Source organism: Saccostrea cucullata, unplaced genomic scaffold, assembly GCF_032062105.1.
Source record: "Saccostrea cucullata isolate Sc308-1 unplaced genomic scaffold, CSIRO_AGI_Scuc_v1 ctg1346, whole genome shotgun sequence".
Taxonomy (NCBI): Eukaryota; Metazoa; Mollusca; class Bivalvia; order Ostreida; family Ostreidae; genus Saccostrea; species Saccostrea cuccullata.
In genome coordinates, this window is record NW_026940202.1 from 23,652 (window position 1) to 95,740 (window position 72,089).

The 72,089-nt window shown below is 32.9% G+C and overlaps 1 protein-coding gene across 2 annotated transcripts; it reads right to left on the reverse strand.

Moving 5' to 3' along the window:
- Positions 1-14,236: 14,236 nt before the first annotated feature.
- On the reverse strand, positions 14,237-41,749 carry LOC134254960 (uncharacterized). 2 transcript variants are annotated; one of them, XM_062737493.1, is made up of 7 exons: positions 19,003-19,120; positions 16,888-16,989; positions 16,699-16,751; positions 16,456-16,593; positions 15,930-16,101; positions 15,374-15,417; positions 14,237-15,244 (listed from the first exon to the last, which is right to left on the reverse strand). In XM_062737493.1, the coding sequence occupies exons 2-7, from the start codon at positions 16,977-16,979 to the stop codon at positions 14,487-14,489; spliced, it is 1,257 nt and encodes a 418-aa protein (XP_062593477.1). In that variant the 5' UTR covers positions 16,980-16,989; positions 19,003-19,120; the 3' UTR covers positions 14,237-14,486. The 2 variants fall into 2 exon arrangements, with proteins under 2 accessions (XP_062593477.1, XP_062593478.1); XM_062737494.1 differs by lacking the exons at positions 16,699-16,751; positions 16,888-16,989; positions 19,003-19,120 and adding exons at positions 41,465-41,517; positions 41,621-41,749.
- Positions 41,750-72,089: the final 30,340 nt, after the last annotated feature.

Consider the following 72,089-nt stretch of genomic DNA (forward strand, 5'->3'; position numbering starts at 1 on the left):
ATTTGGTCTGATGTTAGATGAAGTTTTGGTTGGATTTGGCCAGCAGTGGATGAGTGGATGATTTTTGTGACAGTAAATGCACAAGTGCATATTTGAGCAGGGATTTTTTCCACACGAGCCTTTATAATTATAATCACAGCATTTGAGTGTTGACAGAGTTGGTTGTGGGAGTGTCTGATTTAACATGTAAAGTAACCACAATTCTGCATCAACTAACCCCCAAGATATACCAGTGTGTTTTGACATTTTAAGCCTTAACTGTTTGTCATGTTCCAGCCACGAAGCAGATGAGTTACGACTAGCTCCTAGACGAATAGTTTGTACATACTTTAATAAGCCATGTATGTCTACTGGGTGTCTAGACAAATAAATGCTAGCAAACACTAAAATGCATCAGTCCATGACTCAACAGATGTAATTGTTTTAGTACTGGACTTAGGTTGCATGACCAATTGCCCCAGCTATTGAAAACTTTTGGCTCTTTTCCAAGTCTGACTCGGACTCTAAAATTTTAGCTAGCTCTATGTATTCTTTCCCCCAAATTTTTTCCTTCGTTAATTGGGAGATATGTAGTCCGAACTCGTCTGAGACACTAATCAGGGGTGTTGGGCTGTTGTATAAAGGAACTGGTATGCATGTAGCAACATTGAAAACAGTATCTGATGTACTGGATGTTGATGCCACTGTAGGAGCAGCTGAGCTGCCTGCCGTAGCTGTTGACGGTGGAGCAATGGATCATAGACCAGCGGTTGCAGTGGGGCTGGATTCTGTAGTGGAGGCATGACCAGTTAATGAGGTCGTAGGTGGAGGGTCCTGTGATTGGTACGTCCTGGCAGACCTGGTTTCCGGTCATGCGTAAGGTGAGGCAGATTTCCTCTTCGATTTTGCGCGCAGCATGTCCTTGGGGTAAGAAAATCAAGTTTAAAAATAATCTATACTGTCTGACATATGATATATCAATATATATATTTATAAATAGATAGGTATACGATTTAAATAAAGTCAATTTAAATAAAAGTAAACGGTATTTATATTTAAACGCAAAGATTATATACACAAAGTTAACATGCCCACAATGGCACAAGGCGAGCTAAGTGGACTAGCTGTTTGTAGGCATTTTAATAAATTACAGATAATTTGTATGCATACGAAAAAAAAATGTTTGATTATTTTCAAAATTAGATAGGGGCCGTTATTTGTACCCGTAAAAGTAAGAGAAATCGATTGAATGATTTGCATAAAAACACATGTATACGAACTTTAAACCAATGTATGGCACTAATGTGCAGAACATATTGCAAATAAATGGACGTAAATACTCACCGCAATTGAAAGCAAAAATACTTTATCAAATCAAAGTACTGAAAGTACTGAATCGAGGTGACGTCTTCCAGAAAAATTGAAATTCACCCCCAAGTAACTGGCATATACAAAAATTTTGATATAGGAGAAACCCAAATGAAAATCACTGGAAAGAAAAAAGTGACCAACACGACAATGCATTTTGTAACTTATTTGATGTATAAAAAGTGAACTATAGTTATCCTTCAGTACCCGTCACCATAAGAGGAAAATAACTCGCATTTCTCTTCAAATTATATTTTGATTTGTTTCTTGTTATATAGTAGCTGCAGATCTTTAGCTCTCCGAAAAAAAATTCACAGACCGGAGAGCTACAGTGCCACCCACTAAAAAACTGTTTATTTATTGCGCAAATAGAAGTGCGCAGTTTCTCGTACTCCTACGTGTTTTTAAACTGTCATCTCAAAATATTACTGACCGTATGTTCCTAACATATTCTTTCACTGTTTCCACAACAAAACGTTCCTTATAATTGTTTTTAATAGCCCTTCTGGTCCTGAAATTGAGATCATCAAACATATCGTCTATTTATAATGCAATTTTGGTTTGCAAGATAATTCAATCCAACGCACTTTGTGCAGATGTCAACTACGAGAGTACTTCATAGAGGAGTAAGGAATTTTTTAAGATGTATCTTTTTTGCGATTGAGGTAAGAATTTGGAAGAACTAATCCAGAACTAAGCACAACTTTTAGTGCGCAATAAATATACAGTTTTTTTCCCAATTGATAGCACTGCAGCTTTCCGGTCTGTCAAACTATTTTTTAAAGAGATACAGACTTGCAGCAAGTTACACAGTTATAAGGATGAACATTATATTTAATGATATTAACAAAAAAGTGCAGACACTGGGCTTACATAAAACACTACATAGAATAAGTATCCTGCCAGTATCGTTTTGTCCAATGTATCCTAACTCTGTCACCAGGGTTCTCTACAATATGCCAACGTATTAAAGAATACCCCTTAGTTGAACTTTTCATGAACTTTGTATGAAAAAGAAAATAATGTACGTGTCATATATTTTTGAAATTGCAGCATGAAGGCTCTGGAGCCGTAAAACTTAGATGAGCTCACTCTTGATCTCAATCTCACTTTTCTACAAATACATGTACTAGTAATTCTTTATAAGTTAAAGTGAAATTAGATCAAAAGTGCCCCGGAGCAAGGAAACAACATTTATCATTGATGCATCTAGCATTTAATACAATCAATTAAAAACCCTCTCTTTAGTATTTTTTTTTTGCCAAGAGCAGGCCCAATTTGACATTTTAAAGAAAGGTATAAATTCTGCAAATTAAAATTTGACTTCCCAAATAGTAGATTAGGGGATTAGTGATTTTACTTTAGTGATTGAATATTAATGCACCCATCAAATCAAAATCTATATTATCAAGATTTAAAATATAGCTATCAAATTAAAATACTTAGCATAAAGTATAGTTAAAAAAATATATTATTTCAAATTTTCCAGTTACAAGGCATACATGTATAAATGTCTACAGCTTGAAAACAAATTGTTCGCTATTATCAATCTAAAGTTTTTACATCCTCTTCAAAGTTCATTTTCAAATTCCTTACAATAACTTTCTTTTTTGTGAATTCTTAAAATTATGAATAATAGAAATAACATAATAATAACTTTATTACAAGTATAAATTATTATATAAACTAGATTAATAGCTCCAAAATTTACAGGCATGTCTCTATTTACAGCATGATTCAATCATTTTAACAATAGAAATGATCTACCTTCGGTGTGACATCGATAGATGTTTAGCTGTGTTAACGTTGCGTCTTGTTGTGTATAACTTGTAACAATGTAATTTTTCATATGCGGAATCCTAAATTCTAGAGGAGTTCAGACCGGGTATTTGATGAAGTGGTCATTACTCATTAGCATGCAGCGAGATAGGTACAGGTGCCCCGCTGTTATTCACCCTTTTCAACAGTGATAGCACCAAACAGATTTATAAGATCGGGCCGATATTTTTACGTTCTAAACAGATTTCTTTAATGAAATACAAAAACAGAAGGGTAAAAATAACTTCGCGTTTGTGATAATTTACGGTGAAGTGCGAAAACAACTTCGCTTTTGTAATAATTCAAGGTGAATTTTGGAGCTCAATAGGGATCATTGCGCCTCAGACGCCTCTATGTTAACCCCAAATTTATTTAATTGCATGTTTCAATTCAAATAGAACGCTCCTTCTGTTTTGTTTTAGTGTATACTGTTCTGTTCTCTCCCTTGCCTGCGGTCGACGTTCGATACACATACATGTAGGTCACGATCCCTGCTGCAGCCAGTTGTTTACATTTTACCCTCGCTAAAATAGTTCAGAGCGTAGGGATACTTCATATTTTATTCCCACTCAGGAACTTGTATTTAGTATTTGTAAATCCATAAAAACACTACTTACTGCTTGGAAATTAAATTGAATACATTTTAGATCTTGTTTTGTAAGTGAAATTCTTATTTTAATACATGTGTAATCAGGGGACTATATTTCTTAGAGAACTGATAAAAATTAACGTTTTAATATTTCCAATCAATCTTGCAAGTGCTATTGTTTACATATTAGCAACCTATCTCTGATTTGATCCTTGCCTTCTAAGGTATCATATTTTAACAACAAAATTACTGATCTGTCCCAAAGAGCGAAGATCAATAAGAAAATGCAAATGGTAGTGATCACAGGGGTCCGCCATTGAGCTATAGAGCAGCTATCGAGGCTGACTTACATCACCTCGAAAAATCACACTGAAGTTTAGGAAAAAAGGATATAGACGATAGATTGTGTAAGCAAGGGGTTGAATGCTTGCTTTTTCTGTTACCGGAATTTTGGAAAAAGGTAGAAGGCTTGCGAATGCTTTGTGATGACCTGTGTTACGGAAACTAGCGACATTTACCGAAACCGAGACTAAGGTGATAGGAGTTATCTTTCTTGGACTAGCTTTATCCATCTCAATGACATGACTTAACTCATATTGAGTTAAGTCGGATTATCTAACCTGTATTTTTATTTTAAACTTCAAAATTTATACTTTGTAAAATATAAGATGTAAAGCAAGACTTTGCCGTGGGATGGCTGTGGGTCCAAGTGTCACACTTTACATCCTGAGAATTGATGGGAAAAGGAATTAATCATTTTGTTCATGTATTTCATGTTTTTCTTAGAAGGAGGGCTTTTGTAAGAAAAAAGACCCACACATACACATCCTCACACCGGAAACAAACCATAGAATAATGGAACTCTTGATTTAACTATCAACCTTCTTCTCAAACTACACCAAAGTGTAATTGAAATTGATAATCTTAGATTTTTCAGAGGAAAGTCTGTAATATATACTTTGAAAGTGCAGTATCTGTCATAGAACTTGAATACTAAAATAGCATTTTCAAGATGCATTTGATCTTTAAGCCACAAGATTCCTTGGGCCAATATTGAAGTGTCTGAAATTTTACGTATAGAATAACAAATAAAGTATCCGATCTGACCAAAAAGCCCTGCGATGTTCAATTTTATCGTCTGCTTCTTGTCATAAAGACAATTATGGAGGACCCAATTTCTTTTGCGTCACCTTAACCATAATGTGTTTTATAAATTGTCATTTGATAGTTCGCATTTTTAAATCAATACTATTTGTCCGTTGTTCAAACAAAACTCTGCCAGTAGGCTATCTAGATCACCAGTTTTAAAAATAGATTCTTCAAAGCAATATCTGTTTTAGAATAGAGGAAGGTAAATTTCGAGTAAATTGAATAATTAAATGAAATATACGTGTTATGCAATGAAACATATAAATGAGCCTGTAGCATGTTTTTTTTATTAAAAGAAAATCCAGATGACAGTTTTCTTCTCTTTTTCTTTGCAGATTTGTTTAAAATGCTGGACTAAATTAGTTAAGGATAATATTTTTGAACAACAAAATATTTCCGGACCTGTGAATTTATGTGATAACAAGGCCTAATTAGTATAAAAAAACGTTTCATTAACACGAGCTAATACTTGAGTAACGCCTGTTTGATGAGTTTTGCGGCACATTGTTCAAGAGAGAACGCGGCGCTGAAAAAAGTGGAACAAAGGGAGAATAGGAATATAAAAGAGTGATTTCTTCAGTGAACACTGTCTAGAAAGTTTCAGAATTTCTTGCCAGAATTGACAAAAAGGCGCTAAGAGGAGGCATATGGATAATGACGAATGCAGGAAGAGGCTTGGTTAAACACAACGTTGCAGAAAGGCTTCATGTGTCCAAAAACATAATAAGCAGGGTATGGAGCCGATATTTAATACGGAAGCGTATTAGTGCCACTCGGACACTTCACTTTTTGAAATTTCTACACTTTAAAGTGTAAATTTTACACTTTAATGTGTAAATTTTACACTTTAATCTGTAAATTTTACACTTTACTCTGTAAAATTTACACTTTAATGTGTAAATTTTACACTTTAATGTGTAAATTTTACACTTTAATGTGTAAATTTTACACTTTAATGTGTAAATTTTACAATTTAATGTGTAAATTTTACACTTTAATCTGTAAATTTTACACTTTAATCTGTAAAATTTACACTTTAATCTGTAAATTTTACAATGTAATGTGTAAAATTTACACTTTAATCTGTAAATTTTATACTTTAAAGTGTAAATTTGACACTTTAAAGTGTAAATTTACACTATAATCTGTAAAATTTACACTTTAATCTGTAAATTTTACATTTTATTTGTTAATTCACATAGTCAATTTAGCTACTTCACACATCCTCAGTAACGCATTTTAAAGCTATAGACCGTTAATCATGCAAGATAGTATTTATTTCTGATTTTTTATTTTACAATTAATGCAAATGATAAGCAAATTAGTATTACTGATACAAGTAAAACTTTTCTTAGAATATAAAAGAAGAGCATGTCAAACATACATGTACATATTCTCGATAAATGTGATATTGATATCATAGGCAAATTCGTTTAGTGAGCGCAGTAGTTCAATTATTGAATCTGTAATTTTACGGCAACAGTTAAATTAATTGAATTTTTTGAAAAGTATATACATGTACGTATATAAATAACTAAAGTATGTTTATATTAATTTTGGAACGGCAATTATCTTTTGATTCAATGACGTTTCTTTAATGCTACGTTAAAAAAGAACCGTAGTTTTAATATATCATTTCATCATGACCATAGAACCATGAACTTGTACAGACCCTGAGACGTGCTACTACCCCACACGCTCGCTGCACGAACGGTACACGAACGCTACACGGTTTGCACGAAACGCTGCACGGTTTACACGAAACGCTACACGGTTTGCACGAAACGCTACACGGTTTACACGAAACGCTTTGCACGAAAGGCTGCACGGTTTACACGAAAGGCTGCACGAAACGCTTTGTACACGTTTCTCACACGCTTTGTGCACGATTCTCGCACGTTTTGGCCTCGGTTTGGATTTTTCTACTCGGAATATCTCGGGCATTATTACCGTTTTATCATTAATTCAATGGAAATCTTTCACAAAGCCACTTTAAGCAGCTGTTTAAATTAAATTTCAGTACACTTGTATCATATAAACTGATAAAAATATTTAATACTCTGACAGTTGTAATTAATTGATAAATAATTGTCAGTTCGAATTTATTCATTTATTTATTTAACTGTTTAAAAACGAAATGCCGATATCATGAATGACTGTTTAATAAAATACAATTTTTATATACAGGTATTAGTCATTCATTTCTTTATTTAATATTTTTACGAGTATTATTTAATAAACACAAATTCGATTTCTTACCGCAGGAATATAAACTCATTGATTTTTTAATAATATTGAATATATTGTGTTTGATTTCCGTAGGCGGATTATTTTACGTGATTTTGATTTTAAATTAGTAATAATATTTGCCTATATACTCTACTAACGATTATTGATAAATTGTTAAAGATTTTTTTTTTTATTTTACGCAAGCATTATCAATAGGAGGTAAAGGGGGGGGGGGTTAATGTGATCTATTAAACTATTCTTTTCTCTTTCTTTTTTTACATGAAGCTTATCAAATAACATCAGTATACCCATCATACTGTAAAATCCTTCATTTCAAAACAGGACTAAACGTATGTATATATGTGTACATCTATTAATAGTCGCGGCATTTGACTATACATTGTACATACAATATAGATCGATCTTTACACCGGCATTCAGGGATATTACAAGAAAACTGAAAAATCTTAGATGAAATAAAAAGTACGTGATTTATCAAACAAATAATATACAATTATTCATGATTTACTCCTAAGCTTTTCTTACATGATATTTATGAAAAGACTACCAAATCAGTTTTGTTTATTTGACTGTTTACGGCAAGAAATTCGGATTTACAAATAAAAGATGAAATCGGCTGATTTATAAGTTGTACCTATTAATTATTTATAGAACCATTTCATTTAAAAAAAATAATAAAATCCAGTCGTAATTTTCAGGTGTCATTAAGCCGTGAACTCAACATGTACATATCGCAAAACAGGTTTTCAGTTGCCATGCACTCGGAGCCCGTGATCGCTATTGTAAATGACCTTGATCACATGCAGTTGAAAGGCGGAAAGAAGATTCCAATACATTTTTAAGGGGTGTATCTGCGCACACATTTAACAAAGGATTAAAAAAAGAATAGAAAATTAAGCATTTGCTTAAACTAACATTAGATTGAAAGTTACAACAAAAAAATGAAAGACTGTACTAGTAATTTAATTTACCCCCCCCCCCTTTCGTTTGTAAAGATGTGGTGGTCAGTGCATGTGAATTAAATTATAAAATTCATTTATTTGACAATAATTAGCAACAAGTTTCATGTTTTAAAAAGTATTAAATGACACATCGTTTCAAATGTAAAGACAAGAGCGGAGTCCTGATATATTTTTGCTTTAGATAAATAAAAAAAAAAATACCGGTATTTGTTTCTTTCTTTGAGAGAAAACATTTAAGAAGCCATGATCGCTTGATATTGTTGTACATAGTTGATTAATTTCAACACATTTTCTATAGAAGGAAAGGAAATCAAACAAATATAAATTATACATTACCGTGTGATTGCATTTTGTTGTTCCTTTTTTTTTTTTACTCCTATGATATCACAAGCATAACTAATTCAATAATAAAATACTAATAGAATTTTACATCCTGACCCATCGATAGCCATATTTAAAATGAAATGACTTCCGAATGAATCTTACACGATTCCTGCACGAAAGTCGCACGTTTCTCACACGGTTCTTACACGAAAGTCGCACGTTTCCCACACGCTTTTCGCACGCTCGCTACACGGTTTGCACGAAACGCTTTGGAGCTTACACGAAACGCTGCACGGTTTACACGAAACGCTACACGGTTTGCACGAAACGCTGCACGATTTACACGAAACGCTACACGGTTTGCACGAAATGGAAAGCGCACGAAAGTCACACGCTTTTTTGGGGTAGTAGCACGTCTCAGGGTCTGTAATATCAATCTGAATTGCAAATAAAAAATCTTTGAGATATATATATATTTTTACTGTTCTTTACACTATAGTAAAACTAAAGAAACACATGTATATATACTGAAACAAAAGCAGATCCCTGATTTCTTATGCTTGGGGAAAATTACGAGACTCACGAGGAAATTGTCCATCCTTGTACAGTGTATATCATATACTAATAAACATGTACATGTAAAACAAAATATGCAAGCAATTGTGAAAATCTCAGTTTAATACTTTTTTTTTCAAGTGTCATAGGTAAAACATCACGATTCGACCGTTTGATTATAACCGATAACAGTTCAGGATGTTCAAAATAAAGTGTAAAATTTACAGATTAATGTGTAAAATTTACACTTTAAAGTGTAAATTTTACAGATTAAAGTGTAAATCTTACAGATTAAAGTGTAAATTTTACACTTTAAAGTGTAAAATTTACAAATTAAATTGTAAATTTTACAAATTTAAGTGTAAATTTACAGATTAAAGTGTAAATTTTACAGATTAAAGTGTAAATTTTACAGTTTTAAGTGTAAAATGTAAACATTAAAGTGTAAAATTTACACATTAAAGTGTAAAATTTACACTTTTATACACAACATGACAAAAGGTAAAGGTTTAGATTTATTAAAATGAACACATCACATAATAAATCAAATAACACTATGTACAACACAAGGTTGAGTACAAATAAATTAAAAACAAATACTGTTATAAAAATACATTACAAAAAACTTTGGCATCTTGGGGGCTGCTCTCTGATTTAAATACATAGATTAAAATATAACCTGGGGGGAGCCCAGCAGGTTATTAGTTGTTATCCCAGAACCTGGGGAGAGCCCAGCAGGTTCCTAATTAAAATTACCTGGGGGGAGCCCAGCAGGCAATCATCGATACCGAACAAAGCAATATTTTTTGGTTGTAGTCAATCAACCTGAGGGGAGCCCAGCAGGTTGATAATAATATAAGTACCTGGGGGGAGCCCGGCAGGTTACTAAATGTGAACTAAAAGCATGGTACTAATACAGTAGGTATTTCAATCAACCTAGGGGGAGCCCAGCAGGTTGATAATAATTTAAGTAGTTAAAGTACCTGGGGGGAGCCCGGCAGTTTACTTAAATGTGAACTTAAAGCATGGTAAAAATATATTAGGTATTTTGTGTGTTGAGTACACAATTTGTAAACTTTAATAATAAAGCTTCAATGAGCATTTCGCTTATTTGAATTTGGGGGTAGAAAAATTCCAAATACATGGGAATTTTAATGTCCAAAATGAACGAGTTTTAAAATTGTTAAAAAGAGTGAGAGCCAACAAAGAAATAGATGCCAAAACCAATACACTGTACAATATTTTAGAAAAAACAATACTGATCTAACAAATGGAAAAAATTGTACAAACTAAGTTCTGTTTCCACAGCACATTTTCTTTTGTGCTTCTCTAAGTACTTTTTCATCAGTTCTTATGTACCTAACATAACAATTTGATGACCAGCGTCCTAGAGTTTGTATAAGATGGTCTTCTATACCGGCTTCTGCCGCAGAAGTAGCAGCACCTATTCTAAATGAATGCCCACAATATTTAGTGTCATCATAACCTAACACAGCTATTACATGTCTTAAATATGATACAAATTGATTTCTCGACAAAGGTGAACCATCAGCATCAACAAACAGAGGTGAGTTTGGTTGAGCGCCTTGTGAAATACGTAGCTGGCAGTATTCAAGCATAATATCTACAGGTTTGGTGTGATCATTGTTAAAAACATGAATAAAGACACCTTGACGAAAAGGGTCAGTTTTTGAACATTTCAAATACAATGTATAAGACATTTTATCTCCTTTCTCTATAACATCTTTCTTACAAAGAAAATCATTGTCTACATTACTACTCTTTACAGTAATTTCTCCACAACGGAGAAATCCAAAAAATGCCATGAGAGAACAGCATGATAGCATAAGATCTACGAATGGTGAAAAAATTGAGCCATTCAACTGATTAAGCATTTGACATAATATTTGATACGTAACAGGAAATCTTTTAGGTTTTGAGACACTAGATTGAAGTCTTTTAATGCCACGTAAAATGCAGTCAAGTCTTTCATGTTGCTTTAAAGGATTACAGAGTCCAGCTTTAAGATAATGAAATCTTATGCCAGCCAAACACAGCTTAATGGAAGAAAAAGATAAGCTTAAAGAGTAATGACAATAAGATACAAATTTGATAAGAACATCTTCATTTACATCAGGTAAAGTACCCAATGGTACTGCTATACCACACAAAGTCACAAATGATAAAAAGTGTTGAATGCCCGTGGAATATGCTCTTGTTGTCTGTTGGCTAATTGCTGCATTCCATAAAGTCTTTATTTCTTCTACATTGTAATCTTGTGGTATGGAAGACAGGCTGTGGCTCGGATGTCAGCCTCCGGAGCTAGTTTGCGAAATTTGTCCATCTTCTATAATCTGCTTCCGAAGGTTCGGTGCAATTGTCTCCACGTAAGGCAGTGATTCCGCCGCATATTCATATGTGGTTCTTACTCCAATGGTCCTTGGTGATGCTTGATCAGTCCATGCCGTTGTGAGAGTGTAGTCTGATTCGCTCGTCTCTCGAGGAGTTCCGCATGATACAGGTGTATTGGCATTTCGTGGATTGGTAGTTTGAGCCCCCGACTGGCGTAATTGATCCGCGCTTCCTGCAGCCGCTGTTATTGAAGTTTGCGATCGGGCCATGGTGTTGACTCTTTCGGTTAACGAATTCATACTGCTTTGCAGGTTTTGTACAGTAGAAGTAAGGTTTCTTACCACGCCTAATAACTCTGTTCTAACGTCTTGTCCTTGGGTGGTAGAAACCGTTTCTTGCCGCGATTCCTGGGTTCCCGATGCCTGAGAAGTTCTCGATTCGTCATTTGTTACAGTTTGTTTATATAAATTCACTAATATACTTCGTCTTGTATTCTGTGGTTGTGTGATTCCTTTTAGTCTCAATTCATCTCTCAATTTTGAAACGGACCAATTTTCTGGAAGTGAATTGTCATATGTCCTAGGTTGTAGATTAACACGAGTGCGATTCCTGATAGGCGGCATTTTTTTTTCACAAGTTTACAGTCAAGGAAAAATCACAATAGATTCCGAATATCACAAAATATGTCCATAAAACTGTTGGTATCACATGACAAAATATTGGGAAAACGAAAGTAGGAAGAATCATTGGATTAAAGGCAAAATAATGACCAATTTAAAGGTACAATACTTAACACTTCGATTACAAAAGACAGACTGAGATAGCGTCCCTTTCCGCACTTCTGATTGGTTCCATCGATCACGTGGTTTTTGTTTATAAACATCCCAGGCACATGTCTACAGTTAAGTCAACGTCAAAAGTTAAGTAACATAGTTGTGTATAAACAAAAATTACATAGATTTACATTTAAAGTGTAGAAATTAAAAAAAAGTGAAGTGTCCAAGTGGCACTAATACGCTTCCGTAATTTACAGACAGAGAGCAACACAAAGACGTATTTCTACCCAAACAATGAAAATGTCATGAAGCTAATATCAAAGCTTGCCGACCAGCTGTACGTTCTGGTTTAAAGAATCGCAGACATCGACTAAAATGGGCTTGTTCGTCATAGTTATCCACTGGTTAAGAGACCCCCCTCTGTCGAATGGCTAACTTAAGCCAATATTTAACCACTGGATAGCAAAGTTAACCATTGGATAAATTTTGAGGAACAGAATTTAACCAATGGTTAAAATTTAACCACTGGATAAGAGATTTAACCAACGATTAACGCTTACCAAAGTTTGAGCAACCCAGTCCTGTTCTCTTTCAAGACGAGTCGCGATTTTGTTTTGACTTCCATGATGTATGTGATGGTGGAGGACATGTTTAAGAGCAAAGAGGGAAAACTCTGCAGGTTGTTTCATATCTAAGTATGACAAATGAAAATGAAAGTTCGGTGATGATATGGGCAGGCACAAGTAGTGACTGCAAAACTGATCTGGACATTTTTGAAGGCTACCTGATAGCTTTGAAAAACCGGAATGTTATTCCTAATACAATTGTGACGCCTATTGTAGGTAACATGGGGAATTGTTTCATCTAAATTGACGAAAATGCTCGACATCATAGAGCCTGAATCGTAATCGAGTAATTGTACAGCAAAACAATTCCGCGTAGGGACTCGCTGATTTCTTTTTCAGACCTGAACCCTAATTAACATGCATTGGACAAGTTTTACCATCGCATTTCGGCTCGTCTAACACTTTCCCAAAATTGACGAAAGCTCCAGACAGTGTTGTAGGAGGAATGACGACAGATCCCCCGGGCTAGCCTTGCGCGTCTGTGGGGCAGCCTGGATAGGCGATGTAGGGGCGTTATTGCCTTGCGGGGAGGTCATACAAAAGATCATTTTACAACCATTTTACTGGAACGTTTTGACTATTCAGCCAAAAAATATCTTATTTTCAGGTCAACATTCAACTTGACGATTTTTAGAATGACCGTAAGAGCAATTCGTAGCGTGTGTTCGAACAAACTTATCTCATTTAATGATAAATTTTCAAACTTTGAATACAAAATATGTAATGAATCTGTATTCTGTTTTCAATGTTTAAATACGCGTAAAACATATTTAATTTGATGACCCCAAACCAGAATACTTTACATCATAAATATCGTCTCGAAATTAAAGAAAATTGCATACTCACGTTTTGTTTTAAATTTGTGGTGCTTTATATGCAATTTAAACTTCTGAAATGAGGAAGAGGTTCTTTCACGTTTCCTTCTTACCAAATAATTATATCTAACGCCATTAAAATACATGCATAAGCATTTAATACTTCAAATGTGTCGTTATGATTACTCCATTGTGATATATACTTGACCATAATTGTGATGAAATAATTCTAATTTTTTGAAGATATCATCATACATTTTTACTTAGTATGCATGTTTATCTATATATAGATGTTCTCTTCTGTACATACATTTAATGACAAAACGATTTATTCTAACACAAGGAAAATATTTTTTCTGTAATATTATCTTATACATGTATTCATTTTAAAATAATGCCTCAGCATGATCTGATAATTTTCGATAGAACATTATATTTAAAAAAAAAACCACATGGTTTCTTTGCAACTCATCCGGCATTAGAAATAAATCTCACAAGACCTAAAAAAAACTGAGGCCTCTCGTCACGGTAGCCCCTCACTGCTCAATGGCCCCGAGGATCGACAAGTTAATATCTAAATTTGAAGCCCTTTACTAGTATATGGTGATTCTTTATATGGAATTTCCAGAATGGGAAATAAAAGAACATGCAATCAATCTCTCTGTACATCCAATACTTTTCTCTTTTATTCATAAAAGATAATAACTGTAGCAAAGTTATAAATATCCTTTATAAAAGGAGCTGCTCTTTAGTTTCTTCATGCCTCTGCACTACGGCGGAAAACAGAAATTTAGCTTACATCTTCCGTGCTTGAAAGGACAATTACATGTATATGAAGGAAAAGAGAAATGTCAATAATAAGTATTTTTCTTGTAGCTGTTACAATTATATATTTTTTGTTTACAACAGCCTTCTTTCTTTTTTCAGTTTTTTAATGAAATTTCTGTAGAAGGAGCAAAACTATATCTCAGTAGTTTATTTTGTGTCTTTTTTGAAGGTCTTTTTGGGTGAATTATGCTTGCCTTTGAGTAATTGTTTTCCTGTTCCTCGGTCTTTGGCTTAAAGTTTTCCAACATTTTGGACATTTCATTCATATGCTTTTTCTGTTCGAGTTTTCGTTTTGATGACATTTGACCTTTTCCAGTCATAGAGGCTTTTGGTTTTTGCATGTTTGATTTAGCAGTATGAGAATTGTTCTCTAAGCTTAAAACATCCATCTGTATTTTTGCATCCTTCTCATTAGGCGCTGAATATTCATGTACTTCTGATGAAATATCTTCGGGAAAACTACTTTGGGTTGAACATTTAGTCGCTAATTCATTGTGAGTATTGTTATCTGTGGATGTCACTTTCTGGTAAGATGTAGAATACATTCCAATATTGGACTCTTTTTCTGAAGCTACTTTAAGATTTAATGTATTGTATGGCAAAGCATCCATGTTAAGATGGCTATATATGTTTTCAGAGGTAGGCCTGCTATATGTATCAGCGTTCTTTGATATTTTACTGGCTTTTAAGGCTCCCTCGTCTGGAAAATTTTTGTTAGACTTAAGTGTTTCAGTCCGATTATTGTATTTGGAGGGAAAATGAGGTTCTTCAGATATTATGTTTTCGATATATTCTCCAAATGTTGTGTTATTCGCACTTGGATTTAATTGTGGTCTCGTGAAATTTTGATCATCTAAAATAATTAAGAAAAAGAATAATGTAAAGATATACATGTGAGCAACTATTTGAAGAGTGCATTGTCTAAGATATATGTACAGATCAAATTTGAGAATTTGAGGAAGGAAGTAGCTGTTGTTTTTACCATCACTCTGGTGTGATTTCGACCGCCTTTCGTTTCTGCGTTTCCTTTTCGAGATAACGGCTCTCAATATTATAAATAGAATAAGTAAAAATCAAAAAAATCAACAAGTAGGGAATAGAGAAACAAGTGACTTTAATTGGTCGCTTTTAATATACGAAGTGGATATATGACTTTAAACGCCTGATATCAATTGCGAGCAGATAGAAATTAATTGTAATAAAAAATAAAATAATAAAATAATTTTGCCGATAATCTTTCAAGATTATATTAATTCATAATTATAAGAAAACTACAAGTGTAGCTGATATAAGAGAAAGCCCTGTGTTATATCACTAATATACAAAAACTATTCTACATGTTTTCAATCTCTATAAATTTCCATTTGTCAATTGTTTTTGTCAATAGAAGAAAAAAATGAATGTTTAGAGTATAAACTTTTAAGTGAAAATATGGGCTGTGATAAGTAATTTAATGTTTTTAAGGTCCTTGTACTATTTAGATGTTGTCTTTAGCTGGTGTAATATGAAGAAAAGTAAGTGTAATCACTTTACTGTACCTCAGTTTACGGTGGGCTGCAAAGCCAATTACAAAACAAAGACCAGCACTTCCGGAAACAAACATGGCAACACTTAGCCAGTCAGCGTCCTCGGTAACGGTAAGTTCTATTTGGGATGATTCTGGCATAGTGGTTTCAGTAACTGTCCAAGTTACGTTATCTGAGTTCTCATCTGATATTGTACAATGTATATATAACCAAAATACAACATTTAGTAACCTAGATTTAAGCATCTCAAATGATTCCTCAGTAAATAGCTATGTTTAGACGTATAATATGTATAGCGTATATAATTTTGAATAACTTGAATCGTTATAATAATCATGTAATCAAAGATTTAACTCTTTGGAAAAAGTTTTAGATACTTGAGTTTTAGCAAGATCAAGAGCTTTTCAACTATTTCAATCATCTTCCGTAATATTTTTCCATGCAAACAGAGGCAGTTGTAATATGTTTATATCAAGAGAGAAAAAAATTTATCCAAAGAATAGAAATATATGTATATTTGTGAGGCACAAATATTTACCCTGTAAGCTTGAATTTTGTGTACATCCCGATATCTTGTCACATGGCGAGCAGTTACATTTCTCAAGACAAAATTTCCCATAACGCCCATAAGGACAAGAACTGTTACAATTGTAACTAAAGGATCCAGGCCAGCATTCTTAGTTAAAAATATAAAATATAAATTATCAGAATTTATGCTATTTATATTTAAACGTAACTTCAACATCCATGTAAAATGTGATATAATTTAGAGACTATTTACCTTCGCATTTCCTGCCAACTCTTCTGTAATTTGGGCAGCACATCAATGGATCTCTATAATAATGAAATACATTGTTTTGCGGATAAATTTCATGAAAAGTTATAATTACTGAGGAACCAATTGAAACCATTGCTTTTTTTTTTAAATAAAAACAATGAAAAGTAAAGCAATTTCACATTGACTACTCACTTCTTACAAACGCCAGTCTGTGCTTCTATTTGTGTGCAAAAATATAAGATGAGGAAACACCACAGGAATACAAAATGTAATCTCTTGTCCATTTTGCATCACCTTCATGTATGTAAATTGAGCCGACTGATCTTACACATCATATAAATTATTGTCTACAATTGAAAAAGAAGTCAATGGCTAATAAATTACAACTTATGTTTTGTTCTTTTTTTATTCAAAAGAACAACAAAATCAAATGTACTCATTGCTATTTTTGAAAAAAAAACAACACAAAAATTAATGTTCTATTTCATAAATTTTACTTAGATATTATGAAAATATAGCATTGTTAAATTATAAAAACAGAAAGAGAATAAAAGGATCCAATTATGACAAGTTCTGAATGATAAAAATGTCGCTTTTAATGACAAAGTATCTTTGAACGAGTTGAAAAACTGAAACAGTTGGTACTATGAATTGTATTGTTACAGTATTTAAAATTGAAAGTGCAATATGTGGTTTTGTTTTATCTGTTCCACAGCTTTTAACATTGCTTTTAACAAAAATCATATATAACTTAATGCTATCCAAACAATAAATTAAAATGATACGTATTATTTTTTTTTTCAAAATAAGATTTATTCAAAACTTTATTTTTGCAAAAATTATCTATACATCGTGTTCAATTTGGAACAACCTAAAAATTCAAATGAATTTTTTTACCAAATTATGGTTTTATATTTTGCGTGAGAATCATATATATGTATAACTATATATTATTTGGCTACAGAAGTTTACTGATGCGCAATGCATTTCGCTAGATGTTATTCATACCTCTATAATTACCACAATTTATTCTTTTTCAATCTTGAGATCAGTTCACCACGGGTCATTTGATTTTTAAAAAAAAAATATTTCAGCAAGAGCAGTGCCGATTTTCCTCAAAAGTCAAATACAATCTCATACAAGTACAATGAACTTGAATAACAGAAAAGTATTCTTTTAAGGAAGTTAAAAAATTGTTGAGTTCATCACACTATGATAAATAAATAACCGGTAAACTTTTTTCGGTTGTCAAACACTTGAATGTCATAAATTGTGCTTAGTGTAGTATTAAGGGGAGACGGGGCACATTTCACCTGACTCAAAAGACAGATTACGTTATAGTCGCTGCTGATTTACATATTAAAGGTTCTAAAAATCAACAGTTTTTGTGTAATTTTATTCTTAATTTGTTTTGTTTAAATATTTATTAAAAAAAAATATTTAAGAGTTTTTAAAGATCTTGCCAACATTTAGATATTGTGAAATTGGTAAATCCACACATCCCTTTTTCTTTTCCCTGCAGTCTAACGTCAGTGACGCAGTGTTTGAATTCTCAGTGCAGCGAAATCAAGCACGCAATCAGTTATATTTCATAATAAACAGGCCACAATCAATGCATCATAATAATTTTTTAAAGCATCGGAGATTCATTTTGCGTGTTTATGTTTTCGTGTGACGTCACAATTGACTTCCCGCACTCAAAAAATGTATGCGAGAAGCGTTTTTATCATGCTTACTTCTTATTCAACAATGTCCTGTGCGATACTGAGGTAAACTTCACCCTGCACTATTTATACAGTTAATCATTTCGATGAAGGATTGTCATTCAATCGTAAATTTAGCAATAGTAAATACTGACAGAATTTTTTCCAAAAATGAAATGTTTGTCGTTCAAGCTGCCTTGAAAAGTGCAGAAATTATCCCACCCAAATACATTGTGAAATTAAAAATGCTTTTAGATAATCGTAATACTATGAATATTCTGAAATATTTGAGTATATAGAACTATCTAATATATTTATTATTTGTACTTGAAAATTTTAGACTCCGTAATAAACACGAGGTATCAAAACTTCATACAGACACTATACAGGGCGATATTTGTGAGGCAATATCTATTTAAATATGTCAAGAAATCTCATGATAGGACCGTTTTAAAATGTTAAGTACATAATTAATTAGTGATATAAAAAATACAAATAAAAATTACTGACTGAAATTTTTTCAGCTCAAGGCCTCCTTAAATTACCTTTCTTATTCAGATTACATCTTATTATAAAGCCACTTGAAATTTGATCAGTACAATACCTTTAGTAAAATAATATGAAGATCTCAACCATGTTTCATCAGCTGCGTTATGCGAGGTTTTACAAACAAACTGTATAACGCAGACATGTACTTCATTTTCACATTGATTTGTTTATCTTCCTTATAAGTATGTCAAACCGGAAGGATGCGACATTGACTAAATATTATATGATTTTTTTTTATCTGAATTCTATAATTGTAGCCTTTTCTACGAAATAATTAATAATAATTATAAAGTTTTTTTTTAGCAAAAAATCGTACAATATCGTGCTCTTTACTATTATTACTGGATTTAAATAAGAGTTGTTTCTCTTTATTCTTTAGATGTTTATGTGTAATGCAGCTCATGAATATTCGCTTTCGCTCTTTCGCAGCTCATGAACTTACTCTTTGGCATGGAGTGGGAATTCAGTGTAAAATGGACCTAAGGCATGGTGTTCATGTTTGAAAGCAGTGTTAACATCTTCCCTGTCGCATCTAAAATTCTTTTCCTTGAAGAGAGAGAGAGAGAGAGAGAGAGAGAGAGAGAGAGAGCACTTGCCAGGACCTTCAGTTCGATATTCGGATATATTGAAGGCGTTATATCAATTAATAACAGATACATGTACTTTAATGCATTTATCGACTTTATGTATCCAAGTGAGTTTGAAATATAATATACCACAAGTTTACAACTTAACACTTGTTTCTTCGTTTCATTTTCTTGGTATTTATGTCCTTTATCACTTTCAAAAGGGTTTATGCCTCACTACTGCTTGATTCGATACGTAAGAGCATGCTCTTTCGCAGCACTGTTAAGGCTTACTATGAGAAATCAACGGAAAATAGAAGTGCAAAAACGGGATATTAATTGTTTTTAATACTGAATTTATTTTTATTCAGCTGTTTTATTATCATAGAACTTAAATACTTATGGAAATAGCATAGTATAACCTACTCTGTACTGTATGAAGTTTGGTCCCATCGATGGACAGTCACGAGATAAATCAATAGTACGTGTACTGAATTAACAAATTTCAATATCGCAAGGATATACCCTATTTGAAATTAAAAATTCAAGCTATTAATTGTTTCTGTATACTTTGCACTTTCGGGAAAGTGCTGCTGATTTGAATATAATTCCAGTTTTAATCGTTAAAATTTCGGTTTGTTCCCGTTTTGCACACATTTAAATTACAGTTAATTAAAAAATGTGTGAAAAACGGGAATTTTGACCAGGTGAAATAATTGCTTAATTGCTTTAGTCTATACCATACTTTGTAAGTATGACATAGTATGTATGTGAAATGTGAACTTATAGTGAAAAAATAAGTGAATAAATACAAAGTTAATGTATTTGATATTTATATATTGAGTATAATTAATTTTTATTCTATATTTTCTTTATTATTTGTTATATCTTTAATTCATTTAGAATTGTATTGAAAAGTATTCTTTTAAAAAAAAAAAAAAAATTGGACTTAATAAATAAATAATATTAAATAAATATCAATAATTTATTCGATAAAATATTTTCGCATAAATATGTATAGAATTTTTGATTAATAAAATGCTTATAAAATTGTATTAAACTTCTTAAGAATACATTAAGCTAAATCAGGTATTCACAGGTAAATCCAGGTAAATCAAAACCAGAAATCAGACTATAATTGCTATCAAAACACACCTCACAACTATTGTTCTATACCTAATTATCAAATGTGTGCAAAACGGGAACACACCAAAATTTCAAGTAAATTGGCCCATGTCGAAATATGTTTGACTTTTACCAAATATTTTGTTTACTTATAAAGTCACGCTCTCGATTTAAAGAAAGCAGCAGCACTTTTCAAGTTAAGGAACATATCCTTTATATATATTCCAAAAATGGTTAAGATTTATTAAGTGTATGCCCTTGCGAAAGAAGGATTTAATGAGGCACCTCGATGTAAAATATTCCTAACCTGAACATAAAAACACGACAAAATTATTTAAATACATTCTCTCGATAGTTAATGAATAATCGCACTAAACAAAGGATATACACTGGTATTAATAACCTATTTAAAACCTGTAAATAATATTCTGTTTTATACTAAAACGCATTTTTCTTTGTTAAAAAATTCCTAAATCTGCCTCTCACAGCACATGAAATACGTCATTTTTACCAAAATTACGTCAGATCTGTGATTTGTTTATAACCAGCTGTATGGGATTTAATTAGCAACTTTTTAAATGCATTGAAAAGTTTTATTGTTTATTATGCTAATACAGTACAGCAATTTGCAAATAATTTCATTTTTTGGCATTATGAGGAATACATATAAGTCATATTTTTGTGTGACGTCACAGTAACTTTTGCCCGTATAAATTAGGCCCGCCTCCTTTTTTCAGCCTTAACAATGCTGCGTTGCACGAACAATGATAATTGATAGGAAAATAATCAACAGTCTATGTCTAAGCTCTTCATTTTGTAAATGTATATGTATATCTTTATTTAGATGTTTTCTTCTGTACATATGTAAGTTTAATGACAAAAATATTTGCTTTGAAACCAGGAAAATATTGTTTTCTGTAAAAAAAAAAACATACATGAAACACAAGTATTTCATTTTAAAAAATACATCAGCATGATCTGATCATTTTTCGATGGAGCATTATTTAAACTGAGGCCCCTGGTCACTGTAGTCCCTCACTGATCAATGGCGCTTATGGACAAATATACACTTAACAATACTTCCAAGTGTTCACTCTAATAAATCTATCTGTTTAAAAACAACTTTATAGAATGGTATGATATTTTCAAATCAATACAACAAATGAGTCTTATAATCAATTGTTGAAAAAAAAATTAAATATTACCGATGAAAACCAATGTTCCATGACGAAGCTTAAAAACAATAAATCTCTATTTTGACGTACATATTGTCTGTAACTAGCATATTTTTGTGATCATTATCAAATTTAAAAACTGTTTTCACTAATAAACACAGAACGTTTGCAAAATGACCATTGAAAAAGAAGGGATAGCTGTCGGAATATTGATACCTGGATCATCCTCGCACCAAGATTTACTCACTTTTATTTTAGTTATTATTACTGTCCTTGATATTACTTTTAAAAATTAACAGCCAGTATCAAAAGCCGTTTAAACATATTTTTCTAAAGGATGTGCGTCATTTTCATTGCCAATTTATCACAATTTGAAAACAAAATTTAACCTAACCGGAAGTGATCTGAATCTTTGTCTGAGGCCAATGTTTTGCGTCACACCAGGTTAAAAGAGTGTTAAGTGTCCTGAAACAATTTTAGAAACATGAAAACAAACAATTTCAATCGTATGAAAATGATAAGAAAACGGTGCTCGTGGCAGTCTAATATTATCTCAAACAGTTTGAATCATCCTTAAAGTGGTGCACGTACGTGCTAAACGCCAAAGGATATTGACCTAAAGGCATCTGTGTGACGATGCACTGCTAAATCTCCGGATCAGAATCCCATTGAACACATTTGGAATTTTGATAAGGAATGTCAGAGAACCCCCCGTCCACACAATTTCAACGGTTTGGAAAGATCTAGGCAGTAGGTGTGGCATCAGATAGGTCATTATCATATTCAGAGGTACATGGTATCCAACAGTAAAGGATGTCCTGTAGTAATTAGAGCAAGTGGTCGTCTTACTCCATGGAGATTATTTTATGTGAATTTTCATTCAAAGGGTACATCATTTTTTTAATACTGTATTTGTATTACATTTGGCGTTTACGATATTTGGCGGAAATTAAATTTTCAACAAGTTAGCTTATTCCTTTAATTATTTAACACAAAAACATAGTCATCTTTTTGATATACATATCATCAAAACAATTTTTAAAGACCGTAGATTTGACTTTCTTTAGGTAGCTGGTAGTAAAAATAATCATTTAGCGCTCTCTGAATTTGCTACTTATTAAACTTAATATACAAGACATTTAGCGATGCACTTGAATTAGCGGACTCTGCTTTCCGTCAAAATCGCTAAATAGAATACACAGCTAAATGTAATACGTTTACAGTACTTTGCTCAAAATTATGACGAGATACTGATCAAGAAGATGCTTGAGTTTCTGATTGACAATTTCTATGTGGTTTTTGGAGACCAGGTTTTCCGACAATGGAATTCCAATGGGAACCAATTGCGCTCCGTAATTAACAGACATATTTTTGCATTCATATGAAGCAGAATTTATGCAAAATCTTATGCGTGAAAAGAAGAAAACGCTTGATGTGGCCTTCAACTCGACCTTAAGATATATCGACGACGTATTGTCAATTAACAATAGTAATTACCATTACTACGTCGATACGATATATCCAGGAGAGCTTGAGATAAAAGATACCACAGAGTCCGATACATCTATTTCATACTTGGCTATTTTACTTGAAAAAGACGTTAATGGTAATCTAACAAAGAAGTTATATGATAAACTTTTCTATCGTCAACTTCCCTTACTTATGCAGCAATATACCTTCATCACCTACGGAGTGTATTATATCTCAGTTTATTCGATACGCAAGAGCATGCTCTACGTATGAACAATTTCTAAAACGAAGTAAATTATTGACAAGCAAAGTAATGAGGCTAGAATATCAGCAGTCATCATTTCGTAAGTTCTATGGTCGATACAATGGCCATGTCATCAGCAAATACAATTTATCATTGAGTCAAATGCTGACTGACGTTTTTCATACCAATTGTTAGTCCATTATTTATTCACTGAATTGACGACAGATTTTCCGTTATTTCACGATCATGACAATGAACACACGAGGGTGTGTCTGGTCAGCAGGGGATGCTCACTCCTCCATGGCACCTGATCCCACCTCTGATGTTCCGGAGGTCCTTGTTTGCTCTGCTCCTATTTTGTATTGTTTTATGGACTTTGAGATTGAGTACTGTTCGGTATCTCCATATACTTCTACTTACAAATTGTACATGAAATTTACGCAACATCGAACTGAAATGTGCATTATAAACCATGGATTTATGAAGTTATTTATTGTATGCATTTATTTGTTCTTTAAATATTAAAAAGAATATTAGGTGAACACTTAGAAGTTTGGTTCAGTGTACATGTTTGAAGCCCTTTACTGGTATATGGTGACTTCTCTATATGAGTGAAAATTTCCAAAATGGGAAATAATAGAACATGCAACCAATCTCTTTGTACATCTTATACCTTTATTTCTGTTATTCATGTAAGATAAAAATGTAGTGAATTGAAGTTATAAATATCCTTTACAAAAGGAGTTTCTCTTCGGTTTCCTCATGAATCTGCACTACGGCGGAAAAAACAGAAACGTAGCTTAAATTTTCCGTGATTGAAAGGACAAATACATGTGTATGAAATGTCGATTAAGTAATTTTCTTGTAGTTGTTACAATTATATAATTTTTTATTTACAGACTTCTTTCTTTTTTCAGTTTCCCTATGAAATTTCTGTAGAAGGAGCGAAACTATATCTCACGAGTTTATTTTTTTTGTCTTTTTTGAAGATCTTTGACAATGAATTACGCTTGTCTTTGAGTAATTGTTTGTCAGTTCCCCAGTCTTTGTTTGAAAGTTTTCCTGCAGTTTGGACATTTCATTCATATGGTTTTTTTGTACGTGTCGTTTTCGATTTGATGCCTTCTGACCTTTTCTAGTCACAGAGGCTTCTGGGTTTTGCATTTTGATTTTGCATGAAAAACGTTCTCTAAACTTAACACATCCTTCTGTATTTTTGCATCCATCTCATTAGTCGCTAAATATTCATCTTCCTCTGGCAAAACATCTTCAGAAAAACTACTTTGGGTGGTACATTTAGTCGCTATTTCATTGTGTTTCTTTATCTGTATATATCATTTTGATAAGAGGTAGAATGCATTTCAATATTTGACTATTTCTTCTGAATCTGTTTTAAGATTTAAAGTATTGTATGGCAAATCATCCGTGTCAAGATAGCTATATATTTTCAAAGGTATTATCAGCGTTCTTTGGTATATTACAGGCTTAAGCTTTTAAAGCTCTCTTGTCCGGAAAATATTTGTTAGATTTAAGTGTTTCAGTCCGATTATTGCATTTGAAGGGAAGATGAGGTTCCTCAGATATTGTTATGTTTTCGATATATTCTCCAAATGGCGTGTTACTTGTACTTTGATTTTTAATTGTGGTCCCATGGAATTCGGGTCGTCTACCATAAATAATAAAGAAAATGAATAATGTAAAGATATACATGTGAGCAGCTATATGAAGAGTGCATTGTCTAAGTTATGTGCACATATCAATTTTGGCAATTTGAAGAAGGAAGTAGTTGTTGCTTTTACCATCACTCTGGTGTTAATTTAATTGCTTTTCGTTTCTGCGTTTCCTGTTCAAGATAAAAGATCTCAGCATCAAAATAAGAATTTGCAAAAATAATTTTAAAAATCCACAAATCGAGAATAGAGAAACAAGTGACTACAATTTGGCACTATCAAATATAAAGCGGATATACACTGTATACCTAACTTTATGCACAATTTACAGCGCAAATTCATTTTGATATACATGTAATAACTAATCTTTGGAACTTCTCGTTCATTAACATGTCCATGTACTATCGTGAACCCAAGTCACAGTTATTGTACTATTGTGGCAGAATTTCAAGAAACCGCCTTCACCCTCCATTCTCATTAACAACAAAACATTTAGGTACAAGGGATTATCAAAAAGTTCGTTGACTGAGTCTATAAAATTAGTACTAAGTAGTCTGTACTTTCAAAATTTATAAGGGACATTAAACAACCAAAAGTAAAGAAATGTTGAAAATTTTAGCTTGATTTAGCTTGTTTATTATTTGCTAAATTATGATAAAATAAAAATATATGATCAACCGGCGCCGTCGCTGTTTAGTTTCATGACGTCCGACAACGTCATTGTTTTTCAATGTACCTTCTTCTACAAAGTACTCTTAATTTGATGAGATTCCCTGTAGTTGAGTAGGAACTTAAACCCTTCTTGTTTATGTGACTTTACAATGTCATGAACAGCGGCTTACAATGTATATAATATCAATTGCAAATGGATTTATACATTGGGAGAGATCCTCGCTCGATTGTGGCAGCATATTTTGCTTTTGGGACTTTAATATCTACAACATATGATCAACGTCAATTTTTTGAAGTGATGGATTTTTCAAACCTTGACTACAAATCGACATTAACTGTGCATCTCTTTTCTCTCTGAATCTCTTTTGGCATTAAAAAACAAGTAATCTGGATGCATTTAATTTTTCTATAGACAGTTTAAACATTTCCTAGGTCTATACCAGGTTTTTCAGGGCCAAAGCTTTATAGAATGTTGGAAAATGAAACCCCTCCCCCTTTTGAAGTCATTTTCAAGGACTTGTTTGTTTGGACACCCCATGTTAAATTTACGATAAATTTTCATAGAACTTTCCGAATGAGGTGAAAATTTCATATTTTATGAAGCAATAGCGTGCCAACATACCGCATATACTCGCCTATAAGTCAGTTGTATTTGATTTAAGCTTATTTATCAGAGGGACTGACCTCAATGAATACCATTCATTTTATAGCTCGTCTATAAGTCGTACATAGAGTTTTTGAATAGAGAGTTACTCCCAAAAATCCTACTTATTGGCGAGTATATACGGTATACTGAATTAAGGGGATTTTTGGATGTCAAATGTTCATATCAAAAGAGTTTTTCTCAGTTACACTTCGGTCGAAAAACCGTCGTATTCGAAGTTGCGCCGCCTGGACATACCATAGCTTACAAAAACATTACTAATTTATTAAGAAATAAATTTTATGATTTGCGGATCATTCTATAGATAGGAAAGATAATGCTAACCAGATATTTTAAAATTCATCGACGTACCTTAATCGGTTTTAATTTTATAGGCCAGTCGACGAACTTTTTGATACCCCTTCGTATGTTGCACTTTGCCACTAATGTGACTTTAATTATAGAAAATACGATGTAATTATAAAATTAACTAGTATATAACTATTGCACTATCTATCTATGTCGAACACTGAATAGTAAAAAAGGCTTCCTAGTCAGTAAGTGTTGTTAACAAATTGAATTATTGAAATGATATCCATTAAGGAATATAGATACATGTATAAGTAATAAATGCAAACCTTGCTATCTCAGATAATGTTCGCTCTCGTAATTATCAGTATTTCATCTGTATTTCATGCACCATGAAGACACACTAATTTTCTTTTTAATCACATTAAAATTAAACGTAATTGTAGACAGAGGAACCATTATATATAACCCTTGATTTGTTCTCATACGGAAGAAATATTTTTTTGAAAATGATGTATGCTATGAAAAGAATCAATTCCCGAGGGGGAGTCTCGAGTTGGGAAATGTAGAAAATCCTTGTAAGAGGAATCGATTTTGTTTAAAAATGATATTTTTTTTAATTCCAACACTATAAAATAAACTATGAAATAAACAATATATTTAATTTCAAGCTAGGATCTTGTATAAAGTGCTTATCATTGATATCAATATCGGTATGTGTAAGTTTACACAGACCAGGCAAATCTCAAAATCTGAATATGAACTATTAGATATTTAAAAATAAAACCATTTTTTTAAAATGTATAAGTAAATAAAAAGATGATTTGAGTTGATTTTTTCTACCCTTAACTTTTGAAAAAAAAAAAAATAATAGAAAAAGTTTCAGTTCGGTTTCAGCATTCGGAAACCATATGGAATCGAAATCAATAGTTTTCGGAAACTGAAACCTACTGAAACTAAAAAGTTTCGTTAAATTGACATTTCATTAAATTTTACATTAGTTTCCGTTTTGCGGAAACTATTTGGAAACAAACCTAATAGTTTCAGTATACGGAAACCCTACAGAAACTTGCTGAAACTATTATATGGTTTCCGCAATTAGTTTCCGCATTGCGGAAACCATACGGGAAACTTCAACGCCAAGTTTCAGCAAAGTTTCCATATAGTTTCAGTTTTGCGGAAACTAGACTTTTCACCCAGTGTTCTAATTAATTGCGTAATAATTTGTCATGAACTCCATAATTTTTTTTTTTAATTTATTGCATTTTGAAAAACTTTTTTACAAAAGGACAAACATTGAGAGAGAGAGAGAGAGAGAGAGAATGAGAGAAAGACAGAGACAGAGAGAGAAGGTCAGAGAAAGAGAGAGAGAGATGGTTAAGAAAATAAATCAATTAATGGCCTCCAGCTTTCATCAAAAGATTCTTTTTCATTATTTTTATAAGATATATATTTTTGCAATTCATACATTGTCTTAATAGGGGATATCAACCCATCTAAGGAGATGTTTCTGTTTGTACATTTGTACAGATAGATATAATATTTTATTTGTAAGGCAATAATATTTTTAAGTTTATCAGTTTTCTTCACAGAGCCCAATAAAAATTCTTTTTTTAAAAAAGTTATAGTAGTATGGATTTTATTGAAACAGTAGTTTGCAAAATTCTCTAAGAGGGACTGAACATGTTCACATTCCCACAACAAATGTTCTATTGTTTCAGTTTCTATTTTACAGAAGGTACATGTTTTATCATCAGTTCTATTAATTTGGTGCAGGAAGGAATTTGTCGCTAGTATTTTATGGTTTATTCTAAATTGGAACCACGGAAGTTTGGTGTTTTTTGTAATTTTGAATGGAAGTAAATAAATTATCTCCCATTCACCATTGCTCAGGTCAAATATTCTATTCCAAGAGATTTTACCCAACGGTTCAATTTTTTGTCGAATTAGTATTTCATATAAATCGTGTGATTTTTTGGCATTTAGGAGCGAATAAACATTATCCGGGATATATGGGTAAGCTATCTTTGATAAGTTATTTTGATCTCTGTTTATCTTTCTCAGCCATTCTAATATTGATGCCTTAATGCCACTATATTCAAGAAAATGTGTTTTTATCCCGTATTTCATATGTAAGTCATTCAAACTCATAAATGTCCCATTTTCATTGAGTATGTCATTTACACATAAAATGTTACAAGAAAACCATCTTCTATAGAAGAATGTCTTTTTATTAATGGTTAATTTTTTATTATGGAATAATGGTTCTAAAGAAGTAAGTGTGTCATTTTGTAATGATTTGTCACAAAAGCTTAGCCATGCATGTAACATGTCCTTCCAAAAATCATTTTTTAAATTATTCATTTTTTTGACAACATACTCTTGCCCACAACATACAATTTTTTAATGTCAATATCTAAAAAGCAATCTAACCAATTATCCCGCAGTAACAATTTTTTTCATCCAAACTAGTTTTAAAGACATAATGAACTCTCTTATACTAATCATCTTAAAGCCCCCTTCTTTGTAATTCATTACACAATTTTTTCTTTTTAGTCTTGAAATATTACTTCCCATTACAAATGTATAAAATAGATTTTCTAATTCTTTCATTTGAATTTCAGAGGGACTTGGGAGAGATGCAAATTCATGATTTAAGGTTGGCAATAAAAGAGTTTTTAGAATCGTTAGACGACCAAGAGGAGTTAAATTTCTCTTGTTCCAGTGTTGTATTGATTTTTTATATTACTTATTTTTGATGCATAATTAAGCATAAATATATTTTTGAGATGTGTGTCAAAATCAATGCCTAATAATTTAAAGGTTACTTTTCCCCACTCTAACATATAATCTGTACTTAGAGTATCGTTGCTGCCTTTTTTTGACCCAATCCAGACTACTTGAGTTTTACTGTAATTTATATGCAAGCCTGACATATTCGCAAATCTTTTAAGAGTAGTGAGACTTGTTTGGAGTGATCTTTCACTTCCATCTAATATCAAAGAAGTATCATCTGCCAACATACTTAACTTTTTTTCAGTATTCATAAACCGAATCCCCTTTATATCCTTATTGTTTCGAATACTGATTGCAAGGATTTCTGCACAAATGAGAAATAGATATGGAGACAAAGGGTCTCCTTGACGGCAGCGTCTGAGTAGGTTAAAAGATTGCGATAAATTTCCTCCTTGATTTATGGAAGCTGTAATATTTGTATAAAAAATATCAACCCATTTTCTAATAGAATTGCTAAAATTAAAAACTTTGAGGGATTTCTGTATAAAAGACCAAGACAAGGAATCAAAAGCTTTTTCAAAGTCCACTAGGAGTAAAAGTCCTGGTATATTTTCTTCTTCTGTATATTGCATGATATCATATATGTCTTATATTTTCAGAAATATTTCTTCCTTGTATGAAACCAGTTTGATCTCGATGAATAATTTTATCAAGATATTTTTTCATTCTATTAGCAATTGAGCCTGATGCAATTTTATAAACAGTATTAAGTAGCGAAATAGGTCTCCAGTTTTTTTAGATATTGTCTGGGTTTATCACCTTTTGGTAAACAGGTTATTATACCATGTCTTTGTGTAATACTTAAAGTCTTATTCTCATAGGCATAATTAATGGACCTTACTACAAAAATACCAATGGACATTCAAAATACTTTTTAAAAACCCTGATGTGAAGCCATCTTAACCCGGCGATTTATTTGATTTCGTATTGTGGAGTGTTTCTGAAGCTTCTTTTAATGTTATTTTACCTTCTGTCCCCAAAGACTCTATTTTTGAAAGTTTAGCAATATTTGGAAAATTTAATTCATCATCAAGATCATTGATATCGTTTATAGAATTATCTATGTCTCTATATAAGTATTCATAATATTTTTTTAGCTTCATTCAAAATCTCTGCCTGCTTATAAATAATGTTACCATTTTCTGTTTCTATTTTTGGAATTATCTTGCTTGTGAAATTTCTATTCTCTAAGTTACAAAAATAGTGTGATGGTTTTTCCCCTTCTTCTACCCATCTTGCCCTAGATCTTATTAAAACACCCCTCATCTTTTGTTTTTCTATATCCTCTAATTCTTTATTTTTTTCTTCTAAGAGTTCAACATTGTCAGCAATAGTATGAATTGTTTCTTTAAGATATTTTATTTCTTCTACAAGTTTTTTCTTTTTTTGCGTTGTTAGTTTCTTTTTGTATGAGGAATAGGAAATACATTTTCCTCTTATTTCCATGAGTAGGGTTTCTAAAAACAATTGATCATCTATTGTAAAGACTAATTCTTCATCATTAACTTGCTGTAAGTTTTCCATTAAATATATAGGTACAGCATACTGTTTCTTAACATTCTTAATGACTTCATTTAGTATTAAGAAATTTCTCATCACTAAGAAGGGAATTATTAAATTTCCAAAGACCTTTACCTTTTTTAAAATCATTAAAAGCTAAAGATAAACTAAACATGGAATGATCAGACCTATAACATGTTTCAATTGTACATCCTACTGCACTTGGCAATAAATTTTCTGAGATCAGAAAGAAATCAAGCCTGCTTTGTTTTACTGGTTTTTTTCCTCCATGTGTATCTTAGAGTGTCTGGATGAAACTGTCTGTATATATCGATATAACCCCCATCTTCCATAAAGACAAGAACCTTTTGCCTTGCTTTTGGATTATTTATATGTTTGTAATTATAATAATCAATATCTGGGTTCAATACAAGGTTGAAATCACCACATACAATTACATTATCACAGTTAAAATCATCTATACAAGTTTTTTATTTGGGCCATAAATATTACAAAGAAGCAACTTTTTTTCCTCTGTTTTGAATTCTAGAAAGAGATAGTTTCCGTCAGCATCCCCTTTTTGTTTTAAAGTCTGTATATCAAAATTATTATTTATAAGAATAGCTACTCCCCTCCAATTTGAGGAAAATGAGCTAAAATAACAATCAAAACCCCATAAATTTTTAACATCATTCTCAGAGTTGGGAGTAAAATGTGTGTCTTGTAAACAGTATATATTATAATTTAATCCTTTTAAAAAATTAAAAACATCTCGACGTTTGCTGATATCCCCTAGACCCTGACAGTTAACAGATAAAATCTTTAAGTTCATCATTATTTATAGAGTAAACATTTCCTTTGAGAGCGTGGAGCCATTGTACTTCAAAAGAAGGTGGTATAGAAGGGAGAGAAAGAGAGAGGAAAATATAAGAAAGAAGAAATAGAAAAGAGACGTATAAAAAACACATTTTAAGTTCAAAAATGGTTGGTTAAGTCCCTAAAGCCTTTCACATAATGTTCTGCGTTGAATATTTGTAGCCAAAACGATACCGGAACAGTCTCTACGAATACTAGTACACAGAGTTCTGCACGTGGCAAATAGAAATTCGGAATAGTTATCCGTTCATTTTTCACTTTCTTCTATCTTTTCATCGATATTATCTAGGATCTCAAATCTAACCCTCTGTTTATTGCTCTTTAATTCACCATAGACACTACCGTTGAAGTACCATGCGTTACCAATCCTGCGATGTTTTTTCAGGCGTTCGATTAGCATAGCATTCTGTCTGGTAACGTCGTCTGAAAGCCAGAGTTCTCCGTTCGTCTTGGTCTTGATGACAGATCTTTTACATATTACTGCACTCTTCCATAAATTATTAATAAACTACTTATTATCTTTATCAAAAATTCAAAACAGAATGAAACCGAATTATGAATATGATTAATATGTTAACCGTGATTACATTATATGTGGCGTAATTAATTGCATAATATATCGAACATTCTTGTGGTGTGACTTAGAAAGTTGTCTTACAGAAAGGAATGTTAACGGTTTTGAGAATTTTTCTTAAAAAGATTGAAGATGACCTTAACATTTTTATCAAATTGTTTTCATTATTTTATGCTGATGATACTGTTATTTTGTGTTAAACCATAAATTATCTACAACAAGCATTAAATGAATTTTCTATATATTGCAAAACGTGGAAACTCCATGTTAATGTTAAAAAATCCGAGGATTCTGATTGCACACATAAGTACTCTGAAGTTGACATCAAGAAGAAGCTTGAGTTTCTGATTGACGATATCTATGTGGTTTTTAGAGGCCAGGTATTCCAACAATATTTTGGAATACCCATAGGTACAAATTGCGCTCCGTTATTAGCAGACGTATTTTTATATTCATATGAAGCAGAATTAGATTTTATGTGTGAAAAGAGGAAAACACTTGCTGTGGCCTTCAACTCGACATTTAGATATATCGACGACGTATTGTCAATTAATAATGGTAATTTCCATTCCTACGTCGATTCGATATATCCTGATAAGCTTGAGATAAAAGATACCACAGAGTCTGATACATCTGTTTCATACTTGGATATTTTACTTGAAAAAGACACTAATGGTAATCTAACAACCAAGCTATATGATAAACGTGATGACTTTAACTTTTCTGTCGTCAACTTCCCTTACTTATGCAGCAATATACCTTCATCAGCTGCATACGACGTTTATATATATCTCATTTTATTCGATACGCAGGCGCATGCTCTATGTATGAACAATTTCTCGATCGAGATAAATTATTTACAAACAAGTTGGTGAGACAAGAATTCCTCATTTAAAGTCATCATTTCGTAAGCTTCGTAGTCGATACAATGACCTTGTCAGCAAATACAATTTATCATCGAGTCAAATGCTGACTGACGTTTTTCATACCAATTGTCAGTCCATTATTTATACACTGAATTGAATTGACGACGGATTTTTTCCGTTATTTCCTGATCACGACAAGGAGCACACGGCGGGTGTGACCGGCCGGCAGCTCACTCCTCCAAAGCACCTGATCCCACCTATGATGTTTCGGGGGTCCGTGTTTGCTCTGCTCTTATTTTGTATTGTTTTATGGACTTTGAGACTGAATACTGTTCGTTATCTCCATATCCTTCAGAAAACAAAAATTGTCATTTTTTTCAAAAGGCCGATCACTCAATATAAATTCAAATTCAATGACGATGTTTAAGAAACTGTAAAAGATTTCAATTACTAGGTATTTTATTCTCAAGATCAGGGTCATTTTCAAAGGCAAAGAAACACTATTGTAATCAAGCACAAAAGGCAATGTACGGCATTTTTAGAAAAAATCGTTTATATACCTGGTAATTTATATCTGGACTGTCAGCTAGATCTGTTTGATAAAGTTATCGTTCCTGTTTTGTTTTATGGATGTGAAATATTTGGATTTGAAAATATTGATTTTATTAGACGTCTAAATTTCAGATTTTTGAAGTATATTTTAAACTTGAAATCTAGTTCATCGAGTTTTACGGTAAACAGGGAAACGAGATGTTACCCGATGTATGTGCACATTTATACAAGAATGAAACCTTTCTGGGGAAAACTGATTCATGGAAATGTAGAATTATTAATTTACATCTTTATAATTAATAATACATCAAAAATGGGATTAGTAATCCATTGATATCTTTCATACAGAATATTCTTAATACAACGGGGTTCTGTAATATTTGGACTACTCAACATTTTCAAAGTGTCAAATGGATTGCAACCGCAATAAACCAAAAGCTCAAAAACCAGTTTTTACAGAAATTGTATCATGATATGAATAATTCCAGTAAAGGTGAAAAATACTTAACTATTTTACCAAGAAAATTTAGAAATATCTTTTCAAAATTCAGAACAAGTAACCATCGTACTCCAATAGAGATGGGTAGATTGAAAAAATGTGGAAAGAAATGAAAGAGTGTGCAATTTATGTAATTATAATTAGATAGGAGACTAATTATTATTATTTACTGGAATGTAATGCATTACATTGTATTCAAAAAGATTTTTTGTTGCAGAAATACTATGTACATCCAAATATAATAAAATTCTGTAATTTGATGACAAGTACAGATCCAGCATTTTTACGAAAATTGTATAAATTTTTCACAAAAAATTTTTGACACTGTCATCCTGTAATTTCTGCTCGTCCATAATTATTGTAAATATGTATATATGTACCTCTTGTACCATGTATATGGTTTTTTTGAGAGAATAAATGAATGAATGGAGAAACCGCCAAATACTTGATTAAATTTATACTTTAAATTAATTTTAATAAAGTTCAGATCCCAAGAAAAAAAGCAAAATAAAGGCCTGGGGCAAAGTGCAGTTATACCTGTCAAATTAAAAAGTAATTGTACATTTATGTCAGCAGAGATAAACATATGCCCTGCTTGTCCTTTTGAATGTTTGTATAATAGTTCTACACATATGAACAGATAGGAATAAACGTATGTCCTGCCATGCACAAAATGAAACCAAGAGTCATATAGATGTACAACTAGATGAAAAATTCCAAGTCAGAAATAAACATACACGTATGCCCTGCCTGTCTTTCACAAAAGTAATTGAGTCTACTCAAGTCAGTTTATTAGTAGAACAACGGCTACCGAGGGAATAGATATGCCACAAGTGAACTGTTTATTAAATCCAAACCAGGGATCAACATATGCCTTGGACTGAATATGTCACAAAAGGTTTATTCACCGACAACGATATTACCTTTGGCAAATTATGTCCGAAAACACGTGTTCTTGCCTAGGTGGAACGTTTGTCACACTCCTATGTACGCAAACTAGGTTTTCATTTGATTTATCATTACATATTTTTTAAAGTAACTGTTAAAATTTGTCCCCGAATGCTGTATGCATCAGAAATAAAAAGATGATCTCCAATGAAATATCCAGGGTTGGTAATTTCCCTTTTACGCCGATCAAGATGGAAAATGCGGAAGAGAATGCGTTTCTACTGGATGTCTGTCCGCCCAAGTAGCCAGTTCCAGGAATTGCTGTACCTTGGAACGAGAATGATAGTCACATAGCAAATTTTCTTTGCTTGACAAATGTCTTGCTCTAAATATTAAATTCTAGACAGGTTAACACCGTTTCCTCAATGAAAACATCATGTGTTTATCCTTACTTTATATGCCTGATATCAGACATTGATTTAAAAATAAAAATAAAAAAATAGGAAAATGATGTTGCCCATAATCTTCCTATTTTATATTAATTCATAATTATAAGATACCAGGTAACTACAAGTATAGATAATATTAGAGAATGGCCTTCATGTTATTACTAAAAATCATACTATTGTTCTTTTCAATCTCTATGCATTTCCATTTGTCAATTTTTTTTTGCAGATAGAAGAAAAGATTAATGTTAAGAGTGCTTTTAAAGATATAAAATTTCATACATTACACAAACAAGAGCATAAACTTTTAAGTGAAAATATGGGCTGTGGTAAGTAATCTTTATATACTGAAAGTAAAAAGAAACGCAAGGTAAAAGCTAGAGGTGAAATAATTTTATTTTTCCTAATGTACATGTATTTTCTAGTAGCTCCATCTAACGTTTAAAATCATCTTTAATAAAATTGTAACCAAAATTTCATTTGACGTTGTCTCATAATTTTTCAGTTATTGAAACTGATATGACGATATCCCCCAAATGTGACAATTGAAAATTCACATTATCTTCAATGACTCCTTCACGCATCCGTCACAGTCTTGTTTTTCATTTGCATGGAGTTCATCAGTGTGTTTTTCCTACACAAAGGAATATTTTTCAACCGTTTTCAACAAGATAACCCTTAGTTGAAAGGGACTATCTTCGGCATTTCGAACCCTATCTTCCACTAAGTCCCACAGATGTTCAATGAGAAAAAAATGGACTTTTTGGAGACTAGGCGAGTGGATAAATGTGATCGTTTTCTAGAAAGTTCATAAATCTAGCGTACAATGTATCGAAGGTAAACACGCCGAAAAAAAAAATAGGCAAACGGTACGTGCATGCGCAAGTGAGAAGAATCCCAACGTAAAGTTGACCAGCTAAAATATTCAAATCGCACAATCGATTTATTTCAGTTTGATGGTGAACGTAATGATTATGAAAATCTACGCTATTAATAGCAGTTTTGTGGTAGTAAAGTAGTGATTTATTCGTATTTGCTCTGCTCTTATTTTGTATTGTTTTATGGACTTTGAGAATGAATACTGTTCGTTATCTTCATATCCTTCTTTTCAGGTGGCAGGACGAATAACCCGATATTTACGTGGTTCTGTTACGCGTCAACGTCATCGTCACGGATGATTGAAAACCATTCCAAGGCCCTCTATGACGACGGTTAAGACGTCCTATGGTGGACGATTTACTACCCACTGCAAATAAAGCCGTTGATGCTTTTGTTCTTACTTCGGCAATGTAAAAGCCAGACTCCATGAAACTTTCGTCGATTGTTACAAAATTGCAATAATGCATTTTGTCTATAAATACTGAAAATCAGTGTGTATACCTCAAGTGCATGAAATGGTACCAAAAGATAGTTGACAAACTTGTCGTGTTTTTGGCTTTTTAGCACTTTTCCGACGTGACGTCTTACATTTCAAGGATGAGTAATTCTGAACACTGATTTTAGTGCATGGTAACCAAGATTCTCACTTGACCAATTTTTGTAATTTTTGGTCATGTGGTAAAGAGAATTTCGCATATTATGTTACCCTGCGTTTCTTTTTCTTTTCAGTATATATAATTTTTGTACGTTAAGGTCTAGTCCTACTTTGATGTTATCTAAAGCTGTTGAAATATGAAGACAAGTATCTGTAACCAAACATTACATCGGTCTATGATGGTCTATAAAGTCAATTTCAAAACAGAGACCAGCATTTCCGGAAACGAACATAGCAACACTTAGCCATTCAGCGTCCTCGGTAACGATATCTTCTTCTGTTTGGGATGTTTCTGGCAGAGTTGTTTCATTAATGTACATGTGCAAGTTATCTTATATCATTTATTAGCTTAATCTGGCTAAACTTAATATCAGTTAAGGTGAAATATTCCTCTGCTCCCAATTTCACCATTTTTTTTTTTAAGAATTCCAAACATTGATTTTCATCAAGAACAATAGCATTAGATTTCAATGGAAAATAGTTGGAAGCATTAAGCGTTGCTTACTTTTTTTCAGAAATGAATATTAGGCAGGGGGAATAAGGAAGCATACAAAATATTCTACCTTGACTAAATCAGTAGGCGAGATGACGTCGATTCTAGAACACAAGTTTTCGTAATATTGGTATTACGAGATGTAATTTAACACTAGAAAATGAATAGAATTGTGTAAACATTAACAAAAATGAAATGTTCTTACTTTGGAATGCTGTATTCTGTCATTTTGATTAAAATCTATCACCGATAACGTCATATGTGTACATCAAGTAACACTGGAATTGATCATGTCGTGTAAAGAGAATTTGGCTAAGATGGCATGTACAAAGATAAGTGAAATGGAGTTTAAAAGCAAATATCGTGAATATTTTGTAAAATTCATATGGAGTTCAGTTAATAAAACAGGTATGCTAATTTATTTTCATCGATTATATTCTCTTTCGAAGATAGTCAGCTGTATACGTATCATGGTCGGCCTTTCCTCTGTCATTTGTGACAAAAATAATACAACAGAACAACAATAAGCTGTATATTTGAAAACATAAGAATTGTACAGTTGGAAAGTTTGCCTCCTAGAATACTTGAAAAGTGCTGCTAGAATCCCGATTTAAGCATGGTTTTATGAAAAATCTCGGTTCATACGTAAAAAAAAATTCAAAACATCGGGTAAGGTTTCGTGCGAATGTGTGGAATAATTATTTTACTGAGGGGACAGTGGGATTCTAGCAGCACTTTTTATACAAAAGAGATGTTTTTCAGCTACATTATTTACCCAAAGAAACTATTAAACTTCGGGGTATTGTTGTTCTGTTAGCTTTTTTCTTAAGGAAAATTTCGCTATTAATAGAAGTCACGTGATGCCTTGGTGGTGGTGCACGCCTTTGCGTTAGACACTCTTTAATCTTTATGCAATAAATAATAATAGTTCACGTTTATCAGCGGTTTTTGGTAAATTATCAATGAAACTTAATTTTCCTCAAAAAGTCTAAATTTCCCGAAAAATGACTTATATGCTTCTTAAACATACCCACGTATGTCAAATCATAAAGTAAAATAGTGATATGATAAATAAAAAAGATCAATAACCTTTCATTTCACAATAAAATAAGAAATATGAGGCTTAAATGTAAATAATATATACTCTCATACCTCTCATATTCTCATTAGAAAACATACTGAAGTTTTGCTTTTAAATCAGAATACTGTAAACCAACTTTTATTCGCGACGACTTTATTTCGCGATTTACCAGGGTTAAACTAGTTCGTGACAATTAATGTTCGCGATCAAGCATTTTTTGATCAGTTGTTAATAGATACTGAGACTTTAATGACCGGTTCGCGACGAGAAATATTCTCGATGACGAGGCTATCACTAAGTTCGCAAAAATTCCTTGCACGCGAATAAAAGTTGGTTTACAGTATCGAATTGCTTTCTGTGCTTGTAAAATAGTGCGCACCAATCACCAAGAGTTATCTTTCTATTTTGGCCCTTGAAAATATTTATCAAATGTTTATAAACAATTTTGCATCTGCAATTTCTATAAGAAATATAAGTATTTCAATTTACACCGTTTAAAGGAACTAAGTATGAATGTATTAGGTAAACTATTATAGATAATTAATGAAAATATTGGCAATAGAAATAGAAATCAATATTTGAAAGATAAAGCAGATGTGACTGAGTTGACTGTAGAATGGTCCTTTAAAATGAAATCTGTAGAATCTGACATAACAATTCACTGAGTTTCATGTAAAAATGTCTTCAGAAAGTTACCTCTCTTATCAGGGAGAAAATACACCTTAATGTGACCAAGTAATTACATATTTTAATTCATATATTTATTTAGGCTAATACCGTACTCACTTTTGTTAACTTATTTCTTATTCGATTATTGAATTAAGTGAGTATGATTCTAACATTTTGTAAATGCTTTTGCCGAACACTCTTTGTAATCTTATTCCTGACTGGCGTATTTTTAAAATCAACTCAATCCACTTGCGCAGTAGGTCTAGGTATAAATACTCATGTTCGATTGAAATTACTTGTCCCGCCAGCCAGTTTTCAAGGTCACAACTTCTCAAGGCCGTGCTGTCCGTAAAGGTATTTGCTTTTGAAATACTTTTCTTTTTCATAACTTGATATTTTTTCATAACTTATGTTATTTTTCATTCTATTTGAAGTTATAATCATGTATATTATTTTATAGGATATGCCATTGCTGTTTATTGGTGTTTAATAAAGATTAAAACGTGACCTGTTCTTATTACTGCTCGGTTACTTTAAGTCTCATTAAAATACAGTGTATATGGTCTTCTTACATGCTGTTTTCGAGACCGAATCGAATTTTGCTAGAAGCTCGATGCTGATCCTGTTATCTTCAAGGGTCCGTGGCCAATAATTGAGCTTCCGACATTGTGCCATTATCATTGTGCCAATATAATTTTTACATCATATACTATTGATAGAAGCGATGTAGACCATTGTCTAATACATTGATATGTGCTCCTTGCAATTGATTAATCAGTGTGTATCATTGAACATCCTTGTATATCATTGAATATATCATTGTATATCATTGAATAGCATTGTATATCATTGTGCCCATTGTATAAATATACACTTTGCGTACATCATTAATTGAAATTCCTTGATTATTATTGAATACCATTGTACCATCATTGCATATCATTGAATGGCGTTGTATATAATTGTACCCATTGTATAAATAAACACTTTGCAGTCATCATTAATTTTATTTCATTGTTTATCATTGAATATCATTGTACCCATTGCGTATTAATTATTCAATATACACTTTGCGTACATCATTGATTTGATACTTTGTGTACATCATTAAATTGATAATTTGTGTACATCATTGTAGAGATACCTTGTGTACATAATTGTATTCATTGTATTGACGATTCATTTTAACTATTAATTATCAAAGTCATGACAAAAACTGCCAAGCATTGTTAATCTGTTTTGTCGACTTAATTGTATATGTAACCAAAATACAGCATTTGTCTAAATTGAAGCATTTCAAATGATCTTTTAGTTAATAAATAATTTTTAAAGGAGTTGTAATATAGGTTATTGTTTTGTGTAAACTAGCATAAATTATGTGATTTTGAATAACTCCAATCGTTATGAAAGTAATATAACCAAAGGTTTGACTATTTGGAAAGGCTTTAGATACTTGTTAAAACTTTTTGCAAGATCAAGCGCTTTTAAACCATTTCAATGGGTTGAAAAGCATTTTCCGTAATATTTTCCAAATTTGCAAACAGAAGCAGTGTAATAGGTTAATATCAAGAGAGAAAAAACATTTATGCAAAGAATAGAAATATATGTATATTTTTGAGGTACAAATATTTACCCTGTGAATTTTGTTTACATCCTGATATCTTGTCACATGACGAGCAGTTACATTTCCCACGACAAAATTTCCCATAAAACCCATCAGGACAAGTACTGTTACAATTGTAACCAAAAAATCCAGGCCAGCATTCTAAGTTAAATATAGAAAAAAATATTATCAGAATTTATGCTATTCATATTTATGCGAAGCTTCAATTTTCATGAAAAATGTGATAAAATTTAGAGACTATTTACCTACGCATTTCCCACCAACTCCTCTGTAATTTGGGCAGCATATCAATGGATCTCTGTTATTTCATTAAAGTTATAATTACTGAGGAACCAAAACAATGACTTTAAAAAAAAAATTAAAAACAATGAAAAGAAAGCAATTTAACATTGACTACCCACTTTTTACAAACGCCAGTCTGTGCTTCTATTTGTGAGTAAAAATATAAGATGAGGAAACACCACAGTAATACACAATGTAATCTTTTATCCATTTTGCATCACATCATATATAAATCATTGTCTGTCTACAATTGAAAAAAGGTCAACAGCTAATAAATCAACACTTATTTTTTGTTCTTTTTTATTCAAAAGAACAACAAAATCACAATTGCTTTGTTTATTATTAAAAAAATATTTAAAAGTTTTAAAGATCTTGCCAAAATTAAGGTATTGTGAAATCCACACATCCGTTTCTCTTGACATGATTTGCAAAAGACAATCGCATTTCCAGACTATGCAACAGTTGACCAAAGGTCTACATTTGGAGTGGGAGAGTATTCCTATACAGTTTTTGTTACACATATTTGCTTCCATTAGATGCAGTTTTTTGGCTATCATTTATGTCTGTGGGGGGCATACTAGATATTGATCTTAAGGATCTTAAACTGCCTATGATTTTTAAATTCTAGCGTAATGATGACATTTGATAACATTTCTATTGTTAAACCACATTTCTTTATTATCAACACATCATATCACTATATAATATTTATGTTCAGTGTGTCACTAAATTCTTCTATGCGTTTCTTTTTTTTTTTGAAGGATATATCTTCGTTTGTAAGGATTCTTATGAAGTTAATAATTACGATGAAGGACTGACATTCAGTCTTAGATTTAGTAATATTGACTGCCCCGTGGGGATCCGGGTTAGAATAGGTCCTCAGTACCCCCTTGCTTGTCGTAAAAGGCGACTAAATGGGGCGGTCCTTTGGATGAGACCGTATAAACCGAGGCCCCGTGTCACAGTAGGTGTGGCACGATAAAGATCCCTCCCTGCTCAAAGGCCTTAAGTGCCGAGCATAGGCCTAAATTTGCAGCCCTTCACCGGCAATGGTGACGTCTCCATATCAGTGAAATATTCTGGGGAGGGACGTTAAACAGTATACAATCAATCAATCAATCCAGAATGCGGTTTTTGTCGCTGAAGCTGCTTTGAAAAGAACAGAAATTATCCCACCCAAATACAATGTGAAATTAAAACAAATGCTTTCAGATAATCGGATCACTATGAATATTCTGAAATATTTGAGTACATAGTGTTTTCTAACATACCTATTATTTTTGCGTAAAATTTTGTATTAAGGACCAGTAAACATGAAGTACCGAAACGTCATACGAACACTATACATGGCGATTTTTGTGAAGCGATATCTTTTAATTAAGTCAAAAAATCTCATGACAGGACCGTTTTAAAATGTTAAGTACATAATAAGTAATATAAAAATGCGAAAAAAATTATTGAATGGAATTTTTTTCAGCTCAAGACCGTGTTCCTCTTTAAATTGCCTTTCTAATTCAGATTACATCTTATTATTGAGTCAATTGAGATTTGATCAGTACAATACCTTTAAAAATACAATATCAGGTTCTCAATATATTTCTTCAACTGCTTTCTGTGAGATTCTACAAACACACTGGGACACAATCATGTAGTTCAATTTTCACATTGATATGTTTATCTTCCTTATAATTATAAGTATGTCAAACCGGAAGGTTTTTATCTGAAATCTATAATGTAGCCCATTTATACGAAATAAAAAGATCCTATATTGAAAAAAACAAATTTTCTTATAATTACTGCAGTATATATAATATTATAAGAAACTAAGTTTCATATACATATATAATTATAATATTGTTAGAAACTAAGTTTTAATGGTCGCTATTGATAACCTGGAATTTTCCAACTATTATTTATATTAAATCATTTTTAAAAATGTTAAACTATATTATTTGGAAAATATTTGTATGGACTATATGAAAACTACGGTTACATGTAAAAACGCTTTTGAAAGCTCCAAAATATCTGACATTTTCGAGGCTTTTTAACGATTTTGATAATTTCGTGCCAGGAAAACGTCAAATTCCAGCGATATTACGAACACTGGAAAAATTCGCCATCTCAGTATAACCGGAGTAGATTAAACAATTTATCAATAGCACAATACTCCTAGTACTCACCAATTATTGATGAAAAAGAAAATATCATTCCATCACTCCACACTTTGACACAGTCTTGCATGATTTTAAAATGCAGGTAATGAAAAGAAATCTCCGCAGTCTGACAAAATGTCTGACAAAATGTTTTCACATGATTGTATATTTCATAAACAAACCAAGAAACGATGTTTTTATTCTTGTTTTTGAACGTGAAGCAGAATTTCTCCAAAACCTATTATGTGAAAAGAAAAACAAGCAAATTCAAAGAAGAATTGTGGTCCCCCGCTTTGGATGTCTTTTTGGTGAGATATCAAATATGAACGAACCCCCTATCAAATGTCATTTAGAAATGATCACCAAAATTGATTTTTTTTTTAAAAAAAGTAAGGTCCATTGTGAGGGCCAAGGTCAAGGAGTCGGAAATCACAGCATGCTTGGAAATATCTTGTCATAGGCAACATGTCAAATATGAAAACTATATATCTTCTCAATCAAAAGTTAAAGAAACAAAATGCGTGTGTGAAACACTGATGACCCCCTATGGCAACAAAGCAAAGATTTTACGTTTATCAAATGCAAATCAAATATATTGGTACCCAAATTTTAAAAAGTAGGTCAAATTCAAGTCAAAGTAAAAGGTTAAAAGTTCTTGGTATCCAATGAAAGGTTTTCTTACAAGGATTACTTATGTGAAGTCTGAAAGCCCTAGCCCCTATCATTCAAAAGTTATTACTATGGTTAAAGTTTTTAAAAAAGTAGGCCGAACTCCAAGGTCAAGATCAAAGGGTCAAAGTTGTTGATATCCAAAGTTTGTTTTAAAATAAGTGAAACTCAAAGGTCAAGGTCAGGTCAAATATCTTGTTTTTAATAAAGGTCTTATCACAAGGAATAAATATGTTAAGCATGAAATCCTTAGCCCTTACCGTTCAAAAGTTATTGCCAAAGTTAAAGTTCTTAAAAGTAGGTCAAACTCTGAGGTCTACATCAGAGGGTCTAAATGCTTGATATCCAATGAAAGGACTTGTCACAAGGATAAAATATGTGAAGTATGAAATCCCTACCCTTAATCCTTCAAAACTTATGGCCAAGGTTAAAGTTTTTAAAAAGTGGACGAAAGTATGAAAGCTCCAGCCCTTACCGTTTTAAAGTTATGAGCAAGAATAAAGATTTTATGTAAATACGGAAACTTCCAAGGTCAAGTTCAAAAGGTCAAAGTTGTTGATATCCAATGAAAGGTCTTGCAATAAAAATACATATGTGAAATATAAAAGTCGTAGTACCTACCGTTCAAAGTTATGGACAAACCTCTAATGTTTTGGAGCTCGTATTTGCTTTGATCCAAACTTGTGTTGTTAAATGAACTTTTGAGTTCGAATAATATTGGTTATCTCCATATAATTCATCAATATATAGTATAATTGTCAATTCCGCATTTTGCAATATAAACAAAAATCTTTAGAACTAGAGGTACTGTGTGCAATGAGCTCACTAAATGATACTTACCCCCTCTCTCTCTCCCCCCCCCCCCGGCCTCCCATATGATTATAAGCGAGTGTCAATGTTTTGTTGTAAGAAACCCAAGACATGTGTCAGATCAAAAAGTAAAATAGGAGGTGCACAATGGCAATATGTAATAAAGATTCTGTGAAAGTTTCATCAAATTTCATTCAGTGGTATGAGAGGAGTTGCGGATACATGTAAGAGATGGGTACCCCAAAGCTTAACAGACAGACGGACTGACATACTGATTACTATATACCCTCCCACTTTTTAAGTTTTGAGAACAAGGGCATCAGTATTGTAAAACGCGAATTTCACAAAATCAGTCTTTTCTTTTCATGGATGTAACGTTACCATTAGCAATTAGTGTTTAAATTCATTGTAGAATTGAAATGTATTCTTCTACAAGTTCTAGCTATTAGCTTTTAGCTTTAGAAGTGTTTGTTATGTAATTGTCTGTTATGATTCACTTTACTTTTGGTAAATATATGAATTTAATTTGGTAGGAGTACGGCCACGGGCAACAGCTTGCACTCCTATCCAACAGATCGACTGTTTCCCTCTACCCCAGTCAACAACTGTGTATTATTTTAAAAAAAGATAACACATACCATTTGAAAATTTAGTAGAACTTTTCAAACAACTGTCGTACATCAAAAAGATGTTTAACTTTCATCAAAGAAATTGAACATGTATGATAAGATATTGATCATTGATCAGAAAATGATCGAACAGATATAAAACGATTTTAAAATACACATCACATTTTTATTGAACGCATCACATCAAGTGTATTGATTATGTATCACAATTTAGATTTTGTATATACATCACAAGAAGATTAATTGAATGAATGTTGTTTATGGCCCTCCCGAGAATTTTTACTCATATTGAGACGCCACCACTTGCGGATGGAGAGCTACGAGTTTTGACTATTTTCGGCACTCAGGGTCATTGAGCAGTGAGGGATCCTGTTCATGCAAACACAGCTACTGCGACACGGGACCTCGGTTTAAAAGGTCTCATGCAGCTGGAGGACCAGTCTCCACGTCCCACAAGAAATGTACGTTGGACTACTTACAAGAACAGCCACTAACTCCGCCACGCGGGCGATATTGAACTTACAGATTTTGAACATGCATAAACATATATTTAAGATAGCCATGGTTCACAATATTACCGATATTATTCCAAAATAGCACTCAATCAATACATTGATCTTACATCACAAGATTATTAAAAATTGTTGAATATAGCAACACTTAACATGCTAAAATATTTTACTTGAAAGTTATAAAAAATGGCATAAAATTCGACATAAACGGGATGGTGTAAGTTATTGGACAAAATATGTTTATAAAACAGTTAAAATTGTCTTGCAATGTTTAACCTTTCTCATAAAAGTATTTTGCAAATTATACTGTTCGAATGTGTACATATAAGAGCTAAAAGTACAAGTATTATTTTGTATTTGAAATTAATACCGCTTTACATATTTCAAAATCGACCATTAACAAACTTTGACTTGATATAGTAACCTTGAGCTCTGATGGAGATCTAGAAATGAGGGATTTTGATCATGCGTCCTTTTAACCTTGAATTCGACGCTGTTAATAGCAAATGTAACAGATTTTGAAATCATCTAGTTGTAAATATTTGCGAATTAAATTCTAAATCATTCATTTGTGCACGTCCAATGTTACAATGTTGCATAATTTTATCGTTTTTTTTTTATGTTAAAAACTCTCACTGATAACTAACAATTTGTTAATATTGTATTTTTGCCAGTTCAGAACTTTACGTATGTATTTGATACTTTTCATTTTTACTTATTTGGACACGCATGTGTTATAAATTCTCATTTGTTGCATAAAAAACTACTCATAGTAGGAATACTTTAGGCAAAGATCTTTGAAAATAATATTAAAAGATTATCTCTGAGGTTATGACTGACTTATACAAAATATACTTGTATAACCTTAATGTTCAAGTTCAAACTTTGTTTTCAAGCAAATGAAACACGTGCAATAACAATAAAACAGTTTTATTATAATAATTACGCCAGAACAAAGTAATAAAATACAGTCAAAGTTATCAAAAAACCTACAAGAAAAATGATGAAGCATACTTTGTCAAAGACTCTTCCAATATCCCTCCATGTTACTTCATTTTTGCAGAAACATTTTGCAATACATCTGTAACGCAAAATCAAGCGCACCGGTTTTGATGACTTATCATAAATTCGTAGACTTATGATGACAAGCACTGTTGAAACTGCTCCAGTTGAAATGTAACTTACCAAGATGTAAAAAAGAATTGATATGCTCGGCTCTGAAGCTTCCGGCAATTCATTCTGTATTATTGTCATGTAAACAACAATTGATAACATTACCGTAGTCGAAAACCCTACCCTATCACCCGACTCCGGAGGCAAAAGAAAAACAAAACCCATCAAAAATGCGAGAGAGAAAACTGGAATGAACAGACTGGCAATATAATATGCCGTTCTTCGTTTTAGAGTCAATCCTATTTTCACACCAGTATCAAAATCAAAGTCAATTGTGCTGTTTATAATTTCCCACAACCCATTTTCTTTGTATTCGCGAAAATACACCTCCAAATTTTCTCTCAAAATCCAAAGATTCGAAATGTAAAAATGCCAGAGCATGAAGTCAAGAGTGCAAAACTGTATATCAAATGGATACTTTGTGATATCAGCATCACAAATAACTCCAAATGGTTGTATCGTTCTCCAATGGCAGTTACCTTTAAAGTATACAGAAACATGTGAAAACTCATTTCCTAATCCCACTACGTCATTGTAGGGGTTCGTATTCAACAAATTTGGTAACCAGAGTTTGTTCTGGGGGAACGTTGTTCCCGTTATTCCACTGTAATTGCTTGGATTCCACGTAAGCCTATCATCTATCCACTCTATTTGAAAACCGCCGTTTACTGTAAATTTCCCGGTATGTTCATGGAATTCTTTGATATAGTTCAGATAAAATCTTAATCTGTAAATGTACACTGGTTGGTCTCTGTCCATTCCAGGTCTTAAATCCTTGTTGTATTTCGCCAACAATGATGTATGTAAATTCTGTTCTTCTTTTAAAGAATACGATTTAACATTGTCAACTCTGCAAATTCCAATCAAATGAAAGAGGAAAAAGGCAAAGTGATTCATTATTATGTACAATATTTTTCTTTTTAAGTTTTATAAGTCAATAAAAATGTCGAGGATTTTATTGAATCCCCACTTTGAAATGTTTATTCAATTCGGTTCTACGCTAAAAGTGAAATAAAAGTGAGATATATATAGCTGGCGTTATCAATCTTGAACATCAGTGACCTTTCGAGGCTATGGGTCCCAAAATCCCAATTTATGTTTGAAATTGCATACTCAAATTATTATATATAACATTATACTCAAATTATTATATATAAATTTTATTATAAAACTGAGACTTCTAGATTTGTATTTGCTCATGGTCACCTTTAATATTTTATAAATAGCATAGAAAACAATCTATTTGATTAAAAAGCTGTCCCAAGAGACCCGCCTTCGAGTGTTCATTATGCGATAATCAATAGTGAAGCAACTTAAATATTAGCGAACTACGTTATACGTGATTGAGCATTTGAAAAGGATCTGCTGGACAGTTAAATATTACTTAAAGTCAAAAGACGGTTTAGATAAAACCTATTATTATATTTTATGTCATTTTGACACATTCAATATCCCCAAATGTCCTTGATACATGTATGTCCTAATGACCTAAGTTTAATCTCTCATGAATGCTTACAAATTAGAAATGACGATGATTTCGAACTTTTTTTTCTCACATTATTGATATGTCAAATGTTCCATGTACCTAATAACAAAAGATTTTTCTTTGCAATGGAAAAATATTTCTTCAGCATCAGATGTATTTCCAGACATTTTCCTTAAACAAAAAGAGCAATTTCTCAACAGGTACTTGACCCCCCTCCCCCAGCAGAATCACCATTACAGATGTTATCTTGATTTAAACTCAAGACACGTTGTGTAGGTTGACCCTTTCAAAGGTTGTAGGGTAGAACCGGTTTTATAAACACAAGTGACAGTAAACAGAAAATTGTTATAATCTGTTTCTTTTGAAATTAGTCCTGTGAAAAATGTTACCAGACCTTTCTGAAAGCCTTCATGATTTACGACAGAAAACGGTGGCTAAAGGGGGGTTGTTAAAATAGCAATACCCAGTATATCTTGTCATATTTTACGGCGAGTAGTAGAGCTCACTAGCGACCGATACGCTGTTTGAAAAATGTGTAATATTATCTACACTGACAAACCATTGTTTGCTTTATATGGTTATTGTTATTAGTGCGCACAGAGGATCTAACCATGAGCAACTGACCAATCGTTGAATGAATAGCAACGTGTACGCCAAATACTTTTACTTCGAACACGTGGTTCTAGCCAATCTATGATCATGTCAATGGAGTGTAAAATTAAAAAGTGTGCTTATGAACAAAATACAAAGATTAGAAACCATGAAGGATGTCACGGGCGTTTTAAATTTGTTGTTAACTAATAAAAATATGTTTAATAATATGTAGTGTTTGTAAAGTTCAGAACACCAGCGCTTCAAGGGTAAGGAAAACGAGCAGCATCTGTAGATCTCGTACATTTAAATGGACAAATTATTTTCACATAACTATTCTCGTGATCAGGAATTTTGACCAGGGAATCCACCAGATAGTTGTATTCACCAATAGTACAACAAAGGAATTCATACACACGCAAATCCCTTTGGAGTATGACTTTGAGAAACCTAGACTTCCATTGTTCATTTAAGGTACAGCGTCGTGCCATAAGTATTCGCGGAAAAATGGCGGACGTGATTTGAGAGTTATCGCGCTTGCAACATAAAAGTCACCCAAATACAACAAAAACAAAACAAACGCTTACCTTTAGTACTTTGTTAAATGTCCCTTGGATCGTATACATGCTATGATGCGTTTTGGGATGGATTTATAAAGGTTTTGAATATACTCTATGGTGAAATTCTGCCAAGTGTGTAAAATAACATCGAACAGCTGATCAGGGGTGGTAATATCCCCGAAGTGATTTTGGATCTGTCTTTTAATTCTATGCCAACAGTTTTCAATGATATTAATGTCCGGACTCTGGGCTGGCCACACCATACTTCGAATATTATTTGCACCTTTATATTCCTCTACAACACGGGCTCTATGTACCGGCGCATTGTCGTCTTGAAAAACGTAGTTGTTTGCAGGGAAATGTCGGGCAATAACAGGCCACAGGTGGTTGTCAATGATATTTATATATTTATCGGCATTAATGTTACCTTGTACCTTGCATAAAGTCCCTGGACCATACCAGCTGATGCATCCCCATATCATTACGGAAACTTTGGGTTTTGAAATCGCATACATGCACTCCGGACGGTACGATTCCTGGGCGGATCTCCAGACATACACACGATTATTTTGCCCTATAACCACTTGAGATTCATCACTAAATATGATAGGTTTCCAGTTTTGTTCAACAGTCCATCTTCGTTTGAGTAAACACCATGCTAAACGTTTCTTTCTATTTACTTCTTTGACAACCATACGTTTTCTCACTACTCTTCTGTAAATTTTGTTATTATGTAAAATCCGCTTGACTGTCCGTTCACTAATAGGTTCACAATAATTTCCATCATTAAAATCAGTTGTTATATCCTTCAAAACACTTCCCCGGTTCTTCCTAACCATACGAAGTAATCTTACTTCACCACGTTTTGACACTTTCCTGGGACGTCCCGAACGAGGAGCTCTTTCCACACTTTTTCGCTGATGAAACGTTTTCAAAATTGATCTACATGTAGATTCGGGAATTTTCATAATTCTTGAGATCTCACTTACTTTATGTCCGTTTTCTTTCAAATCTATAATCAGCTGTTTTATCTCTAGTGACAGTTCTTTTGATTTTCTACCCATCTTGTTTACAGTCCGTAATATTCGACAGTCTAACTTTAGCAGACGTCAAACATGACATCACGGTAAACTTTGACCTTGCGCGGTTTTGGGGATGATGTCAAAATACAAAAAAGCGATTGCATAATGATTTAGGACGATTTGAAAAAACGCGAAGCGTGAACGTTTTACGACGGCCGCCATTTTTCCGCGAATACTTTTGGCACGACGCTGTAGGATTCTAATCGTATTTCTTGTATTCAAAAATTAATGATCATTTTTACAGAATCAAGAAGACAATATCAGTAAGTGATGGTATCGGTGATATTAAATTAGGCAGTTTTATATTAGAGGCAAGGTCAGGTCAAGATCATTACCTTTTCCACTGGACATTAAGAATTACTGTTACCAATCGTACAATCCCTACTTGCATTTCAAAAGATGGAATATTTTCTTTTGCTCAAAAAGATACTACCGTGTAGGGCCGACAGATGATATTAATAAACTGTCATAAATAATGTAACTAAAATGAATATTTGCTAATCTGAATATTCTCTACTCTTCTTATATTTATGCTCCTTATATTTAAATTTTTCTTATTTTCACATATGGTAAAGTTGTCACATTAAGATACAAAATGATACAAAATGAAAATGTTTTGATCGTTTAATAAGAGCTAAACAAATGCCTTTGACGGATTTTTGGCTCAAATCTGTACTTAGATTATAAGCTTTTAAAAGCTAACATAGTTTCAGTTTGTTTGAAAAATTGTATTTCCTTGATGCATGTATATACTGAAGGAAAAAGAAACGCATATTAAACTTTTGAGTTAAATTAAAACAATTATTTCGAATATGTTCTCCAGCATTGTTATCATACATATAAATTCATCTTTAATCAACAAGATACCGACACCTTGCGTTATTTTGATTGATAATTCCTGAGCTATTGAAATCATTATGTCGGTACCCCCCAAAAATAAAACTTAAAATTCTCATAATCTCCATTGCCCATCAGTAACAAATCTGACTTTTATAATTGACGTTTTCCTGGCCAGTAAAATATCAAAATCGTAAATAAGCTTAACAAACGTAAGATATTTCGGACTAGGCTTTGAACAGAGTTCAATGTATTTGAATTAACGGACTACACCTGAAAGGGTGTGTCCTCTACTCAGTCGTACATTCATTGTATAAAAAATAACCAAACGATTTGTTTAGTTTATATAAATCATATTTGCCGACATGGTCCCCATATCGACCATAGAAGTTACGACTGATTCATTGTATGTTGTTTAACCTCCCTCTCAAGATTTTTTAATCAAACGGAAACGACTTCACTTGCCAATGGAGAGCTACAAATGTTGTCCTATACTCGCCACTCAGGGCCAATGAGCAGTGAAGGATCTTTTTCGTGCCAGAACCTACTGCGACACGGGATCTCGGTTTATACGGTCCCATCCGAAGTACCGCTCTACACATCCCACAGTAGAGTTCGAACCCGCGATGTAAGGAACAACTCCTTACTTTGCGACTCAGAGCAGACACTCTAACCACTGCGCCACTCGTGCGACATAATTTACGAAATTATGAACTAAAAGGAATCTTGGTATTCTTGTTTCATTAAATTGTTTGTTAATAACTTACATTGTTTTAAAAAGTGTGCATATGTAGAACATGCTCCTAGTACATGAATCAAATCAACTGGGAGATAATAATCCCTTATGCAAGTGAAAAGGGTATGTTGCTGTGTGAGTAAGCCTAGGAAAGTATATTGCTTCGTAGAAAAGGGAAGTTGACGATGGCAAAGAGCTCTGTTCACTTTATGCATAAAATGGTCCTTTAATATACCAATATGATTGATTAACACTTGCTGCTCCATTTGAAGCATTAAAATAAATAAGAGACCTAGTGCTCCCATTTCCTTTAAAAAAATTTCCCTTCAAGTTCAGGTCTTAGAGAACTGGCTTTATGAAATTGCAATGTTCTTGAATTTTAGGTTAAAAAAAAGTATATTTGAGTACTTTCAGTGAAGAAAAATAATATGACCCCACTCTCTGATCCAAAAAAAAACAAAAAACAAAAAAAAAACACGTTTTTTAATCCTCAGAAACAGTTTTACCATTTACTAGTTGCATACATTAGATCAGAGGTTACGCTCTATATTAAAAATCGAAAAATAGCTTTAATAAATGGTCGTTTTTATAGACTTTTTCAGAATGTGAGGAAATTGACGCATTTCCTGACGTCATTATGCATTGACTAGCCAGAAAGTACGTCATTTTTTTAAAGATGCGCAATCACCAAAGATCCAAGTGATATTTAATGCATTGTTAATTAAAACTAAGCAGTTTAAGTTTTTCAGAAATTCATAGGGCAAAATAAGGCCATAGGTAAACCTTGTTCTTTAAAGTTATAACGTTTATCATAAAGATTTTTTGTTAGGTTACCAATAATGCCTTTTCCAGTAAAATATCTGTTTTACACAGTTTTTGACTTACAGGCTTTTTGGCATGTTGATCCTATTCATTATCTAAAGAATCGTTTCATAACAGTTATTTTCTTTTAAAATTGTCTCGTTCGTTAGTGTTAAGAAAGTTAAGAAACTCCATAGTATGTTTTAATGATTTTTTTTGTATCGATAACAAATTCATGATGAAAACTAGAAAGAATAGTTACCGTTATGATAATTGTTTGTACATATATTTTTGCAGCTGTATTTTTCTTTCTTTCGTTACACCTTGAAATACAGCGATCTAGAAGTTTCAAAAAATTTTTTTGTACTCACATGTTACAACAGAGAGTGCAGAAATTATGGTTTTTTTTAGGATCTCTTAAAGATATAATACATTTGATTTTTGATAGAAATATATTTATACAATGAAATATTTTTAAAAGGCTTCAATCAAAACTAACAGATAGAAATACTAAATGATGTAATGTGCATATGGGTTAAGACAACCATTTGTAGCTATACTTGTAACTTGGAGAAGAAAGCAAACAAACAAACAAGAAACTATCGACTGATAAATATGTTAATACATTAACAGAATTTTTTTTAATGCAGACGATAACGATCATGACAAATCTAGTGAATTCTATACAAAACATCAAGTTAAAAAAGGAGAACAAAAGAATGACTTTCGAGAATAACAGCATCACATAATTTATAACAAATATTTTCATTAATTCAAACTATGAATATTCCTTCTCAAAGGGAAGTTTTTTTTTTCATATATTCCATTCTCCTAAATTTGATTTATAGATTATATAATCTAAAAACACATGCATATTGTAGAAAATAATACAAATTAATTTGCGTTTCCTATGTAGTTGGAAATAGGAATACAATGAAATAAAACGTGCCTTAATAAAAAAAAATTACTAGCAAGCTATAAAACATTTATCATTGAACGTAAGGTAGGCATGCTATTCATATGCGCTAGATCTAAATTTCTCATTTACTAAGACATTTTCAGTTTTCATGAGATTACATATTCATTTAATGACTATTAATTTAAACTTTAATGTACATTATGTTTTTCTTTAATGTTTCAATGAAGCAATAATTATTATTATAATATTGAAATGCTACAATAATTTTACAATTTTTAATTTATACAATATATTATATTTGTGAAGGGAGTGATAAAACATTTTGCAGTGAAATCGTCTCAAACTGAAGATTTTGTTGGAATCAATGTTCTGTGCCCACACTTGTCATTCATTTCCTACCCCGGCCTACACTTATGTGTTCGGAACCCTTTTTTCCGTGTAAATTATAAAACCCGATGTGTTCAGAGTAGCTCCGGCAGTGGTTCTGGCGAGAGCTAGCGAGACTACAACTTGAATAAGTATTCTCTTTGATACAATTTCTGCAATCGTAAGTTAAAATTTCTTTTTGGACAAATATCTTGAAATGGGAACAGGGACTATATTTTTGGTGTAAGATTAGCGAATGAGGCACCGACATCACTTTCACTGACTAATCAGCTGGATGAGAATTGCATTATGGGTTACTACGAATACTACAGTAATTTTACGCTTGAAAAAAAGGAAAATCTTATGGCGATCAGAAATGCACAAGACCATTTTTCCATCCATTTCGTAAATGAAAAGCATTTTCTCATTTTATTATTTTCATGCTCACAATTACAAACAATACATTTGTTTAGGTAGGATTCTTCTCTTCTTTTTGTCTAGATGAAATATTCAAAGTATATTTGCTTATATGTCTTTTGTATTTATGTGTAAGAGATTTAAAACACCATATTTTTTTTCTATCTTCAACACAATTGACGTACAACTTTAAATAGTTTAGAAATGGTAAACTGCGTTTGACAACTAGTAGGGACTATATTTTTGGCGGATTGGTGGCATATGAAAATATCTTCTTTTCTGCCTCTCAAAATTATTTTAGAACAATTGAATTAGTTATCATTTTTACACAATGAAAGACTTGAAAAAAATTCAAATGTAAGTGAATTAATTCTTGGGAAGGAAGTTTTCAAATATACTGAAAGGAAAAAAGAAACGCATAAAAACATAATATGCAAAAATTTTTTACTAAGTGGCTGGTGTTTGTAAAGATTTTTTTTTTACAAACATTCACGGGTACCAAAAAGTTGGATTCTGTACATTATATCCTAAATCCTAAATCGAAAATTCGTGAGATTCATTGGGCGGGGGTGGGATGTTGGCTTTGTAATAATACAGCTATTCTAAGCCATTAAGATGACCGTCGGAAGGGTTGAATAATAATCCTATGAAAAAGATAAATGCTCTGTTAATTCAATGCACAAGAATTATGAAAACTGGGATTTCGCCGCCTCCAACTGGAGGCGGCATCCTCGAGTTGATTTTAGATACAAATCACAAGCTATCAATAGTACAATACATAAAGTACTTACTAATATAGTTTTTATTGTTCATTTATAAAATGTACAATCCTTTGAAAAGATTTTTTCTTACTGTTGAGATTTGTCTCCATTTCATTCATTTTAAAATCTTGCAAATCCTGTAAAACTGTGGAGTGATATTTTCTTTTCATCGATATTGATGAGTACTAGATGCATTGTGCTTTTGATAAATTCTGATTTCGACATTTATTTTGGTTCGCAAGTACTCCGGTTCTAGACGGCAAAATTTCCAGTTTTCGTTAAGGCGCCGTTTTAATTCCAAATTCTAACTCAAAACTCTTCATATTTGTAAGTCTATGTTTTGGTGCAAAAACGATAAGTTCGGTTTTGTCTTCGAATAATTTGAGAAGGTTGGCACTCATCCATCTACCTATGTCCGATAAACAACATGAGAGTCTTTGGGACATATCGGTCCAATTTTCACTTGGTTCAACGAAGATGTATATCTGGGTGTTGTCGGCGTATATATGGTACGTCATTTTGTGACGTCTGCAGATTTTGCTGAGGGGTTTAGAGAATAGACAATAGAGTCTCGGACCAAGAACTGAGCCTTAGGGTACACCTAATTTTAGAGAACTAGCATCAGACAAAGATGAACCAACAGCGACACGTTGTTGTCTGTCACTGAGGTAAGAAACGCCACGTAAGGAGTTGCAATTGATCCTTACGCCGTGGGTTCTAATCCCACTGTTGGATGTGGAAACCGGTCCTTCGCATGAGACCGTGTAAATCAAGGTCCTGTGTGGCAAAAAGTGCTGGCACAAAAAAAACCATCCCTGCTCAATGACCCTGAGTGCAGAGGGTAGGACAAAATTTCCAGCTCTCCACGGTCAAGTGATGGCGTTTCCATATGAGTGAAACATCCTCGAGCGATACGTTAAACAATATACAATCAATCGATGAATCAAATGCTTTATTTTCTACAATTTCTATTTAAAGTACGGGAAAAAGTAAAATTAAATTAATTATGATTTTATAATAGATCTTGCACAGGCCAAATACATTTACTTAATATGATATCATACAAAGTAGGTTCTACGTTAACGAAATATGTACTTAATCTTTTTCTTTTTGCTGTTAAAAATGTTGTTTGCAAACAAAAGAAACACGAGCAATAAAAAAAGTTTGTTATAATAATTACGCCAGTACAAAATAATAGAACACAGTCAAAGTTATCATAAAACCTACAAGAAAAATGATGGAGCATACTTTGTCATAGACTCTGCCAACATCTCTCCATGTAACTTCATTTTTGCAGAAACATTTTGCAATACATCTGTAACGCGAAATTAAGCGCACTGGTTTTGATGACTTATCATAAATTCGAACGCTTATGATGACAAGCGCTGTTGAAACTGCTCCAGTTGAAATGTAACTTACCAAGATGTAAAAAAGAATTGATATGCTTGGCTCTGAAGCTTCCGGCAATTCATTCTGTATTATTGTCATGTAAACAACAATTGATAACATTACCGTAGTCGAAAATCCTATCCTATCACCTGACTCCGGAGGCAAAAGAAAAACAAAAGCCATCAAAAATGCTAAAGAGAAAACTGGAATGAATAGACTGGCAACATATTATGCCGTTCTTCGTTTTAGAGTCAATCCTATTTTCACACCAGTGTCAAAGTCAAAGTCAATTGTACTGTTTATAATTTCCCACAACCCATTTTCTTTGTATTCTTTAAAATACACCTCCAAATTTTCTCTCAAAATCCAAAGATTCGAAATGTAAAAATGCCAGAGCATGAAGTCAAGAGTGCAAAACTGAATATCAAATGGATACTTTGTGATATCAGCATCACAAATTACCCCAAATGATTGTATCGTTCTCCAATGGCAGTTCCCTTTATAGTACACAGAAACATGTGAAAACTCATTCCCTAACCCCACTACGTCATGATAGGGGTTCGTATTCAAGAGGTTTGGTAACCAGAGTTTGTTCTAGGGGAAAGTTGTACCCGTTATTCCACTGTAATTACTTGGATTCCACGTAAGCCTATCATCTATCCACTCTATTTGAAAACCGCCGTTAACTGTGAATTTCCCGGTATGTTCATGGAATTCTTTGATATAGTTCAGATAAAATCTTAATCTGTATATGTACAATGGAGTTTTATGAAGAGACTTACTTTTACATTCGACAGCTGACTTTTACATTTTAGTAAATGGAGTTTGTATGTGTTTAAATTGTAAAAGTCAGTCGTCAACTGTAAAAGTAAGTCTCCTCATAAAACTCCACTGGTCGGTCTCTGTCCATTCCAGGTCTTAAATCCTTGTTGTATTCCGCCAATGATGTATGTAAATTCTGTTCTTCTTTTAAAGAATACGATTGAACAATGTCAAGTCTGAAAATTCCAATCAAATGAAAGAAGTTAAAGGCAAAGTGCTTCATTTTTTGTGTACAATATTTTTCTTTGTAAGTTTTATAATCAATAAAAATGTCGAGTATTTTATTGAATCCCCACTTTGAAATGTTTATTCAATTTGGTTCTACGCTTAAAGTGAAATAAAAGTGAAATATATACAGTTGGCGTTATCAATTTTGAATATCAGTGACCTTTGGAGATTATGGGTCCCAAAATCCCAATTTATGTTTGAAAGTGCATACTCAAATTATTATGAAACTGACACTTCTAGATTCGTATGTGATCATGGTCACCTTTAATATTTTATAAAGAGGATAGAAAACAATCTATTTGATTAAAAGGCTGTCCTAAGAGACCCGATTTAGAGTGTTCATCATGTGATAATCAATATTGAAACAACTTAAATATGAGCGAAATACGTGATTGAGCATTTGTAGAGGATCTGCTATACAGTTATATATAATGCTTCAAGTCAAAAGACGGTTTAGATGTAATCTATTATCACATTTTATGTCGTTCTGAGACATACAATATCCCCAAATGTCGTTGATACATGCATGGCCTAGTGACCTAGGTTTAACCTCGCAGCAATTCTTACAAATAAAAAGTGATGATGATTTCGAACTTTTTTTTCTCACATTGGATGGCAAATGTTCCATGTACTTAATAACAGAAGATTTTTGTTTGTAATGGAAAAATAAATCTTCTGTGAGTATCAACTGTATTTCCAGGCATTTTGCTTAAACAAAAAGAGCAATTTCTCAAAAGATACATTAACCCCTTCCCCCTGCAGAATCACCCCTACAAATGTTTTTGTGATTTAAACTCAAGACACGTAGTGTAGGTTGATCCGTTCAAAGTCATAGGGTAGAACCGGTTTTATAAATAAAAGTGGCAGTAAACAAGAAATTGCTATAATCAGTTTCTTTTGAAAACATGTCCTGTGAAAAATGTGTTTCCAGACCTTTCATAGAGCCTTTCATGATTTTCAACAGAAAAGGATGGCTACAGGGGGGTAAAATAATAATACTCGGTATATCTTATATTATATCTACACTGGTTAAAAAATATGTAATATTATCTACACTGATAAACCTTTGCTTGCCTTATACAGGTCGGAGAGAATACTCGAAATCGGGTATTTCCGTGAAATCGCGTATAATACCCTATATTAGGGTATCGTTGACTCCGCGAAATCGGGTATTCCGTGCAACTTTCTATAAAAACTAAAGATTTAAGCAACGGCGCATTATGCCAGTGACTGTTACTTGTACATCAGTATCTTGTGGATTTATTTTATTAAACCTAATTTATATGGTTGTCAAATAAGTTTAAAATCACACGACAAACACTGCTGGGAACACAATGGCGTTATTTTTTTTTAAATATAATTTCTGAAAACAAATGACTACACTTCATTTGTTTTTATTTCCCATTAAAGTATTCCATATACTTAAGTTTCTTATTTGTGCGCTATTCACAAAATGTGAAACTTTAAGAAATTGAAGGACTAACGCCGTGTTATGTATTTTTACTAAAAAATGTATGGCGTCCCTTTCACGTGAAATATAAAATTGAAAATTATTCCTAACAGTTAGAGAGTACTGTATAAGCGAGTCATAATTGTATACCTCTGCCATATTAGAATACTGGTCAACGTTATTATAAAGAAGAAAATAAAATAAGATTAAATCAATACCCACGGGGAAACAGGTTGAAAAAAGCTAATTGAAGGTGTGTATCTTGTTTTTTATGTCAATTTAGCATGGAAATTTTTATTCAAAGACACCGTGATATTTTGGTTGCATTTTAATCGATACAAGATATGCTAATTTACCTTTATTTTATGCATTTGTGTAAAAATTGATAGCCAGAAATCATGTGAACAGGATTTCTTGGGGTTTTTTTTGGTGGTGGGAGGGTGTTATAAATAAAAGTCAAATGTGTACATCTTTTCATGAGCTTATAATACATTGAAAGTCTCAATATAGATCGAGTTACGGTCATATTCAAATATGAATTACCTAGTCAAGTTTTTACATTTCTTATAGTGTTAATGAACATGTTAATGAACAAACTGAAATAATGGAGTGTTCAATTGCGCCTTGGAAACTCTTGTCTTACTTGTTGGGATTATAATTCCTCATCGAACATTAAAATTTCATGAAAATTGTAGACACTTCCTTTCTTTATTATACTATTTGATAGACAGCGTAGATTGTACCTTCTGTTGATTATTTTACGCATTCTTTTTTATATATCGCTGTCTTAAAACCTCATAATAATATGTTATACAACGCACTATCTGAATGGTTCTAGACACAGGCCTTTAGATCGCTTACAAAAAAAATTGAGGTGTTGAAAATATTTTTTTACAAACATTTTTTTAAGCTATCTAAAAGCCTGTGGTTCTAGACAATCACTATGCCAAAGTTTTGTTTGAGTTATTTTATCTGTGATCCTTATTACTCATGGCAATAACTTTTCATAATTCTATAATGAAAAATGTGTTAAAAATAAAGATGACTTTTAATTACTTGTAGTATCATATTGTGTTAGAAAATAACAAGTTGCTTTTTGTTTACCTATATAATTTTTACATGTATTTGATGAATAAATCTTCCCTAAAATTAAAAATTATAACCTAGTTTTACCGACCGTGACATTCAAAGACATATAGCAAAAACTTTGCATTAACATTTAATTTAATGATTGCGAAAGGAGAAGTCTCTTGAAAACAAGCAGAACAGCAGAACACAGTTGAGGTTGTTTTGTCAGAGGTGGTCAAGAAGCCTTTAGCCCCCTCTCCCCTGTATTCCTGAAATCATCATGTCTCTGCTAAAATGTTGAAGACATATTCTGCAAATATGTATGAATTATAAAAAAAAATTTTCAAAAAAAAAAGAGAAAGGGTTTTTTTTAGCCGAAATCTTAGACATTTTTTCATAACATTATTTAAACGTTTATAAATAAATTTGATTTTATGCACAAGATGAATGTGAAAGTAATTAATAACGCATAATTAGATACAATAGACAATCCCTTGTTTATACATGGCATTATATCTTGTGTGTGAAATGTGTTTCCGAATAATTTGATTTATTTACAAATTGTTCATGTTTGTCGTGTTGATGTGGAATTATTATAAATTCCCAAATTCTGATACTTTACAATTCTGTTCTGTTGGGAATGAACATGAGGAAGATGCATATACTTTCAACATTATGAAAAATATAAAGCAAATCGAACGCCTTTTTGTGTGCAGATCATGACATATACTGAGCTTTAGGGGTATTTGTTGTCCTGAACGCATTAACCACTGTATACAAAGTGCTAATCGAAAATCCACTTGATTTTGATCACTAGCTTTATTGATTTGGGTATCCTGATATTTTGTGGGTATAAAAGACACTCATAGAAGATCCGACAGGCAAAATATGGGGGAAAGGTAATTTTAACTAATCATGGAAAGATTGAAATCACTGCAATCTTATTCATATGTGTATATTTTTTAAAAGGAACCTTCCGGATTTGAATATTATTCTATTTATATAGTTTTTAAAGGATTTTCATGATTTTTGTCATATTTCCTTAAATGTACTACTTCGTGTTTTTAAATATGACTTATAACAAAAAAGCTTGTATACACATTTATTTTTATGCAATTTCCGCTAGAAATCATAGCTAATTTGGATTACATATGCCATTTCTAGGAAGTAAGCTATTCTTTGTTTGAGTGAATGCTATAATATGTTTGCATCATTTTTTCCCGATAGCTATACTTTTTTGTGGTATTTCTCCAGAATGATATGAAATGGAAAATTATTTGTTTTTTACATTGATATGATTAAAATATCTGAAACAGATTATTCATATATAATCATAAGTTAAACATTTATTAGCTGAAAGAAAAAAACCCAGATGTTCCTCAATAAAAGAATAAGCTAAGGTTAAATTGGTTATCATTGCTGATGTTCATGTGATTCTTGGTTTGAGTTCTTGTTATTCTTGAGTCGCGTTGATACTAAAATGTTATGCTTGATTTGCACCTTGTGCTTTTGTTTCAGTATATTACAGTTCATTTTCTTTTCGATTTCTAGATAATGGAGAGATTTTCATTTCTAAACAGCTATCGTCCAGCTTGTAAGTAGACCCCAGCGAAGATTGGAGCTGTGCCGATTGGGATCATAAAATCCCTGGACCGCTACGGTAGTCGGATTGGTCTAATCGGAGGAGTTGAAAACAAGCTGATACATACACTTTTATCTCTTTTATTCTTTTTTTAATTATTAATTTTTACCGCCAGTGTCGCTCACCGAAACGTAAAGGTCTAAGAGGACAGTTTTTCGTAGCCTATAGATGTAGATGTAGATTCAAATGTAGTGCTTGTCATATAACATCCCAGTCCTTCATCGACATAATTTATCATTCATCGAACTATCATCAAACATCAAAACTTACCATTTTGATAAAGAAATCAGAATCAGAATTAAATAAGTTTAAAAAGCTGAAATTTAGCATTATTCCCAAGGAAATTTTTGCTTTAGGAAAAACTATCATTCCAGTTGAAAAACTGAAGCTATTCGTATTCTGACATTGAAGCGTCAATAGAGTTGCCTCCAGTAAAGAAATGTAAAATAAGCGAAACACTCACAAAGTCATTTTATACACAGACTAGTGAAACCTGTATCATCAATTGTCAGTCTTTATCACAGAAGAATTCCTGCAAACTGTTGCAATTTATCTACCGGCAGCAAGCGTTCGCTTCGTGATTGGGAGGCCCGGGTTCGATTCTCGATCGCGGCGCCGCGTCATACCTAAGACGTAAACAAAGGTAGTGACTGTTCCTTCGCCAAGCGCTCGGCACTAGAAGTGAAAGTCACGGGTCTTTCGGATATGAAGCTAAAAATTAGGTCCCGTGTCACGGTAGGCGTTAGGCACGATAAAGAACCCTCACTGCTCAATGGCCCTGAGTGCCGAGTATAGGTCTAAATTTGAAACCCTTCACCGGCATCGGTGACGTCTCCATATGAGTGAAAAATTCTCAATTGAGGGACGTTAAACAATATACAATCAATCAATCAATCTACCGGCAGCAATCCAGTATTTGAATGCATATAACCAATTACCAGCCTGGTTAACAATTTTCAAATTTTTGGCAAATAATCGTCTTCCATTGACAAACATTGCTTATAAACTATTTCTTGATGTTGTATTTTGGTTTTCAAAAGAGAGTCCATGTTCAATGAGATATGATGAAACTATCAAAAAGTTTTGGTGAACTGGAAACAGCTTTTTAAAGGAAAGTTTATACGGTTTATGTCTGGTTTGAAGAATAAAGGCCAGCTAGGCAGGGTGTATCTGAAATCGGAGAGTTGGAAACTTCTTCGTTTTCAGTGACTTTCATCGTCTCGAGCATAGAGATTTTGGATGAACGTGATGTAGTCCTGAAGGAATATTGCAAATCCCCTGGGATAATGACAACTCTAATGGAGGCCATTGCTTTGAAAACGCAAAATTCTTGTCAAACACCTTTCAAATTAAGCTTAAGCTTGGATTTCATAAAGCGGAATGCAGGAGGAAAATTTGGTGATGTAAACTCTTGGGGTCATGAGAACAAACCAAATCTCGAGTATCGGTTGGCTCGATTCAATGGTGAAAAAAAAGTAGCATCGAGGTTCTTATCAACAAAATTGACTCGAATAATTTCGAGAAAATAAGTGCAATGAATGAGTTTGAAAAGGACGTTGGAGATATTGTAAAGAACCTGAGTGGCAGAATGCAAGATTTAAGGGAACTGAACACCAAACGAGTGTATGCATTTGACAAACTGAAACAGGAGTCGGGACCAAATTGGAAAGAATCAAAAATGGCATAAGCTCTTAGTAGTATACAAATATCCATACATAAGATTCAATCTAGCATGACAGATTTATCGCTTACAATCAAGAACTTGCTTAAAATTGGAGCAATGTCGCAAGGATTTGTATTTCCATTGAACAATTCCATTCACATGGATTCACTTAGCAATTGTAGGAATGGATCAAACAATGATAGACGATGGAAGTCTACCGCTTCATGTCTACAGTAGGTATATTAAGCTACGATCTAAAATATGGTTTGATGTTCGTTCCAAAGCTCAAGTTACAGGGAGTACCATTTACAAGGCAATAGGTCTCGAGACACTTAAAGAACAACAGCAGTTTTATGACGAAAAGTTTAGGGGTAAACATAAACCCATAACGTCTGAGGAACTTCAGGAAAAAATGCGCCATGGTGTAGAGAACGAAATCAATGGAATTGCAACACTTGTTTTAGCTGTGCTTCCAACATTTTATCCAAAGCTACACTTCTATGAAGAGGGCTGCTACGTCGTTCATTATAATAGAGAACCGTTTTGTGTCGTCAGTCCAGACGGAAGTCTCCGAAACAATTGGACACCAGAAATGGCAGTTGAAGTCAAATGTCCACATTCAGATGGATTTTTAAAAGGGCCGTATAGTACCATTCCAGAGCGTTATGCATTGCAAGTACTGATGAAAATGTATGCCTTAAAATTAACGAAGGCAGTCATTGTATGTTGGATGCCGAAATCAACTAAGGTTTTGGAGGTTTCATTCTCCCATTCACTTTGGAAGAAGCAGGGACTATTTTCCTGGATTTGTATGCACAAGAAGTACCAAAGAGACCATCAAGACTCCATCCACTACTTAATACCTCTATCACACATTTCAACATCGTTTACATCTATTTTTGTGTTAACAAATGATAAAAAATGATTTTTACTGTCTTCTTCAATACAAACAGATGCATATAGTCTTGAATAAAAGTTGTATTGAATTTCTAATAACTTTTTTTCGAATATCATATTTAGTTAAAAAAAAATTTGTATCATTATAGGTATCAAAATAATTGTCATTTTACAATGAATCATACTTTTTAATTTGTTATATGCTTGCATTAAATTTAAATTTTGTCAAAATAATTGATCATCAAAATCTGTTAGTGTACGTTGTTTATGTATAGTTTCCTGTTAGTTGACCGGGGACGGTGGACACCTAATTAAGATCTATTGTTTAACCAGTCGGTACCGTACACTGTTAATCTTACCCCGTTTCCCAATGTGTATAAAACTGGTCGGATGTTATGTTTAATCTGATCGGCTGTTCTTCTGAAAATCGATTTTGAAATAACAATGATTGAAGACCGACTAGATTTTGACAGATACTTACCGCTGCATTATAAAAAGCAATAACGAAGTAATTCAAATTATTCATGATGTAAAAGTCAAACTTTGAAAACTAAACATTTTTTAGTCAAACCTTGAAAACTAAACTTTTTTTTTATACCTGTGGCCCCCCCCCCCCCCCCCCCCTGCAAAAAAAAAAAGATAGATTTTTTTTCTAATGAGAACATGACTTTATATTCCTGGGAATTATGTAGCAGAATATGTTGTTTTTAACACATGAAATAAAAATACCATCTCTTTTTTTATATAAAAAAAAGTAATATAATTATATTTGGTGTTTATAAATAAAGATAATTTTAAGAACAGAATGATTTTCGGTAGTGATATTTACAGGGGGTTGGCCCCGGCGTGTAATAATATAATTTATTATTTTTTTAAACAAAATTCATATACACAAATAATAAAAACAACGTTTGTAATAATTATTTATTTAAGAAAAAATCATATGCGGTAATAAGATAAAATTTCTTTTTTATTGATACTGTAAATGATTAAAATAAAATGTTAGAAACCGGGAGCAAGCCCCTGCTAGCTAACTTTATTCTCAGTGCCCGAGATTTGCATGTTGACAGAAATGTTATTAAAAAATTACGATCGAGACAAAATTATAAATTACAAAAAAAAATATATTTCGTAAATAACATTGAAATAACTTTAAAAGTTAGATCAAAGATTCGATATAAAATGCGTAAAACGTAAAAGTTTAATGAGATTTGACCATTAAGTCACCATTAAGCTAGGCTTAAAGGTGGCTTAATGGTAGCTTAATGAAGTTTGGACATTAAGCACCTGTAAGTTGCAGCTTAATGGTGGCTTAATGTAGTTAACTTAAGCACCATTAAGTCACCATTAAGCCACCATTAAGCAATTGCTTAAAGGTGGTCTTTCGTCTTGTGGTTCTTCAAGACCGGACATAAAGGGATTTTTTTTCAACAGGAAATGAGAGCACTAGGTCTCTTATTTATTTTTACGCTTCAAATTGAACAGGAAGTGTTAATCAATCATACTGGTATATGAAAAGGGTCATTTTATGCATAAAGTAAAACTGAGCTCTTTGCAATCGTCAACTTCCCGTACCTACAAAGCAATATACTTTCCTAGGCTTCCTGACACAACAACATGCCTTTCTCAGATGCATAAGGGATTATTATCTCCCAGTTGATTTGATACATGTACCTAGGAGCATGCTCTACGTATGCACACTTTTTAACAATGTGAGTTATTAACAAACAAGTTGATGAAACAAGAATATCAACGGTCTCATATAAGGTTGTAATTTCGTAAATTATGTCGCCCGAGTGGCGCAGTGGTTAGAGCGTCTGGTCTAAGTCTCGATGTAAGGAGTTGTTCCTTAGATCGCGGGTTCGATACCTGCTGTGGGATCTGGAGAGCGGTACTTCGGATGAGACCTATAAACCAAGACCTGTGTCGCAGTAGGTTCTGGCACGAAAAAGATACTTCACTACTTATTGGCCCCGAGTGCCGAGTAAAGGACAGCATTTGTAGCTCTCTACCGGCAAATGAAGTCGTTTCCGTATGATAAAAAAAATTGAGAGGGATGTTAAATAACATAAAATAGATCAGTCGTAATTTCTATGGTCGATATTTGGACCCTGTCGGCAAATATAATAAATTATAACTAAACAAATTGTTTGGTAATATTTTACACAATGGATGTACGACGGAGTAGAAGACACCCTTTCAGGTGTTGTCCGTTAAATCAAATACATTGAACTCTGTTCAAAGCCTAGTCCAAAATATCTGACGTTTTTCAAGCTTTTTTACGATTTTGATATTTTACGCGCCAGGAAAACGCCAGAACAGGCCCCATTATGAAAATTGGGATATCATTGCTTCCACATGGAGGCGGCATTCTCGAGTTCATATTAGATACTTGCGTCCCGAAAAAAAATTCAAAGTTACAAGTTATTAATAGTACAATACTTATAGTATCTACCAATATAGTTTTTATGGTTCATTTATAAAATGTACAATCCCTTGATAAGATTTTATCACACTTTGTCTTCATTTCACACATTCTAAAATCTTGCACATCCTGTAAAAAAATGTGTTGTGATATTTTCTTTCATGGATATTGATGAGTTCTAGATGCATTGTGCTTTTGTTAAATTCTGATTTCGGCTTTTATTACTGTTCGCAATTTAACAATTTTCTAGACAGCGAAATTTCCAGTTTTCGTAAAGGCGCCGTTCTGACTTTTTCTGGCATGTTTAATACCAAAACAATAAAAATCCAGACGAACGTCAGACTATTCAAAGCCCAACTAAAAAGGTGTGTTTTTAGATCCTTTTTAAAACAAGGCAGTGAAGCACATTTTCTAAGCTTCAAATGCAGTGAGTTCCAGAGACTCAATGCAGCCTTGCATAAACGACGGTCTCCGTTGGTTTTAGTGCGTGTCCGAGGTATCGAAGATGTGTGGATTCTGAACGCAGTGATCGTGGCGGGTTGTAAACAGTTATGATATCTCTCATGAAGACTGGGGATAGGAATGCATTGCCCTAATCTAGTTTAGATGTAAATAAGGAATTAACTAGAGCTTTAAACGCTTTGTCACTTATATAGGAACGGAAGCGGCCAATTATGCGAATGTTCATATGCTCAGTATGCCAAGCGTGAAATTGAGATGCATTGCTTTTCCATGGAGAGGGTTTTGTCGAAGAATACATCTAGATTTTTTTTTACAAAAGATGCATCACAAACAACACAATCACCAAATTTTAACTCTAAAACCTTCAAATTTGTAAGCCTATGTTTTGGTGCAAAATCGATAAGTTCGGTTTTGTCTTCGATTAATTTGAGAAGGTTGGCACTGATCCTTCTACGTATATGTACGATAAACAACATTAGAGTCTTTTGGACATATCGGTCTAATTATCACTTGGTTCAACGATGATGTATATCTGGGTGTCGTTGGCGTATATATATCACGTTGTTTTATGATGTCTGCAGATGTCGCTGAGGGGTTTACAGAATAGACAATCGAGTCTCAGACCCAGAACTGAGCCTTGAGGTGCACCTTATGTTATAAAACTAGCATCAGACAATGATGAACCAACAGCATCACGTTGTTGTCTGTCTCTGAGTTAAGAGACGCCACGTAAGGAGTTGATCCTTACGCCGTGGGTTGTATTCCAACCTGGTACGTGGAATCTGGTCCTTCGCATGGGGCCGTGTAAATCGAGGTCCTGTGTCGCAGAGGGTGCTGTCAGAAAAAAGACCTCTCCCTGCTCAATTCCTCTGAGTGCCGAGTGTAGGACAAAATTTCAAGGTATGCAAGGTCAAGTGGTTGCGTTTCAGTATGAGATAAAAATCCTCGAACGAGAAGTTAAACAATATACAATCAATCAATCAATCAATCAAATGCTTTATTTTCTGCAATTTCTATTGGAGATGTAAAGAACGGGAAAAAGTAACATTAAATTAATTATGACGTCATAATGGATCTAGCACAGGCCAAATACATTAACCTGATATGATGTTATACAAAGTAGGTTCTACGTTAACGAAATATGTACCTTACCTTGATTTTTGCTGTTCAAAATGTTTTTTTGCAAACAAAAGAAACACGAGCAATATAAAAAACAGTTCTGTTATAATAATTACGCCAGTGCAAAATAATAAAAAACAGTCAAAGTTATCATAAAACCTACAAGAAAAATGATGAAGCATACTTTGTCAAAGACTCTTCCAACATCTCTCCATGTTACTTCATTTTTGCAGAAACATTTTGCAATCCATCTGTAACGCATAATCAAGCGCACTGGTTTTGATGACTTATCATAAATTCGTAGGCTTATGATGACAAGCACTGTTGAAACTGCTCCAGTTGAAATATAACTTACTAAGATGTAAAAAAGAATTGATATGCTCGGCTCTGAAGCTTCCGGCAATTTATTCTGAATTATTGTCATGTAAACAACAATTGATAACATTACCGTAGTCGAAAATCCTACCCTATCACCCGACTCTGGAGGCAAAAGAAAAACAAAACCCATCAAAAATGCGAGAGAGAAAACTGGAATGAATAGACTGGCAATATAATATGCCGTTCTTCGTTTTAGGGTCAATCCTATTTTCACACCAGTATCAAAGTCAAAGTCAATTTTGCTGTTTATAATTTCCCACAATCCATTTTCTTTGTAGTCGCGAAAATACACCTCAAAATTTGCTGTCGATGCCGCAAGATTCGAAATGTAAAAATGCCAGAGCATGAAGTCAAGACTGCAGAACTGTATATCAAATGGATACTTTGTGATATCAGCATCACAAATAACTCCAAATGATTGCACCGTTCTCCATTGGCAGTAACCGTTGGATTGCACAAGAACACTTGAAAACTCGTTGCCTAATCCTACGACGTCCGTGTAGGGATTCGTATTTAACAAGTTTTAACCAGAGTTTTTTTGAGGGAAGGTAGTGCTCATTATGCCACTGTAATTGCTTGGATTCCAGATAAGTCTATCATCTATCCACTCTATCTGAAAACCGCCGATGACTGTGAATTTTCCGGTATGTTCCTGGAATTCTTTGATATAGTTCAGATAAAATTTTAAACCTTGTATGTACACTGGTCGGTCTCTGTCCATTCCCGGTCTTAAATCCTTGTTGTATTCCGACAACAATGATGTATGTAGAGTTTGTTCTTCTTTTAAAGAATATGGTTTAACATTGTAAACTCTCAAAAGCAAATAAATGAGGAAAAAGGATAAGTAATTCATTTTTGTATGGAATTATTTTCTTTATAAAGTCAATAAGAATGTCGAGGACTTTATAGATTCTCCACTTTGAAATGTTTATCAAACTCAGTCCTTCACTTCAAGTAAAATAAATGTGAGATATAGTTGGTGTTGCTAATATTCGACATCAGAGAAGTTTCGAAAATATGCGTCCCAAATCATGTCACAATTTATGCGTGAAAGTTAAAAAAAATTATGTTTGCATACTCAAGTTATTATAATAGTGAGAATTCAAGGATTTTATTTGCTCATGGTCACATTCAATACTTTATAAAGAGCCTCGACAACAATCTATTTGATGAAAACGCTTTCCTAAGAGACTCGCCTTTGATTGTCAATCACGTGATAGTCAATACTGAAGCAATTTAATCATTACTGAACTAGGTGATTGGGCATTGGACGAGGATCCGCAAGACAGTTACATATATTGCTTCAAGTCAAAAGACGATTAAGATAAAATCTATTGTCATTTTTTATGTCGTTCTGACAGAATATCCCCAAATGTCCTTGATATATGTCTGTCCTAGTAACCTAGGTTAATCTATCAGCAACGTTTACAAATTAAAAATGATGATGATTTCGAACAATTTTTTTTCTTAATTTATTATTATGTCAAATGTTCCATGCACCTAATCACGAAAAGGTTTTTTTGTCTTTGTTATAGAAAAATAATTTTTCAGCATGAGTTGTATTTCCAGGCATTTGACTTAAACAACAAGATGTGTTTGTGAAACACTGATGCCCCCGTTTTGCAACATAGCGAAGGTTAAGCTTTTTCAAATGTAGATCAAATATGTTGGTACCAAAGTAAGGCCTTTTCACGCTCAAAAGTTATAGCCAAGGTTAAAGTTGTTTCATACGTACGGAAATCTCCAAGGTCAAAAGGTTAAGGATGTTGGTATCCAATGAAAGTTCTTTCCACAAAGAATACATATGTTAAATATATATATGTCCTGGTATCTATTGTTCAAAAGATATGGCCAAAGTAAAAGTTTAAAATTTTTGTGTTTAAGTGGGTCAAACTCCAAGGTCAAGGTCAAAAGGTAAAATTTAGTGGTACCCAAAGAAAGGTCTGGTCACAAGGAATGCACATGTGATATATGAAAGTCATAGCTCCACTTAATCAAAAGTTATAGGCAAGGTTAAAGTTTTTGCGGACAAACAGACAAACAGAGAGACAGCTAGACAGATTGACAGACAGACAGACAGAGAGACAGTCAGACAGACAGACACGACAAAAACTATTTACCCCGAAACATCGTTTACGGGGGCATAAAAAGAGCAATTTATCAATAGGTACTAAAACCCCCTCTCCCAGCTAAATGAATGATAAAATAAGTGTAGGCACAGAAAATTGATGCTAACAAAAGCTTGATTTTGAGACGATTTCACTGCAAACCGTTTTATTACTACCTTCACAGTCCAAATTGTATATTAAAAACTGTGCATTAAAGCTTTAATGCGAGCTCAGCGAGGATGCGCGAAGCACCGCTCGCGTAGCGAGCACAATACTTAGTAGACTACGTGTACGAACCGTGGAAATTCGAATTCTGGTTGAAATCTGCACATTGTTCTAATAAATTTTTATCGTACCACGTGAAAAATTTCCAAACTCCCAATAATCCTTTTGCGGTGCATAGCAACATGGTTGATAAAACATAAACTTACTTGA

Coding starts and splice junctions, on each gene's coding strand:
- LOC134254960 (XM_062737494.1), bottom strand. CDS start 41,712: ATGGATAAAAGATTACATTGTGTATTACTGTGGTGTTTCCTCATCTTA. Junction 16,102..16,455: donor ACAAAATTCAAGCTTACAGG/GTAAATATTTGT, acceptor GTACAATATCAG/ATGAGAACTCAGATAACGTA. Junction 15,418..15,929: donor GCAGCCCACCGTAAACTGAG/GTACAGTAAAGT, acceptor TATCTCGAAAAG/GAAACGCAGAAACGAAAGGC.